A 72,089-nucleotide genomic window follows, 5' to 3' on the forward strand; every position below is an offset into this window, starting at 1 on the left:
ACCCTCCGCGAGTTTGGTGAAGACCCGCGGAGACAGAGAGAGCCCGAAGGGGAGGACCTTGTACTGCCACGCTCGACCCTCGAACGCAAACCGCAGAAATTGGCGGTGGCGTGGAAGAATGGAGACATGGAAATACGCGTCCTTCAGGTCTATGGCTGCAAACCAATCCTGAGGACGAACGCATTGGAGAATGCGCCTCTGCGTGAGCATTCTGAACGGCAGCTTGTGCAGACAGCGGTTCAAAACGCGCAGATCTAGGATTGGCCGTGACCCACCGCTCTTTTTGGGTACGATGAAGTATGGGCTGTAAAACCCACTCTCCATCTCGGCTGGAGGAACCGGCTCGATTGCACCCTTCGCCAGGAGGGCAGCAATCTCCTCTCGCAAGACAGGGGCGGACAGGGGGTTGACCCTGGAGAAATACATGCCCGTAAACTTGGGGGGCCGTTTCGCGAACTGAATCGCGTAACCGAGTCTGATTGTGCGTATGAGCCACCGCGAGGGGCTGGCCCGCGCTAACCAGGCAGGCAGAGCCCTCGCTTATGGAGTCATCGCTACAATCGCTGACGTACCAGCGGTGGGGCAGCACGGAGTGGGTGTGCTGATCCGGGAAGCACGAGGGTCCCGCGGAAGAGCTGGAGGAGAGCGATTCGCTCTGGCTCCGCACCCTGACTCCGGAGAGGGGGCTGGAGGGCTGAGGGAAGGGAGACCGTCCCCCCAGCGCTCGTGAGCCACTGGCGAAGCACGTAGAGTCTGCGAGCCGGAAGGCAGCGCGTCCCGGACTGGCAGAACTGGTGCAGTCACATCCGGGGAAGGGAAAAAGTGCTCTTTTACTGATGTTTTGGTGGCACTGAAAAGTACCGTTGTTATCGGGGCCCCGCCCTCCAGCGGGGAAAGAGCAAGTTTCCTCTTCTCCGGATGGCCTGTCTCAGGGACGCTTCGCGGTCCGTTTACCGGACTTAACGGCGCCCTGGGCAGGAGGGGCTGCCTGCTTTCGAGGTGTACGCCGCGCCCGCTTGGCCGGAGGCGCAGGCGGGGGCGGGGCAGCACTCGTTGGCGGGCTTCCTCGGCGAGGAACAGCGGAGGTGGATGGCTCGGCGGGCGGAGCGGGCTTACGGCCACACCGATAGATGACATTGCCCATCGCATCCGACTGCTCTTTCACCGCCTTGAATTCCTGGGTGAATTCACCGACGGTGTCGCCGAACAGGCCAGCCTGGGATATGGGCGAGTCAAGAAAGCGAACTTTGTCAACATCGCGCATATCGGCCAGGTTTAGCCAGAGGTGGCGTTCCTGAACCACAAGTGTGGACATCGTCCTCCCCAGCGCACACGCGGCGGACTTAGTAGTCCGAAGAGCATAGTCGGTCGCGGTGCGCAGCTCATGTAATAAGCTTGGGTTGGACCCGCCCTCGTGCAGCTCGGCCAGCGCCTGCGCTTGGTAGCGCTGGTAGGTAGCCATCGCGTGCAAAGCAGAAGCAGCCTGGCCCGCAGCCTTATAAGCTCTGGCTCCGAGGGAGGCAGACAACCTACAGGCTTTGGACGGGAGGCGGGGCAAACCCCGCCACGTAGAGGCGCCGCGCGGACAAAGATTGACCGCGATAGCGCGCTCCACTGACGGGATCGCCTCATACCCCCTGGCAGCTCCGCCGTCAAGGGCGGTGAGGGCGGAGGCACACGCAGCACGGGCAGAGAAAGGTGCCCTCCAAGACTGCGTGAGCCTACTGTGCACTTCCGGGAAGAAGGGGACGAGAGGCTTCGAAGGCTTCGCCTTCTGGTCCTCTACGTAGCACCCATCTAGTCGGTCCGGCCGCGGAGCTGGGGGATAAACCATCTCCAACCCCACGGCCGAAGCAGCCCGGGAAAGCACGGCTAACATGTCCGCTTCAGGATCCGATTTGACAGCGCTCACCTGCCCGGAGGGGGCGAGCGGGTCCGGATCTTCGTCGGACAGTGAAAGCCCACCCTCCGATGCCGCGGAGGACATCTGATCTCCGGTGTCAGCGAGTGTGAGAGCTACCATCTGGTTAGACGGATCACTCCCACTACCCGAAGCTTGGATGGAGCGCCGTGAGGAGCGAGAGGTCCGCGAGCCCGTGGGCGGCGGATTATCTCCCGCTGAAACCCTCAGATCTGCCCGAGCGCCGCTGCTTTTTTAGAACAGGAGGCAACTGGGGTGGCTCGCTCTCTTGCGAAAGTTAGCCGCGATCTTAGCTGTGCAACGGTCATGGCATCGCAATGACGACATGAACCGCCCGCGAGCACCGCATTAACATGCTGGACCCCCAAACATGCAATGCAGTGATCGTGTCCATCATCCGGAGCCAGGAAACCCCCGCATCCAGAAACGCACAGTCGGAGCGCCATCCTGAAAAGGACGTGCTGCACGACTGTGTTGCTCTTTTAGGAAAGTTTGCAACTATACGCACCGCTCTGGAGGACCGGACCCAAAGAACCGCAGGCAAGGGAGAAACCCAGCTCGACCGTCTGCCACCGCGAAGACCCACTCTGGACCGGGAGACACACTCGTTCGCTCTGAAGTGCTGATCAGCAAGAGGAACCCTCATCGACTCACTCAGAAAGGATCTGAAGCGAAAAGGATGGCGTCTGCTGGCTTCAGGTGTGCTTATATGCTGAGATAATTGCAGATGTCGCACACCTGCGCAAGCTTACGCTGCCAATTAATTTCATTCATTGGCCCGTTCAATACTCTCCAGATAAGCGGCTTCTGATCCGAATCCTCCCATTCATGGCACTGAAGTTCCCCAACCGAAGGGGAACTACAGTTTGAACCGCTGTGGTTAAAACCCATTCTTACAAGGAAAATAAAAAAGATTAACATATGGATGAAGGCAAAGAAGAAACAAGACATGCACTACCCGAAAGTCATTCAATGTGACCAGAAGTGATGAAAAGTCATTTGAAGGGGAAAGAGAAGGTTATGATTCTGCTTTAGTTTATTATTATTAATACACAGAATTTAATTTTGGAAGAAAATGTGAATATGTCTAGGCAGTGAATGTGGTGGGTAGTTACCAACCCGCTTCAAATGCTATCACTCGATCGGATGACCATTATGGTGGTTATCAGCAGATAGATATGGGCCAGTAGGGGCCTTCTGTGCCTACTGGTGGCTCAAAAGACTGTTATCATCCATCCACATGGTTAATCAGCTATACTAATAGAGAAGACTCCAGATTCAGATCTGTTTTTACATTACTGTGATGGTTGGGGTTGGGGTAGATGTTAATAAAATGCAATTAATGGAAAATTTAATAAATAAAATAAATAATTTTCGTTGCCTTCTGGCCGCAGCCATATGTGATCTGTAGCTGATTAATGGAAGGATAGGTGATTAAGTGTATGGGTGATAACAACGTTTTGAGCCTACCAGTAGGCGCAGAAGACCCCTACTGGCCCATATCTATCAGCTGATAACCACTGATAATGTTACCAGCGTCAAGGTGTTCTTTTCATTGTTCAGGTTTTGTCAGCAATATATATTCGTGCAATGGTGAACTCTGCATTAGAGTGAGTTGGTGTTATACATTTAAGATATAAAGTGAAAGCCATTAAGGTGAAATGTGGGATGTGAGTTTTGAAAACACACTTGGGGGAGCAGTGCTCAGTTAGGTTAGGTGTTTTGATCTCTCTCGATGACACTGCAGTCACGAGTTCTACTAATCAAATCCAAGGCCTTCTCTGTCAACTGATAAATCAAACAGGTTAACTAAAAACAGATCACAAAACATACCAAATCACTGAACAAGCATTCACACTTTTTACTTGTTCTTGAATCAGTTTTACAAGTTTGAGTTAGAGCTTCAGCATTGTTTACTTTGAGATCGCTCTGTGGGCAAATACACATTTAAAAATGTAACAAGAAATTACTAGCTCCATTTGAGTGCATTGTGTCTGACATTGCCCATATCATATCTAGTGACGCAATCTCAGCTTGCATCATATAGGCTGCATCCAGATACTATTGGAAAAAAGAGGAGATTGAGTGGAGCGGGGATTCTTCCAAAACGAAGATAGGGTAGTAGAGAGAAATCGGTCTATTTATTGTACGCTTGGATCAAGTTTAAGTTCAAGTAGCTTTATTGGTATGACATTTAGTACAAAATTGACAAAGTGCATTAAATATGTCTGTCAAAAACAAAGTAACAAATTAGTCCCATTATTATTGTGTTGCAGCAAACTTCCAGTTAAATTCCTGAAACTATATGAAATTATAATTAATTATATATTAATTGGCATTTGGCAAAACATTACATTAAGTAAAACAATGCTGCGAAGAAAAATTCAAAAGTTCAAACTTGACAACATTGTGGCAAAATATCATTCATTTTCCTTCAGCCTATTCCCTTTATTCATCAGGGGTTGCCACAGCCAAATGAACCGCCAACTATTCCAGCAAATGTTTTACACAGTCGATTCCCCTCCAGCAGCAACCCAGTACTAGAAACACCCATACACATACACTAAAGCCAATTTAGTTGATTAAATTCACTTATAGTGCATGTCTTTATATTATAGGGGAAACTGGAGCACCCAAAGGAAACCCACGCAAACACAGGGAGAACAAGCAAACTCCACATGAAAATGCCATTTGACACACCGTGTTGCCCCCAGCATAACATTGATTAAAAGTTGCACATCTGTTCATATTTTATTTTAAAAATTAATTATGCCTATACGGATATTGTGTGCACTTACAATGACTGGGGCCAAAGTTTCTCATTCCAATTTTATAAAAGCATTTACTTCACTACTTGCACTAAGCTGTTATTTTCGTGTATTGGGTAATGGCTCATTATTGGTAACCTGAGATGACAGACTCTGCAGCACTATATAAAGAGTCCATCAGCAACTCATCTGCCATGTACTGGGTGCAGTGTCTGCTACGATTTCATTAGCAGCAAATGAACAATGCATAGCAGCTTTAGAAGACCCCTATGTCCTTGTACAACATTTTTTTTCTTATTTAGCTGCAAAAAGAAAATATTTTAAAACACGTTCTTCTCAGTCATAACATATTTCATCTTAGAATCAAACAGGATGATATTAAAGATATTAAGATATTAAAAAATACAATGGAAGTCAATGGTTACGTGTTTCCAGCTATCATCAAAATATATTTTTTTGTGTTCAACAGAAGAAAGAAACTTAAATGAAGTTTATATATAAACTAATTGCGAGAGGATCACATGCTTATGATTGCTTGCAGCTGGCCCCGCATTATTCAATTTATTATTCACCAATTACACGATTTCTAAGCCACTATAAGTACCCCAAGTTCCATATGACAGCCATATTCGTTTTGAAGAATCCCCCCTTCCACCCCCACTTCTCCTCCTTTTCTAGAAGGGTAGCACGGTGGCCCAGTGGTTAGCACTGTTGCCTCACAGCAAGAACGTCACTGGTTCTAGTCCTTACCAAGCCAGCTGACATTTCTACACGTTCTCCCCATGCTCACGTGGCTTTCCCCCGGGTTCTCCGGTTTCCTCCCACCGTCAAAAACCATGCAACTTAAGTTAATTGACTAATCCAAACCGGCATCATAGACATGCTCCTAGTAAATGGTTATCTCTTAAGAGCAATCACTATCTGTTCATTAGCTACTACAGCAGGGGAGTTCTCGAGATCTACCTGAGATCAAACTCCCCTCTCGCCTTGCGAATGGGAGGAAGCCCCGGGGTCGAGGATCTTATGAGCTTAGGGCTCTCTCCCAGGACAGCATGCCAAACAAGCTTTATAAACAATAATCAGCTAAGTGTGAACTCTTGAAACAGGGGTTTTGGGGTTAACTATGCCTTTAAAGCATGGTTTATCTTCAGTGAAACATTTGCCATAAATGTATTACTCTAATGTGGTTCCATTGTATGACTTTTTATGTTAAGGAACACATGTTCGACACAAGAAACACAAATGTTGGTAAATGTAGAGTTTGTTGTGTTCTTCAGAAAAAAAAAAATGAATCTTTCAAATTTTAATGATTCAGCTGCTCTTGAAAAATTGACTGAATTAATGATTTAGCGACAAAAATGCTGGGTTCCACACAATTCCAACCTGTTGTCACAACACCAAATTAATGAAGTTAACACACTCATTTTTACAAGTATAGGTGGATAACAACATAAAACAATTAGGTTGTTTCCTAAAGAAACCTTAAGATTTGTGTTGTTTCAACTCATTTTAAATGAGTTTGCTTGAACAAGCAGAAAAATAAAATTTTTGAGCGTAAAGTTCTATTATTAAGAAATCAGTTTATTGAAATAAACCACATTAATAAACTGTGACAAAAATGTTCTTTTGAATGTGTAGTTTTACAATCTTAATTTATATCCTGTGCTTTAATGGTGCAGTGTGTACGTTTGATACCCAGTGGTTGAACTAGGTAGGAGTAGGTAGGTAGCACAAGGTAACGCGGGATTAAATGTAAATGTAGAGTTTTAAGGTATTTGCTCAGGGTTAACTAGGGCATGCCTCCGAGGTAATACACATTCGGCAAACGTCTTCCTGACAATTATTGAAAAAGTTAGGCAAAATTTGGATGAGAAACACAGGAAAAAACATTTTTGCAGAATAAAAACATTTTTGTTATACTCTGTTTTTTATATAAAATAAATCTGTAAACGTATGTCAGTAAAATCGTATATTGTTGTGATTACCAATTTCTAGGCTAAAAGATTAAATCATTATGATAAATGTAAAAAACACAGTGACTGCTAGCCAGCTTTGAGGAAAACACAACACAGCGGGGTTAGTTGTAAAAGTTAGTTAGGGGTTAGTTACAATTAAGCCACACACTGTTGGACACCAGTAAACAAACAAAATTAATTTTAGAATTTTGAGTTTAATGCTGGTAACTTTTTGAATAAAAAGTTTTTTTTAATAGTAAATATTGTTCGAATATATATATATATTTTTTATTGCTAATAATGCAAATGAATGCATTGTATAATAATGGATAAATGCATAATTAAGCAAATAGATTCAAATGTGTTTATCCAATAAACAAATAAATAAATAGAAATACTGTGCTATGTAGAATAAAAAAGAAATGAGCCAGCTACTGAGGAAATAAAGCTACTATTTAAATTAAACAGAAATTAAATTTACTGTGTGAAATCTGCCTTTGTTAGCATGTCACAACCAACCCTCTGTCTGTTACAACTTGCCCCACAGGTGGGGTAAATAGTATCATTTTTACTCCTGGCACTTTTAGCAATACTGCACAGAAGCCATAAGTCCGGCGATCATAATTCCAGTGCTCATTTGTAGGGGAGGCTTGTGTGTTGCTGGTAAAATAATATGGTTTGTCTTACCTCATTACTTTGTTAATTATTTGACCAAAACCAAACAGTGTTGCTTTGTGCCCCGCTCTCCCCTATTACATTCCTGGATTAAAAGAAACACAATCGCAGGTTACCAGATTGATGACCAACAGGAGCGAGTCTGACTATCAAGCCTAAAGACTGATTTAAATCCTGTTCTAAATAAAAGCAACGGCACAAGAATATTCTCCATATTAAAAAGAGTTTTTGTTCTTAACAACACTTGAAATTTATATTTTAGAAATATATTCAGAAATATAAACAGCTTCTGTTTCTTGCAGCTGAAAATCAGGAAACTATTACAATGATCACCTGACATGACATTTATTGTACATGACATTTATTGCCATACTGAAAGCAGCAGCAGATCTCCCCTCAGATCTTGAAAATAAAATAAACCGTTTGAAATTAAACTTTAGAACTCTGAAATAATGCAAACCAACACACGGTGATTCAACATGTACATTTAATATTGCTAAAGGTTTAATATGCAGTAATTAGATTATAAACCTTACCATTTTGTGACTGAGTTCATATGCTGTGCTTATAATTGGCTGTATTTAAATACCTGTTGTGTTTCGTCTGGTGCAAACATCCAAATTCCTCATCACTGCAAATCTCATCACATAGAGTTGTTATGACACAGGGTTACCATGTAACCTGCTCACCTAATGTTTACGTTTGTAACATTTATATTATTTGCTAATTAATAACCACCTCATGTGGATCTCTGAACCTATGGGCTCTATTTTGTTGATCCATGCGCAAAGTGCAAAGCGCAGAGCGCAAAAGCAATTAGGGCGCGTCGGAATCCACTTTTGCTGATTTAAGGACGGAAAAATCTGCTTTGTGCCGCAGTACATGGTCTAAAAGGGTTGAGCTTATTTTTTTAATGAGTTATAGGTGTGTTTTGAGAATAAACCAATCAGAGTCTTATCTCCCATTCCCTTTAAGAGTCAGTTGCGTTGCGCCATAGCGCATTTGCTATTGTTTTTCAGATAAGCAATCATGTTTACTTAGTATGATTCCTAAATATCTACAAACATATTATGGTATTTTTATGCAATTTCAATTTGTATAAATTCGTTTAAAATTATACAATCTAATACGTACAATTTAGTAAAATTTCCTCATCACCCAATGACGGTTGGGGTTAGGGGTGGGGTTAGATTAGGTGCCATGCCTCCTTTTTAAAATTGAACATTTTCGTACAACTAAACTCTGCCACTACACTGACAAAATGTAAAATACTTACGTTTCCTTGTGAAATCAGGCTGGGTATTTTTATGCTTTAGAAAAGTCAAAAACGTACATACAACACCTTTGAATAAGGTTTACTATGTATGTTTCCATTAGTGTAACACTGTCTCTGACCTTGTGTCTCTAGTGATGTGAGGTCATGGGCAGGATGCATTTTGACAAAAGCAGGTGCTGCAGGGGTCAAGAACAATTCTGACTTCCTCTACGCTGCACTACTCTAATAATAACTCTTACATTTTTTTGATGAATAAAGTACCCCTGTTTTACAGAGAAGAATCTCATTAATTCGTTCATTTCGGCTTAGTCACTTTATTAATCCGGAGTCGCCACAGCGGAATGAACCGCCCTGAGAAGAATCTTTAGAGTCTAAATCTTTTCATTACAAAGAACTTTTTTGGATAGGTTGGTTGAATGGATTTTAAAAACACTTCATGAAATCCTACACCCTAAAAAGACCCACTTGAGAACCTTTATTTTTAAGAATGAAAATGGAGAACACTTTACAGTAGCATGTCACCCAAAGAGTCTGCACACGTCGCTTCACTTTACACATGGACAGGTGGTCTGAGAGACAGTGAGCTCTGTTTTAATTCCACTGCTGATAGCTGACATTATGTTCTCACTTATCCATCCAAATTTAATGAAGGCCACGGGATCATGCGTGCCTTTTGATATACAATACTTTCAGCAAGAATTGAAGACAACTACAAAGTAACTTTAAAAAAAATTAGCAGTGAATCAAAAAATGGCCTTCTGCATCTATGATGTGTTTATATATAAGATGGTGCCATCTGCTGTTCATTCATGTGCATAGAGCAGACCCACTTGTACAGTTAAAGAGATAGTCCATCCAAAATGAAAACTCTGGCATTATTTACTCACCCTCAATTTTTCCAAACCTGTTCCAAAAAGATATTTGTTTCATTTAGTAGGTTTTGCTTCTACTTTGGATAAACGGCTGATGGTTTCCAAGATTTTTAACAGAAACATTACAAGTGTAATTAAATGGTGAGGAAATTAGCATGTTTAGGTGAACTATCCCTTCAGCAATATAAATGAATATGCATCAAATAAACGATGTTTGTTTTCCCCACAGAACAAGTGCCCAACCACAGTAGTTTATCACATTATCTATGAACATTATCTAAATGTTTCTCCTCTCCATTTTTGAAGGTGCAGTATGTAAGTTTGACACTCGGTGGTTGAAATAGGTATTACATTCCTGGATCAAAACAAACGCAAGTGTTGGTTGCCAGATTGAGGACCAACAGGTGCAAGTCTGACGATCAAGCCTAAAGGCTGATTAAAACCATATTCTAAATAAAAGTAACGGCACGTGATGGAAGCAATGTTCTCCATTTACTAAAAGGAGTTTTTGTTCTAACCAACACCTCGAACTGATATATTAGAAAAGTCTTCTATTTCTTTTAGCTGAACAACAAGAAACTGACAATGACCACTTCAGGTACACCTCATGTGCTTTATTCAACGTTAGATGCTAATAATTTAAGTTTGAATGCAGTTTTACATGACATGTATTGTCATTTACTGAAAGCAGCAGCAGATTGAATTTGAATTTCAGAACTGGGACTCGAAATAAAACACATCAGTGATTCAGCATGTACATTTAATAATGGTAAAAAGGTTTAATATGTATTAATTAGGGTATAAACCTTACCATTTTATGCATATGCTGTGCTTCTTAATGGCTGTATTTAATTTTTGTCGTGTTTTGTCTGGTGCAAACAGCCAAATTGTTTATCACTGTGAATCATGTCATGTAGCATGTTGTCAGGACACAGGGTTACAATATAACCTGCTCACCTAATGTTTACTTTCCTAATATTTATATTATTTGCTAATTAATAACTGTATCATGTGAAACTCTGAATACGCATCTCATTTCAGAGTCTGCTACAGTCCACCGGAGGTCGCATTTCAGTCACAGACGCATGCTTTGGGAGCCTTTCTGAATGAATGAACGTAACAGCATAAGTGCACATTACAGTTAAAAAAAAACCCCATAATAAATCATTCAAGAGTTCACACTTAGCTGATGATTGATTATAAGCAAGTTTGGCATGCTGTCCCGGGAGAGAGCCCTGAGCTCGAAGGTTCTTGAGCCCTGGGCTCCCTCCCGTTTGGAGGAAGAGAGGGGAGCCTCGAGCTCAGGTAGATCTCGACAACTCCCCCTTGATAATAGCTAAAGACTAAAAATTGAATGCTATTAAAAGATATGCTGCATTATTAGATTACCTGTATTGAAAATTTAGATTTATCAATTTACTTGTTGTGCATGTTTTTGGAATGTGGAAGGAAGCTGGAGAAAACCCGGGGAAAACCCACGCAAGCACGGAAAGAACATGCAAACTACACACAGAAACGACCAACGGCCTGTTAAGGAACTAGAACCGGTGATGTTCTTGCTGTGAGGCGACAGTGCTAGTCACTGGGCCACCGTGCTGCCCTATGGAGGGAAAGGTGAAAAGGTTGGGGTGGAAGGGGGTATTCTTCAAATCGAAGATGACTGTAGTGGAAAAACACTGGCTCTTTATAGTGGTTAGGAATGGCCTGATTGGTAGATCAAGCATGCTAATGCAGAACCAGCCGTGTTCAATCATAATCACGTGCTCCTCTCGAAATTAGTTTATGAATAAACTTCACTTATCAACATGGTACATGTACTTAGAAAACACTTTTAACTAAGCAGTTTAGGATAATTCAATAGCCATGTCTTTATTAAGTTTATTAAGTCTTTATTAGGTCTTCACTAACATGGGAGCTTTACTAATTTCTAGTTTCTTTTCTCAGAGCTTAACTAAAAAAAAATCAACAAAAAAGTATTATACATATAAACAAATACCATGACCAGCATTATTACATATGTTTTATCAGTTTTGATGTTCCTAAGCAGAAGACTCTGAGTTTAATAGTGCAGACGTGTTGATGAGGTCTCTGGGTAAAGTCTCTCTGGCCTCCTGCATGCGCTTATGGGCCCTCTGAAACGCTTCTGAAAAATCACAAACAAACAGCAGATTTTTAGAAACATGTTGCTATTCTGTACTGTTGTAATATTATATTATATTATATTATATTATATTATATTATATTATATTATATTATATTATATTATATCCTTCTGAGACCCGAATTTTTTTTCTTTTTCTTTTTTTTTCTGTGGTTTCCTAGATCCTTTGGGTTAAAAAAATTCTCCAATTTAGAGTGTTTACATTTTGTTTTAATTTTTAATTTTACAGCATGTCCAGTGGAGTGGACCATAGGACCATTTTAGTTCAAAACGACTGCCACTCAGACAACAAAACTGTACAGGATATGGCTGTAAAGGGATAATAATCCAATATTAATGTAACAAAAACAAAACAAAAACTTTTTTTTTCCTTTTGTATTGAAATTCCTGAAACAGTTTAGTCTGAAAGAGAGCTGAACTTTGAAAAAAAAGAAGTGATGTTATTATTATATTATATTATATTATATTATATTATATTATATTATATCGTTAAATAGTAATAATACATTTTTATAACTACTAATAGATTTAGGTTTTCAAAGAACTAAAAAAGGTGTTAAAATGAAATTAAAATAAAAAATGCTATAATGGTGTACACATAAATGTATTCGTAATTAATCAGCCATGTGTTTTCTGAATATAAAATGTTTTAGCTTTACATAAGTAGGAAAATATATTTTATTCATATATATATATATATATATATATATATATATATATATATATATATATATATATATATATATATATATATATATATATATAACAAACATTTCTCAGAAATAAAGTTTAATTGAGTCATTCGCCTACGGTAATATTGAAAAAAATTACTATTGCGGTATGACGGTATTTATATATATATATATATATATATAAATATATATATATATATATATATATATATATATATATATATATATATATATATATATATATATATATATATATTAGATTAGATTATGCATTACATATTTAAGAGATTATATATAATGTTTATATTATTTTTTTTTTCACATTTTCATGACACCTTATATACCCAGTGTTTTTAAGAACTGTTTTTATAAATAGTTTAACCTGATATACACTGGTTTACCTTGTCTTAACCAATGATGCTTTTCATATTTTAAACCATTTTTATTACATAAAATAAAATATTTAAAGGTGCAGTATGTGATTGTCTAAAGAAACATTTTTGTTGTGCTGGTGGAAAGTCTTCACAGTCCAATATTAAGGATTAAAGTAATGGGGTATATGCCGAAGCATGCTAGTAGGACTTTTATTTGCCAGTAACCTGGGTTAAGCGCTTCCGGCGAATTCAATGCCAATGCAAAATCCGGTGCGTTTAAGGTCTGTTTTCTTTAAAATCAGCGATCTCCACTAGCTGAGTGATATCCGATTTAAAGTGGGTCTCAGATTGTACAAGAAGCATTGCATTAAATTACATTTTCCCCCGCCATATATTTATAATATGAGCATTTATTTTACCCCAGTATATTCAATGGAGCTTCTGCGTTAGCCTGCAGATTCTGACGGGCGCGTGCGAGTGAACAGCTTTTTGTCTTGTTTTACGCTTGAGCAACTAAATAAATGCTAAAGTTTATTTAACTGAATGTATTTTAATGACATTGCAACATTAATGCTGCATAAGGAACCGTGTAAAATGGTAAAAAGTTCACAATAACAGGTCACCGGAAGTGTATCAGCATGGGAACTGCACTAGCTCGGCATATACCCTATTGAACTAATTGTATTTATATGCATTTGTATATTCTGGGTAAGGCATAAGACTAAAAAATTTTCGTACAATTAAAATTTGTCGGGCCGACAATTCCCATAATTCTGATAAGTAGCCCAAACTGTCAACAAATCCGTCAACAAATATAGATTTGTACAATTGCGCACCTCTGTTCACGCAGATCCGCCAATGCATGTACACATGTGCCATGGCCATGTGGATACGAGTGACAGTGGTAAAAACAAATGCTGAATCAAAAGTTTTTAAAATTCTGAATTAATATTGAAGTAACTTTTGCACGCTGGAGGATGACACCATGGCTGAAGTATTTCTTTTAGACAGAAAATGTTGTTTTTAAAGTATTTTAATCACGCAAAGCTTATGTAGATTTTGTTGTTTTATTAATGGGTTCTATGCACAGAATTGTTGTTCAGCCATTGAAAATTTCCGGCAAAAGATTGATGTGACTATTTTTAGTTTCATAAAGGAACTTTTACAGGATTTGCCTGGTTTAGCATTAAGTTTTATTTATTGCACTGGCTGAGCAGTACTTAAATAAGGAGATGGACAGGGAGTACCAACAACTTCAAGTTTTGTCCGACGTGTTGCCGTATTACAAGTTAACCATCACTAGTAAACTCCTTTATTAGTCGTAGATTAGTGTCGCAAATATACAGTGCTTACGTGAATATTACATCACTGAAGTGTTTATCTAAATTATTAAACATTACTTTAGCATAAACATAGAGGGTGCTGGATAAAACAGAATTGCTGTGCTGGTATTTCAGCATGTACTTGAAACATTGGCCATGCATTGCTGTTTTGGTTTTCCTCAATGTTTGCAGAACCGCAAGACTCCACAGCATCCTCTTTTGTACTGAGAAGGTGGCGTCGGTTTCTATGATACACCTGACCATCTGAAGTGCGAACATGATAGAATCTTTCTGTGCTGTCAGGATGAACAACAACAGCAGGCTTACTGAGCCCATGTTTCTATATGCGAACAGGTTGTCCAATGCGAAGCTGTGACAGTGGATGGGCTGAACGATCATAATACTTTTTCTGATGCTGATGCTGCTTTGCCCTTTCACAGCAAGCCTCTGTGACTTTGACAATTACAGGTAGGAGCTGCTTGTTTGTGGTTGGCAGTATGGATCACAGTCTGTGACTCATAAGGAGCTGGGCAGGTGACGTAAAGCTGTCAACAGGTGTTTTTCTATACTCTAACAAACGGAGATAGAGATCTTTCCTGTCCATCTTGGCTTTTGTCAATATTGATTTTTTTGATCTGCACAGTCTTCTCAGCCAAACCAATGCTCTTGGAGTAATAGGGGCTAGTGGTGGTATGTGTGAAACCCCATGTCTTTGCAAAGTCTTCGAACTCCTTGCCTCGATATTGTGGACCATTGTCGGAGACAAATTTCTGTGCCATACCATGTCTCGCAAAAATCACTTACAGTTTGCTGATTACAGTGGCGGCCTTTGTGTTGGTGAGTTTGTCGACTTCAAAGAACCGGCTATAGTAGTCTCCTGTAATCATGTATTCTTCATGATTCCAGGTGAAAATATCTGAAGCTACTTGCTATGGTCTGATTGATATTTTGTGAGAAATCATGAGGTCTGTAGTGTTCGAACGACGTTGCTCCAGGCAAGTATCGCATGTTTCGACAATGTGTTCTATTTGCTTACACATTCCTGGCCAGAATAACATATCTCGTGCTCTTTGTTTTGAGTTTTCTACACCCATGTGACCAACATGAATGGGTGTGAGCATTTCTTTTCTGGGTGAGGTGGGTATGACTATTTTCTCAACTTTGAGAATGATTGCATTAGTCAATGAGAGTTCGTCTCGGAACTTCCAGAAATCACTGATGCCTGCCGGGCATTTCTTCCTCTCTTCAGGCCATCCATTCAGAATCACTTGCTTCAGCCAAATGAACTGGTTGTCTGATTTAAGCAGGTCGCACACCAAAAGCGCCGCTTGGCGACGCCCAATGCCAAGCAGCGCCATGCATTTTAGAATTCTAAACATAGGTTTCTATCAGGGTACACACACCGGCGCGGCAAGTCGCCGGCACCCAGCCATGACTCAGGAAGCAGTTCATATTTCAGCTGCGCCACAGAGAGCCATCTGATTAGTTTCATGTTAAATATCATGTGAATGTGTGCGTCTGGTGTGTGTTACTTTAAACTGGCATGTGCGCGCCGTGTCGCGGCGCCGAGCGGCACTTCTGGTGTGCGACCTGCTTAAGTCTCAGCAAGGATCTGTTTCAGTTTTGTGTCACTGACTGGTAAGCTTTTATATAGCATGTGAACTTGCAAGTCCATTTCTTTGCTGAGATTGTCGTGCTCTGTCTCTATGGATTTTCTAGAGGGTGTCTGCCACTGGAATCTCCTTTCCTGGTCAGTGTACAATGGCTGTATAATGCTTGCAGCCGAATAGGACCGCATAGAGCTATTTGAGCATAGCCCACCTTACATTCAGTCAGTGACCTTCATGCATAGCTGAGCAGCTTTTTGTCCTGAAGCAGGACTGCTCCAAGGCCATACCTTGATTCGCCCACTTGAAGGTGTAGTTTTTCTGTGGGTCATATTATGCAAGAACCGGTCCAGGTTCCTTAGTTATGAGGTCTTTCATTTTTTTGAATGCATCATCATGCTGAGAATCCCATATGAACTTGCTGGACTGTATAAGCAGTTAATGAAGTGGCGCATTAATGTCCAATAAACAGGGAGCAAACTTGGACAGGTTCTTTATCATTTACCCAGGACTGTTTCGAGCTCTGCTTTGCTCTTAGGTGGCTCCATGTTATTGATCGCTGATACCTTTTCAGGGTCTGGCTTGATTCCTTCAGCAGATAAGCAGTGACCAAAGTACCACAAAGTACCCGAACCTCAGGAGCACTCACAATGTTGATCTCAGGGTTGAGTTTCACACCTTTCTCACAAGACCTTTGCAACATTGCGTGCAAGTTGAAGTCAAGCTATTTTTTGGTTTGTCCATACACCAGGATATCATCAATGATTGAAATGACACCTCTTAGACGTTCCTACATCTCTTAAATTTAGTGTTGAAATTCATCCTGTGCGGAAGTGATGCCAAATGGGAGATCTCAAAATTGGTACCTTCCAAATGAACTGTTAAATGTCGTGAGCTCGGATGACTACTCTGTCAGTTTGATTGCTCAGTACCCTTAAAAGGCATTTAAAACACTGAAGTACTTTGCACCCATTAATTTGGGTTTGATGTCTTCTATCGGTAGTAAAGGGTAGAAAGGACATTTGATCGCTTTGGTCTAAGCATATTCTGTCACGGGTGCTAAGCATATTCTAAGTTTGCGGGTTCTCGGTTTTTTCCACAACTATAAGTGCATTTACGCAGTCAGTGGGCTCTGTTACCCTTATTATGACCAGTTGTCTTTCCATATTTTGCAGCTCTTCTTTCAGACTATGCCACATAGGGCCAGAGGTACCCTTCTTGGAGGATAAACAACTGGAGTTGCATCAGATTTCAGATGGATTGTGCATTCCCCTGGGAATAATCCAATGCCATCGAATACATCAGCATATTCCTCCATGATGCATTTGTCCTCTTTAAGTGCATTTACTGAGAGGTCCAGGCATGCGTTTAGACCTAACACGTGCAGTATTTTGTCTACAAATGCTTGTTCGATGTCACCTGGTTTTTGTAAGACTGAATCCACAAAAAACTCTGCAGGTGGGTCTTCTTCTTGAAACCTCTTTGCTTACTGCATACATATTCCTTTTGTAAGCAGAACGACATACTTTGGCGAAATTTTCCACATTTGCCACACTGTTTACCTTTAACGGGGTATTTCTCAGATGGACTGTGAGCCTGGTTGCCACAGCAATCGCAACCTCTGCAGCGATGCTGTGCCGTGATTCCTGCTGCAATGTGAAGCTTTCACTTCAGCTTTCTTTGCTTTCTTCTGTGACCCTCTCTGTGTGTTGACAGTGTGTAGCATATGATCGCGGGGATTGTATGCGCTGTTTGCGAACATTTTGAGCTGAGCTTGTGCAACTTCGTGCGATCTGGCTATGTCCATGGCCTTGTCCAGCGTTAACTCGGTATCAACGCTCACAAGCTTCTCTCCCACTCGAAGAGGGTGAATGCCAAACACGATGCGATCTCTGACCATTTCATCACTGTCTGCATAAGAACAGTCTTTCACTAATAGTCTTAGCTCAGTTACAAGTAGCTCAAAACTTTCATTTGCTCCTTGTATCCTTTCATGAAATTTATCTCTGGCAATGATTTTGTTCATTTTGGGCATCACATATGCTTAATACTTGTAATAGCATGTTTGCAGTACCTTTGCTTCATCTGCCGTCAGCGCCCAGGTGTTGAATACTGTATATCTCTTCCTTTTTCTCCTATCCAAAGTATAAGTGAAATAACTGCACTTTTCGTCTTCTCTCCTTTTTTAAAGTGGAAACGCGAACATGAGCTCTGCATGCTGTCTGAATTTCCTGCATGCGTCGGGTAAATTTGACAATTCCCAGTTCATGTGCGGCGATGGTACTCCTGCTGAATCCATTTTAAAATTTAATTTTTCTTCTGACACCATGTCTTGTTCTGCGTTTAGTTTTATTTGTTGCAATGGGCATGCAGTACTTAAATGAGAAGACAGACAGGGAGTACCAACAACTTCCAATTTTAATCCACAACGTGTTTCCGTATTACAGGTTAACCATCACTAGTTAACTCCTCTACTAGTTGTAAATTAGCGTCAAATATTCAGTGCTTACGTGATTATTACACAGCATCGATAATATAGATTTTTTTAGTAAATAGAGCTATTCCACCTATCCTGCTTTATTGAGGTGAAGTTGGTTTTATATTCATGCGCCCCCTATATAGAAATAACATTGTACTCTAAATATTCAGTCTGAAATAGCGTGCGTATGGTTTAGTAATAATTGTAATTCCTGAATGCCGCTGGCAAACCACTAAGCATACAGTAGTCGCTTTAGGACAAAGCGTGTGAGTGAGTAAGACCAGCGATCCTTGCATATATGAAATATTTGCTTGCTACACAACAGAAAATGTGCTAGATATAATACAGTTTTTCATTCAGAATTGTAGTATTATAAAGTACTATAAAGTTTTCTAACTGGCGAATGACATGATCTAGTGGGTCTCTTTCATCTTTAATGTGCGAGTTCACAATTGCAGAAGGCGTGGCTTTGTATGGCAGGGGAGGGATTGTGTTTGGAAGATATAATACTAACCTGTTAGCATTTAGGTAGATCACCTACTGCACCTTTAAGCCACCCTGTGGCCCCGTTGAAGAAATTAGTCTAAGGTGAAACTCTTTTTCTTTAGCAATCAAACATACAATTTTTGTATGTCAATCAACAACCTATAAGATACCATCAGTTGCCAAGATAGGATGAAAAACATGCAAGACTTGCAACATGATGCAATAGTGCGGTGATACACAATTCATTTTATATAAAGTCAGGTAACACTTTATAATAACTATCCATTACAACTAGTTAATAGGCCATTAATAAACTGTTAGTTAATGGGTTATAAATGACTCGTTAAATAAAAGTTAATAGTTTGTTAATTATTTATAACTGTGCCTTATACATAGCCAATAGATAATTTACAATCTGTTAGCTAAAAAGTTATAAATGACTTGTTAACTGTATTTTAATGATTTATAACTATACCTAATAAAATAGTAATAGATCATGAACAAGCTGTTAGTAAATCACTTACTACAGACTTGTTAGGTATCAGTTAATAGTTTGTATATGTTATTGAGACATTATTCTAAAGTTGCAGCTATTCTTTATTTATTAACTGTTAGTAAATGAGGAATAGTTGCAACATTAGAATAACGTCCCAATAACATACTTAAGCTAATAACTAACACTTAACTAATATAATAAATCTCACTCTTCAGATCAATTGTTGAGATTCTTTACCATCTAATAACAACAGTGAAACTTCTGTCAAACTTTTCTAATAAAATATTTATTTATTTATTTTGTTTTCATGTTTAGCACAAAAAGTGCCCAAACCTTATGGGTTTGTATTCTGTTCTATACTGTTGTTATGCCATGTGATGGCTCAGTATGTGTGTTTCTATACATTAAACACAATGTTCAACATTTCATCTGTGGAGTTTCTTTGGTAAATTACAGCACACAGAAAAGCCTATGAGCGGAACAAGGTTACGGTACAAAAATGTTATATTTTAAACATCACATGAAATTTCTGTAGCTTCAACTTGTTCCATCCATTTGCTGTCAATGGTATTTGTAGATGGTTAAATTATGAACAACTGATCTGTAAAGTGAGAGTTAATATATTGGTTAAGTGTTAGTTATTAGCTTAGGTATGTTATTGGGAAGTTATTCTAAAGTTGCAACTATTCCTCATTTACTAACAGTTAATAAATGAAGAAGAGCTGCAACTTAAGAAAAACAACCCAATAACAAATAAAAACTATTAACTGATACTTAACAAGTCTTTAGTAAGTGATTTACTAACAGCTTGTTCATGATCTAATACAATTTTATTAGGTATAGTTATAAATCATTAAAATACACTTAACAAGTCATTTATAACTTGTTAACTAACAGCTTGTAAAATATCTATTGGCTATCTATAAGGCACAGTTATAAACAATTAACAAACTATTAACTTTTATTTAATAAGGCATTTATAACCCATTAACTAATAGTTAACAATGATCTGTTAACTAGTTATAATGGATAGTTATACTAAAGTGTTACCCCTAGAGAAACAGTATATAAAAATGACGTAACAGGGGTGTGGCTTTTTTTTCTACTGCGAGCTAAATGAATGTAGTAAAGTAGGTGTTTTATTCAGAAAGATTGGGAAAAGGGTTTGGGGAGAGTTATTACAACAGACTCCTCCTGCTTACTATTTCTGTTTGTTGTCAAAGCTGACAACTGGAGCAGCAGGGTTAAATATGTTAGCCACACTCAATTACTAAAATAGAAGTAATCTGACAATTTTTTTACAGACTTCAAATCAAATATTAGAAGGGCAATTTTTTTTTAATGACATGCAGAGATGTGAGCTAACAAAATCATATGGTTAATTTTGATTTAGTGGGAACTTTGAAAGCAATATTGACCCCAATTTAAGTTATTTAGATCTTTCTTACCCAAAACATTATAGACAGAGCCTTGCTGACTGTGGCCCCCCAACTGATCCAGAACAGTCTGTCTTCTCTTCTTCAGTGTGCTGGCATCAATAAAAGCCCTGAATATAGTACCAGAAGCTCTTATTCAATCTTAAAGAGACAATACAGTCATGCAAGATTCGCTGATGCTGTTGGCTGACCTGGCATGCTGGATACAATTAAGAGTAAAGGTCACACTTCCAGTGGTCTGAGTGCGAAAGCCAAAGCGACTCAATCTCTCTCCCTAAAGGCAGTAGATTAGAACATTCAATTGTTTAACTGAATTACTAAACATGCCATTACACAAATTTCACAGCAGAAAATGTATAATGATTGACCTTAAAAGTGCCAGGTATTCTGACGTAACTGATGTCCTCGAGTTCAGGAGCTCCACCAATGAAGAAGCGTCTCAGTTCTGCCACTGTGCCACGCTGGACTGCTCTCCATGTGCGGCAGGTCATTCTATGACGCCCTGAGAGCACAATAAAGCCACCACTGAACAAGCTGATATTCATTTTCTTTATTTTACAAATTAGATCTTTAGTTTAGATTTGTAAAACTGGAACCAAACGTGACAATAGCACATCCTTGTAATGATTAATTGATAAACCACAATATTAAACTGAATGAATAAATGATACAGTTCCATGGAAAACCCATTAGCCATTTAATTTGGATAGATTTTATACTCTAGGATAAAAGCAACATTTCAGATCTGACATAAAACTTATTTAATCAACAAATGCAATGCAATTTAAATTATAACAAAAACAAAGAGATGAAAAAATTTGGGCACTTCAACAGAATAATGAAATTAATATTTTGTAGAGCCACCTTTGGCTGAAAAAACAGCCTGTAAACGCTTCTTATAGCCAATGATAAGTCCCTAAAGTGTTGCTGGAAGCATTTTGGGGCATTCTTCCTTGTAAAATGTCTCCAGAACATCCAGGTTTGATAGGTGCCGAACATGAACAGCCTTTTTCAAATCAATCTAGATTTTCGATGATATTCAAGTCTGGGAACTGAGAAGTCTATTATAGAACACTGCATCGCGTCTGAGCATGAATTCCTTGGTAGATCTGGAACTGTGTTTCTGGTTATTGTCCTGCTGAAACATCCAATCCTACCGTAACTTTAGCTTCTTGACTGATTCTTGAACATTGTTCTTAAAAATCTGCTGATAGTGGGTGGCAATCATGCCACCTTCAACTTCAACCTTCAACGAGAAGGTTTCCAGTACCTGTGCCTGCCACACATCCACACAGAATGATGGACCCTCCACCAATTTTACCGTAGGGAGCAGGTTCTTCTCCTGGCATACTGTGTTTTTTTTTCCACCATGCCAAGCGTCCATGATTGTAGCATCTGTCCACTGTATATTTATACAAAACGATTCAGGCCAGTCTAGATGAGCCTTTGCATACCTCATATGACTGTGAATGACTGAGATGAACCGTGAAACGATGTACAGTGACATTAGCAGCAGTAAGACATTCCTGGAAATCTTTGGAGGTGATCTGTGGTTTGTTTGTGACCGTTCTAACTATTCTTTGCCTTTGAGATAATTTTCTTGGCCTACCCCATCTTTCCTTCACAAGATCTGTTCCTGTGGCCTTCCATTTACTTACTATATTTCTGACTGTGGAGACGTTAACACTTTTTGATAGCTTTTTGCATACTTCTCCTAAATCATGTCGAATTGTCTTAATTTTTAGGTCATTAGGAAGTTCTTTTGAGGTTCCTATGTTGCTTCTTTGTAGTTCCCAATAAGGAGAAGCACAACTAGCAATCAGCTATTTTAAATATCCTTTTTCATGATTGGCTGCATCTGTATTAGGATTGTCACTCAAATCAATTTTGTGTTGTAATCAATCAGCATTAAGTGACTTCAGGTTTTAAAATTCGCACAAAAGAGAGGGTGTCCTAACTTTTGCATAGTCTATTTTTCAGTTTCAATTAAATTTCATGCGTCTCAATACTGCTACACTACATATTTCTGTCTGAAAAACATGACATCATGTAGCTTTCTCTAGAAGCCAAATGGAAACCGATCTTCTCTTATAAAGAAAGAGCACATTACTATGCAGCCACAGAGGGGTGCCCAAACTTTTGCATACAATTGTAAATGCAAATTGCAAATTAGGACATTATTGTTATAGCACATTACAATTCTCAGAAAAATCTGTCCAACTTAGTGTTGAGGAAAAAAACTGTACTGAATAAAATTCACTGTAAATTATGTGAAAATAATTTTGATTATGTCAATCGTTCCTGTTTTGTCTTTGGTTATGACTCCTACTAGATTAATTTGAACTTAACTCCAATATACTGGCTAATGTTTACAGAGCCAATATGGAAAAAATGATAAAAAGCATAACAAAACAAAACACTCTCCTACCTGATGTTGAAGGGATGACCAAATAGCCATAGCCCTCAGTTCTAAAGCGCTGCCAGAAATCCAGTGAGAGAACTTTAAAATACAGCACTGGCCACTGTGGTAATGACCCTGCACACAACATCACAATGGACTGACATGTTAACCTTCAGGATTAAAATGTAATTTATGTAAAGTATCTTTGGATATCGCCATTATGAGGCATCTCACCATCAGACTCATCCTCTTTATGGAAGAAGGTCTCAAAGCTGAATGGATAGGAGAAGAAAGCGACATCTTCCTATAAAACAGTAAACATGCTTACCACAGTTCCAAACACACTGATGAAGTTTACTAAAATGACAACTCACCTTTTCTATACTGCGTGTGCGACATGTCTGAGTCACACCAGACAGACAATGAGAGGAAACACTGGACCAATCTGAAGAACATGAACCAACATTAACACCATGAAAAGTCAGAGAAAATGTATCAAACACTAATAAAATAACTAGCATTAGGCCAGTTAAGCTACACTTAAAAATGTCTTAATGTCAGGTCATTTAACAATCAAAATATGCCTTATTTTGAACTAGAGCCAATGACATTTCACTTATATCGCAGCCGTATCTGACAGCTTATGGCAGCTATGGTTCAACCATTTCTCATTCTTTCATGTAACTTAAAAAATGACCCTCTGTGTAGAATTCAGCCATTGTGCTTTTGTGTCTCAACATCAGAAAATAATGTATGGCAACTGTAGCAATTTGTACCAGTGGAAAGCATGTTTATGCTGTCCAAATAGACAATGCTGTATAAAGTGCACCATTATATATATATTATATATATTATATATATATATATATATATATATATATATATATATATATATATATATATATATATATATATATATATATATATATATAAATACACACAGTTGAAGTCAGAATTATTAGCCCCCTTTTAAATTTTTTTTCTCTTTTACAGTTTTTCAAAGTCACTTTGGTGCGTTTCTCACAACACCAGTGCATTTTTGCACAACAGTTAATGCATTTTTCAAAACAATTAGTACAAACTGCAAAACCTAGCTGATAACCTGCAAAAGCGCGTCACATGCTCAAAATGGATAGTTCATTCCTCAAACGCAAGTATTCATGTCAATCTAAGTGTCAGTATCATCAAAATGAAAATTCCTGACACCATTATTTATGAACACGATAGTCAAATGGCTTTGTCCTGTTTTCAATATGACAGTTAGCTCCGGACATTTTTTCCATGCAAAAAAAAAAATCAGATGTTGGAGACACTTCCTGAAAATGCTCAAGACAGCACCTTATACTATTTGCACAGTCAATTGAAAACTACAGCAAAGTTAGACATCACTGCATATATATATATATATAAATATATATATATATATAAATATATATATATATATATATATATATATATATATATATATATATATATATATATATATATATATATATATACTATATTTGTCTTGCGCGCATTAGTCTGCTAAATCTGCTTATCAACTCTATAAGAACCAAATAAACACAATTCTATGAGTTTATTTGATACAGTGGCCAATCTAAATAAAAAAAGAAATAAATCACTGCTGTGTATTTTCTATTTATTAAATCAATGATACAAAAGAAAGTTATTTTATTTGAAGCAATGATTTTTTCTTTGTGTTGTTAATTTTTGTTGTAGTTCTATTCTCTCCTCCTCTATCTGCTGTCTTTCGAACAGGTTTCATTATGAGCACACAAGTGCGGTCACTGCAGTGAATCAGGTGTCGATACGTGGAAGTTTGCCGTTGTGTTGGTGAAGTCCATTTAAACTGGGCAAGAGGATCGTTCGGAGAGTCTCCTCTTTCCAAGCTTGTTTTGTTAATATGTGAAAAACCTGTGTTGTAGTTCCTCGGCGATGTTGTCGAAATTTAACGCTGAATGTTGACTATTATTGAGATCAATGTACGGAGACGCATGTGACGAGGAGGGTGTTTTTGTTTTATTAAGTTTTCTCATGTTCTGTGGTTAGTAGGGAGGCAAGTGAATGTTGTTTAATTTGTTTTCATTTATGTGCAGGCAAGAGGGTTCTTTGTGAGAGTTTTTGTTTTTTAGTTTGGATTTACCTCCGCAAGATTTTTATGTCTCCTTTAAAGTAAAATGTCAAATAATGTTAACTTTACGTTATTTCTTTGGTCAGTCGTCTTTGTTGTTATTTTCTTTTAAATGGAAGATGAGACTCTGGGCTCCTCATTAATTTTAGAGGTGTCCTTTAATTCATTTATTTTCTTTTTGGCTTAGTCCCTTTATTAATCTGGGGTTGCCACAGTGAAGTAAACCGCCAACTTATCCAGCATATGTTTTACGCAGCAGATGCCCTTCCAACTGCAAACCATCACTGGGAAATATCCATACACACTCATTTACACACATACACTACAGAAAATGTAGCTTACCCAATTTATCTATAGCGCATGTCTTTGGACTTGAGATGGAAACCGGAGCACCCGGAGGAAACCCATGCAAACACGGGGAGAACATGAAAACTCCACACAGAAAGGCCAACTGACCCATGCGAGGCTCGAACCAGCTGACCTTCTTGCTGCAAGATGATTGTGCTACACCATGACACCCCTAGTGTCTGAATTAATTTAATTTAATTTTATTTTATTTATTGTTAAAGGTCTGGCTTGCTTTGTGGAGCCATATAAAATTTAGATAACATAACAAGCACCAATCGGCATTTTACAAGTTAGGAATAAAGGTCAGAACCAGCTTAAAATGGACAGGTCAGCTTCAAATGAGTGGGACTTGATGCAAGTGGGCTTTACAAACCTCTTAGGGGTTTTGAATTTTTTATTTTTATGTCTTGTACATGCAAGCACCTACTCCAATCCTAAACAGACCCCTAAGAATAATGAAAAAAGAGAAAAAAAGATGTAGACGTAACCCTACAAACCATAACTAACCTACTTGTGGCATAAATCCCTCCCACATGGAGGTCTCCCGATCTACTTGTGGCGTAACTACTTCCTACTTGGAGGCTGTGATCTTTCAACGTTTCTCAACTGAATTCTTTACATGCAAATATGACATCAGAGACAACATTATTACTAATTAGAGCACCACAGATCAAAGATACAATTTAAACTTTCTCAACAGTGAGAAAAAAAAAACTCCTCCGAATCAACAACATCTGTTAGATCTTTTACCAACAAAACTAATAAAACAGTTGATCACAGATCCAGATCTTAACAAATTCATTGTTACCAAATTAATAGAAAACACGGCTGGATCACAAACATTTAAAAATGATAGACCCATTTTAATAATGCCTTTTCTATAAAATTTACAAAAAAATAAAAAATAATTTCAACTCAAACATGTTATTTTTAGAGAGAAATAATATTTATCAAATTCACCATTTCCAATAAGAAATTATAGCATTTCACAGCACTACAAATGATCTGCTCTTATCACCTGATCATGGTTGCATCTCTCTGTTAGTGTTGTTGCACCTCAGTTATAACACTACTGATCACAACCTTCTCCTAGATAGGCTTGTAAATGATTATATTATTGAAACTGCATATGAGTCATATATGAGTATGAGGGCTGACTTACTGTTTGGTAAATCCACGAAGAAGTGGACATACAGATTGTCATACTCATAACCCTGAGCTGAAACTTAAAAGAAAAACAAAATTGAGCATTATCATTCTGAGATTAAGCATGGATAGTGATATTACTACTAGAACAATTTTAATTTATAAAAACATAGCTGTTATACCCACCAATCTCTCCATTTACAATCAGACGGAGTATCCCTGGAGGTGGCTAAAATAAGTGTTTAGACGATTAGAATATTTTTTTTTCATGTAAAATCAAACAAAAGTGCTCAGGGGTAGCTTAAATAATGTGCTCTTTAGGTGAGGGATTCATCAAAATAAACAGCAAACGAACAGTCCAAGGCAACAGATGACTGTTACCCTAATGAAGGCAAATATTTGTTTTAAGGAATAACCATGTCAGTAAAGACATTTTTAATATTTTTGGAGTGCCTTGGACTGATTTTGCCTTTTTTATTTAGAATGTATTCAAACAATACTGAAAATTTCTAAAATACTATAACACTGAGTTTCAATAAGAAGCGTAGTTCTTACCATTTCAAAGTCTTGGCCAACCAGGCTGTTGAGGTAATCTTTGTGACGTGTGTACAGCTAAAAAAAGTGAGAATGATGACTCAGATTAATCAAACAATTCAATTAATTCCATATTGCTTAGGGTTGCACAAAATATAAAATTACTGAAATATTACAAATGTGTATATCACAAAAGACATATCACCACTATGGTTTACAATAAACAAACAATTTAATACAAATGTATCTTTGTATGCCTGCCATTAGCACACATTTGTAAGACTTTCAACACATCAGACAATGTACAGTAGTTATACGTCAACATGAAAAGTGGACATTCTAGTTTTCTTGTCCAAAAATCTATGACAATTATAGTATGGAGGCTGAAATATGACCAAGCAACCAGGCCATTTTAAGAAATCTTTGTTTTCCTGATTGTTCCTGATGCTTTAGATTGATATATTTATATCTAGTGTTGTAAAGTGGCAGTGATACATTGCAAAAAAAAAAAAGTTTTTTTTTTTTACTTACATTATTTGTCTTAGTCATAGTCCAGAGATCTATTAATTCTTAAAGCAGGAAAAATTTTCTAGACCAGCAAAACAAGTTTGTCTTGTTTTATAAAAGAATTTGTCAAAATGGTGTTTTCTATAAAATAAGCAAAATAATCTGCCAATGTCAAAAGGAAAAACAAATGATTACATTGCTTACCCCAGATTATTGGCAGATTATTTTGCTTGCTTTAAAAGAAAAAAAAAACAAATTATGGCATTATATTTTTAAAATAATACAATATTTTTTCTTGTCTAGATGTTTGGACTAAAAACAAGACAAAAAAATCCAAGTAAGAAAAGCATTTTTGCAGTTTATTTACTTCATATATTTTGTTTACATCCACTGTAAAGATTTCCAATATGTTTTATGCAACAATAATACATGGCTGTTCACTTTAAGTAGTTGTAGTGATGCTTTTTCCCCGTATTTAATATGAAACATATGCTGCATTTTATTAATAGTACATTGCAAATTGTATAAAACATTATTGAGCATAGAAAATGGATATCCAATTTTACTTTCATAGAGTAAGGTAACGGTTGAAACTCACACCACTGAAAACATCCATTAGCCTACATATTTCATTTTGTTTGTTAAGTTTAAAGATTCATTCCAAAACAATTTCTGAATTCAGTTCTAATTTCCAGCAAACAAATAAAAAAACAATAATAACAAAGTGTGATTAAAAAAACGTATAGTTCTATCCAAAACACACATACTATTCTTATGCCCTATATAACGACGCATAATTCTTTAAAACCCGACAGGTGGACAAATATATACTGGTTTTTATTAAAACAAATAGAAATTTGCATATAATAATGGTCAATATTTAATTTATTCCAAATAGCAATGCGCCAACGATGTGCCTTAACACACCTTTATTTTAGATCAGCACACCCATGAGTCCACAAAGGCTGCATTTAAACTGCAGATCTTGATGGTCAATTCTGATTTTGTGACTGTATCCTTTTTTTTGAAGGCCTGCTAACATCATCTTTTAAAAGTGACTTGTATCCGATCGTCTGCATTTACACAGCTTATGGCAAAGGCACAATCACCCTGAGAAAAAAAAAAAAAAAAAAAAGAGCACACGCTGACTAACAGCTGATAATTAAAGAGTGCTCTTTTCTCCATTCCTGTATGTAATATGTACGCAGCTTTTGACAAGCTGTTTTACTATAGTTTAAGTCAGAAAGGGTCCAATTTGTCCATCTTTTTTTAATATATCGGCTTTTTTAAACCTTTAGGCATCTTAATGTAATGTCCATGGCATGATTTATTTATGTGATGTAGCTATGCACTAGTTTTATATTAGTTTATATTGACTACGTGGCAGACATTGCGCTCTCTCACTCTCATTAACATGCTTAAATACCTGAGCTATATGACAATATAAAAGCTGTTTAAGTTCTCGTGAATGAGATTTAAGGTTTGAGACTCTGCTGAAGTCTGTTCTGAAAAGAAAGTGCCATACTTGAGGTCATTCGCATTGACAGGTGAAAATCCGATCTACCTGCTTACACTGCAAACACGAGAACACAGATCCGATTCATATCGGATGAATTTCTATTTATGAACAAGGCCTAAGTCTGATTTGAGTAAATCAGAATCCATGTGAACGAATCCATGTGATTTGTTCCTGCTTACACGTACAAAGGCCGTACCCGATCTGTGCCACATGGGAGAAAAAAAAAATCGGAATTGAGTCACTTGAACAGTGCAGTATAAGTGCGGCCTTAAAGTGGCGCAAATAGATTTGCTATTTAAACAATGTGGTGCAAAAAGGGAAAATTAGAATTGCACTGGTCTGAAAATAGCAACAAATCACGTCAAAGACATGTTGCACCATATTGTGCCAGGTGTGTGATAGGGCCCTATGAGACAAACACAAATTGGACTGGAATGCACCCTGTAATGTTATAGGTGTGTGAATTTGATCAGGGTGGGAGTGAAACTTTCAGGACACAGTGGGCATTTTAATCTAAAAACAACTAAGAATGTTACACTTTTCCCAACTCATTAGGAATACTTTCAAAGCAAAAGGTTATGCAAATAGACTAGTAGTGCAAATACTTCAAAACCATCTTATTTTAGCATTATTTATATAGTGTTAAGGCAGCAGTGGCACAGTGGGTAGCACAATCCCCTCACAGCAAGAAGGAAGAATGCTTCCCAGTGATGGGTTGCAGCTGGAAGGGCATCCACTGTGTAAAACACCATCAAGTTGGCGGTTCAATCCACTGAGGTGACCCCAGATTAAAAAAGGGACTAAGCCGAAAAGAAAATGAATGAATAAATGAATATATAGTGTTGTAGTATTACAACAAGTCTCTTTCACTTGCATTGGCTTCCTCTTCTTTGTCATGTACAGTATAAAATTCCTCTATTAACTTACAGAGATCTTCACAACCTGGCACCCGATTACCTCTCTGATCTTCTACACTGGTACACTCCTCGGCGCTCACAAACATCTTCTACAGCTGAAATGTTATCATTTCCAAATTTTAAGATGAAGTAATTCGGAGGCAGAGCTTTTTTGCTGCATAGCACCACAGTTATGGAATTCCCTGTCGTTAGATATTCGTCATGTGGACTCTACTTCCAATTTTAAATCACAGGTAAAAGCTTTTCTGTTCAGGATTGCTTTTAATGATTTTCTGGTTTAATATTATGTTTATTATTCTTCTGTCTTGTATTTTATGATGTGCTTGTGACATATTGTAAGGTGGTGTCTTTGAGTGCTTTGAAAGGCGCCTATTAATAAAAGGTATTATTATTATTATTAATTATTGTTTTCAATTATTTTAAAATGTTCAGCTTAAAACAATTAAATCTTTTATAAAAATAATAAAAATACAATATAAAATTATTCTATATTTTCAGTTATTTAAGGTAATTAATTATTTGCTGTTATGAGTTTATTTTTATATGTCTACTTAGCTCTTTTTTTCAGTTTTAGCATCTCATAACTTCATAAAATGAAATTGAAAATATTGACCAGAACCTAAAGTCATAATATTACATGCATTTTGACAATCAATGCATATTATAGTACTTACATCTCGGTACATGCGCTGCTCTCTGTCTTTCTCCTCTGCTTGAATGTCTGATGAGGCGTTCTCCAGATACAACCTCCACACTTCCCTCTTCTCCCCCTCTGTTTCCAGCCTGGTGTAAATGATAGTCAGAAACATCTGTAATCACGGTGAATTCAAACATGTACTTCTCCAGAAAAGTGAATAGAAAGAGAACAGAGGTGGGTCTTGCCTGTAGGCTCCTCTGTTGTTGTTAAAGTCTGGTTTTATTGAGATTACTCCATTGCCGTCCGCTTTTATTGTGCATAAAACATATTCATTCTCTTTCAGGCCCAACCTGTAAAATAGTTAAGTGAGTTGATTGTGTTGTTCTATAGAAAATACACCAATCTATGACTATAACTCACATGCAAGTGTCTGTTGTGTGACATATACAGGGTATGTGGACAAAAGTCTTACAGCTGAAGAGGAAAATGGTGACTTTAAACTACACAGTGTGAAAGCAAAGCCCTTAAGTAGTGTAATAAGTGGCCCCTCAGGTCAACTAAATTCTAGAAAATTGTATGATATGGCTTCTTTAAATGGCAAGCATTGTCTCACATACTTTCCTGTAGGTCCAAGATCAGCCATGATGTACATGGTCTGCACTGGCGTGTTGATGATGTGACTGTTCTTCACAAACTCCTCTGAAGGTTCCCATGTGATTAAACGGGACTTGGGAACATTCGACTCTCTATATAACAAACAAAATAATAATAAATAAATAAAAATTAAATAATAATAATGCCGGAGTAATTGGTGTTTCATTCCACTGTGGTTAGCTCTGAAAAATCAGGGGCTAAGCCAAAGGAAAATGAATAAATGAATGATAATATTAATAATTAAATCAAAAAATTATTTGTGTACCAGTAAACCTCTAAAATGTCCAAAATGTGATCAACTCTTTACAGAAAACAAATTGGTTTTTTTATACTTACGCGGGACGCCTCTCTTGTCTCCTGTGTCTTACATTGGCCATGCGTTCTGCTAGGAAAGTAGGTGTAGGCTGAGCTGGAATCACCAGACTCTGAGCTTGCTGCCAAAAAAAAATGCAACTTTAGATAATTGTACAAACAGATGTAGCCAAGATTGATGTAGCTATGGTCAATCTAACCACACTGCTCAAAATCATGTCCAAGTCTTATTTTACCAAAATAGTTTCATAATTGTTTTGTTAATAAGAAACTTGAGAACTTTTGCTATGAAAATAATTATTATTTTATTTTATATTATATTTTCGGTTTTAATGTATATCAAAAGTATTTATTCAACTTCATTTCAGAGTCTCATGTTATCTTATATCTACATAGTAGGTATGTGGCTTAGGTAGGTTAAAAAATTATGCAGTAAGTTTTATATGCTCATTTATTAGCCCATAAAACACCCCTAGAATCAGAAAGTCCTAACTGACAATATTTGGAAATGTCAAAAATATTAATGCTTTTATGACTTCAGGCTGGACTACTGTAATGCACTGTTTGCTAGCTGCCCAGCATCCTCTATTAACAAACTTCAGCTAGTACAAAATGCAGCTGTCAGAGTTCTTACCAGGTCTAGAAAATATGATCATATCACCCCAATTTTATCGTCCATACACTGGGTGCCTGTTACTGTAGGTTTCGTATTGAATTCAAAATATTGCTTCTTACATATAAAGCTTTAAATAATCTAGCTCCTGTTAATCTAACCAACCTTCTGTCTCGCTACAATCCAACTTGCTCTTTAAGATCTTAAAACTCAGGGCTTCTGGTAGTACCTAGAATAGCAAAGTTGAGTAAAGGTGGTCGAGCTTTCTCCGTTATGGCTCCTAAACTCTGGAATAGCCTTCCTGATAATGTCAGAGGCTCAGACAAACTCTCACAGTTCAAAACTAGATTAAAGATCTATCTGTTTAGTAAAGCATACACTCAGTGCATTACTTAGCGATTTTCAAAAGGTTTCTGCATCTTGTTTATATACACTATAAACAGCAGCTACGTTATTATTTTCTTTATTTCTCTATTTCCACCTAGGGATACTCTTCCCAAGGCCCTCAGACTATCCAGAGTCACTGATCCGATCCAAGAACAGAGACGAGATGATCCCAAGGTTTCCATACCCTGGACCAGGCCGTATCCTGAGCTGCTTCTGTAGTGGTCATGGAGAGCATGAGACTGATTCTTGTGACGCTTCAGGGACGGACGAGTCTTCGCTGAGGCTCATCGTCTAGCCTCTGCACAAGACGTTTATCCAGCAGAGAAATTAAAATGGTCATGCCCAAATGAGTCTGATTTCTCTCAAGGTTTTTTTTCTTCACTTTTTTTCCCCTCTCCGCTATCACCACTAACTTGCATGGTTTGGAATTGGTAGAGCTACACTTCGATGGATTTGCTCTACAGTGTTTGGACCCTCAATAGTGATTATTAAACCACACTGAATGGAGCTAAACTGAACTGAACTTAAACACTACAAACTGAACTACACTGTTCCAATTTACTATGACCATTTATATGAAGCTGCTTTGACACAACCTGCATTGTAAAGGCGCTATACAAATAAAGGTGAATTGAAATGAATTTATGAGCTCTGCTCTGATACAGCTCTCAGTGCTCTCTGAAATAAACACATGCAAAATAATCATATAAGCTGTCAAAAAAATATTTTAACAAATATTATTTATCTAAGCTATCTAATATAAATAATCGGAGTGACCTATTTTGCCCCCAAGTTGCACTGTGGATAACTTATCAGCCAACTTATAATTAAACTCGACAAAAGAGACTGATTATTAGTCGACTATGCCTCGGTAACTAGGCAGATTTAAAGGGCACCTTTAAAGGGTCATGAGACACCAAAACACTTTTTTGAGATGTTGACAGTCATGTATGTGTCCCACGCTGCTAAAACACTATTAGGACACATATAATTTACAAAATTGGTAGACTGGCTGTCTGTACCGGCTGGAACAACGTGACGTCTTTACATTATTAATTCATAAGAAAGACTTGGTTCGAACCAATCAACGCACTCTACTGTGAATGAGGTGCAACTTCATTAATATGAATGATATAGCTTAGAAGAAGTTTTTACATGTTACAGTGTTCAGACGGCAGAGAGACGCCAAGTTGTTTTGCCAACCGTAATTAAAACAATTGGAGGGAGAATTGTTTGAAGACATGGGTTGTCAGTGTACCGTTTACAAATGTGCCGCAACAAAGGTTTTGTTTCCATTTTCCCGTGATAAGAGCACCACTTGCGTGTGGACCCACATTTTTGGATTATAGTGGTCTGCTAACACATGACAAAATTATATTTGTAAGAAACATTTTTTACCCAAGAGCTTTTCAAATCTGGAAATTGTGAAATCTGGATGTGCCACCCGTCTTCTTTAAAAAAAGATGCGGCTCCAGTTCGTGTTGATTGTCCTGTCTACAGTTTTGGTAAGTGTGTGATTAATGTTTTTGTTTATGTTTATTCAGATGTTTCATGGCTCTTTAATACCAAATCCTCCTTAGTTCACCCAAAATTCTTTATTTCTTTTGTCAGTAGCTAATAAATTAAACTGTAAAATATTTTTAAACCTGTTAATTATATTGCTTGGTAAAATGGAATTTCTCCTTTGCAAGAGTATTAAAGAAACAACCTAATCTAATTCAATCTAACTTCCACTGGAAAAAAAATCTATAACATACCAAAAAAAAAAAAAAAAAAAACTTTCTTTTGTGCTTATTAAATAGTCTTAAAAAGTGCTTAATTGTTTTCATGAAAAATTGAAATTCTTATTTATCATGTTTTGTGAGGCTTTCAAAAGAAAACAGAAACCAACCTCTTCCCACTTGGAAAAGCGATCAAAATCTGTGTAGGTGAAAATGCGCTGGTTTTGCCTTCTTTTGGATCTTTCCATTGCCATTATATCCGTGTGATACTGACGCTCCAGTGGTGTCTGGCAGTTTGACTCTGTCTGGTAAAGGTCCACTTCATACTGCAAAAAAAGTATGACACATCACAAGCAGACACATCACATAACAAAGAAGTAACGAGTAGCCAGATGACAGCTTAATATCACACAGCTTTACTCTTACACTAATCACCTACCTGACTAAAGAACTTCTCTTGCCAAGCAACCACAAGCTCCTCCTCATCAGTCGCTGCATTATATAAAAAAAAAATAATAATTGTCATTCACAAAATACCATGGAAAGAGTTTTAAGGGATAGTTCACTCAATTTTTTTTATTTATCATGATAAATAATTTTTGATTAATAATTTTTTGATTTGGCAGGCTAAATTGTCCATAGTGTATGTGTGTGAATGAGTGTGTGTGGATGTTTAACAGAGATGGGTTGCAGCTGGAAGGGCATCCACTGTGTAAAATGTGCTGGATAAGTTGGTGGTGCATTCCGCTATGGCGACCCCGGATTAATAAAAGGACTAAGTCGAAAAGAAAATAAATGAATGAATGAACATATTGTCACAGAAAATAATTTAATAAGTGATATTATTATAATTTTAGCACCATTTATAACTACTGGTTATATAACTATACGACAGCAGGATAATGCTAACATGCATTAACATTTTTAAGGGACAAAAACTTTTAATTCTAAAGGATATTTAGATTATAAAATAATTACGTTTAAAAAATGTTGTAAAATGTTTGTTTTTTTTGTTTTTTTTAATCGAAGTTTTATACACTTTTATAGAAGTGGACTGCAGCTCTGAAACAAAGCTTATTTGGATAACTTCCTTATCAATTTTAAGAGAATGTGTAAATTCACTTGCCAGGAACTACTGACTGGTTCTAAAGAAGTTACCTAAGCTCTCTAATATTTAAAATAAGATGACAAAAGCAAAATAATTTTTTATGTAAACATGATGGACGCTATACAGTATACAGGATTTTCACTCTAAGCCAAATGTCAAATTCCCTGACTTTTGCTGACCAAAAAGCTCAATTTCAATAACCTATAATGAGCACATAGCAGACAAAAAGAAAAAGTATCTTTTATCGCAGGGTGTCACACCACATCTGTTTAAGATATAGCTAGACTTTAACTTTGACTAATTTTATTCATGAGCTTTGTCATCATAATCACTTACCCATTAATACAACATTAATAACATTAATACAAAATCAAATATGATCCATTTTCACAAATCTAGGAGTTGAAATACACAATTAATACTAGTGGTAGAGGCTAACAAGTTGTCAACATTTAAGAGTAATGTTGGCTGCAATACCCTACAGGTTAAAGAGCCACTATTATGGGTTTTTAAAAATGATCTTCCATGCAGTGTGCAACACAGCTTTAAGTAAATTAAAACATCCAGCTGAGGGTTAAATCTGAAAAAATATAATTTTTTTAAATAAAAGATTTGACTCAGAGTTGTTAAAATTATTCATCATTCGTCTGGATCTTTTGTCTGTAAAATGTCTCGTTTGCTGCAGTTTGCAAAAGATGTATTTGTAATTGCTCCATGTGGCTTGTAATCATGTATCTGTTATAGGTTAGGGCTTGTAATATATCTCTCATATCGCATCCAAAACCACATTGAAAACTGGATGTGTACTATGGCCACCATCAGCTGTTCAGTTAAACTTTTTCCAGTGTGTGGATTAATACTGAATGTGTGTCGTTGTTATTACTTAGGGTTGTGGTTAAGAATAGAGGAATTTGCTGATGTTTAACTGCATTGCTTTAAAGCATTTCTGCATTGGGCTCACACATATACGCTGTGCTCTGACTACTTCTTGGGCATTTCTGTTTCTCTCTGTCTTGCACTGAACGCTGTCAACCAATCACAACAGACTGGGTCATTGCAGCAATCAGCGCAGATTAACCTCATGCTAAAGAGGGGTTTGGGAACAAATGAATCACTGAACAAATCATATGGGAGTCGTTGGGATAATTAGGTAAAAAAATGCATATTATAAGACAATCAAAGTGTTTTTGACCTTGCATGTATATCAACCTGTTGTTGGAGAACCCAAAACCAAATATGACCTTTCTTAATGCAAAATAGGGCTCTTTAAGTGTATTGGCACATAGCATTGATTTGCTCAATTCTTGGCTCAAGGTTCTTTACTAATTCTTCCCCATTCTCTGCTCCCCATGGATTACTCTACACTCTCTACTGTTCTATCCAATAGATATTTAAAAATATATATTGTATGTATTTTTTAAAAAGTAAGAAAATAATCTAAACCGTAATAAGCATTTGAATTAGGTCTAAAGAGTGAGTAAATAAATAGCAAATTCTCATTGTTGTGTGAGCCATCCCTTTATCAGGTTAATATCTGTCTTTGACATACAGGAGGCCGTCTGAGTGCTGAAGGTTTCCAACTCTATAACTCCTCTCTCCTGCTGAGAAAGCACTTGCTGATGGAGGTGTTCAGACAGGGCTGCTGTGGAGGTCACACGCTGAATGCGCACTCTGAAACAGAAACAGTAAAAGTAACAAGGTGATACAATGTTTTACAGTGGCTTAGTTTTAGTAATGTTTGAATACCATGTAAACACAGCACTATTGATTTAGTTATTATACAGAATCATTGTGAAAACTTTTACAAAAAAACAGTTGCAGTTTCACAAAATTAAATGTGTCAAAAATAGCTTCATGTCATTTAGAGAAGTACATGCGTATTGAAACAAAACAGGATGTTGTTATCTCAGGAGAGAAAGTTCAAGATGTCACAGAGTGTAAATACCTATGGGTTTGTCTGGACTCCTGTCTTGGTTTTAAAACACATATAAAAAGGTATGTAACAAGGTCAAATTGAATATAGGTAATTTTAGGTTTATTGGAAATTCTTTATCAAATAAGGCTACAAAAATGTATATAAATTCTACGATCCTCTCTCATATGAATTGTCTGATAATTTGGTTTAACACAAAAACAAGTTTTACAGTTTTGAAACCTTTCGAATTATTATATAAAAAGAACTATATAAATATTATATAAACAAGAACAACAAATTTTGGATAAAAAGTTTAGTTTTCAACACTGTACTATTTACATTTACATTTAGTCATTTAGCAGACGCTTTTATCCAAAGCGACTTACAAATGAGGACAAGGAAGCAATTTACACAACTGTTAGAGCAACAATGAATAAGTGCTATAGGCAAGTTTCAGGTCTTTAAAGTCTAAGAAGGAAAGTATTAGTAATTTTTTAGTAATTTAGTAATTTCTTTTGGAATTTTTTAGTAAAGATTTTAGTAAAAAAAAAATTTTTTTTTCAATATTTAAAAAAACCATAGCCTGCTTGGTTGGGAAAAAATCAAGTTTAAAAATGGTTGTGCAGTTTAAAAGATTGGCATCACCGTGGCGCAGTGGGGAGCACAATCGCTCACAGCAAAAAGGTCGCTGGTTTGAGTCTTGGCTGGGTCAGTTAGCATTTCTGTGTGGAGTTTGCATGTTCTCCCCATCCCAGTGTTGATGTAGTTTTCCTCCCGGTGCTCTTATTTCCCCCACAGTCTAAAGACATGTGGTATAGGTGAATTGGTTGGGCAAGCTAAATTGTCTGTAGTGTATATATGTGAATGAGTGTATATGGATGTCTCCCAGTAAGGGGTTGCAGCAAGAAGGACATCCGCTGCGTAAAACTTTTTTCTAGTTTAAATCTGTAGAAAACAAAAGACTTGAGGTACAGATAGAGCTGATTGTACTATTCAACTTAAAAAACTTGTTTTGGTCAAGCTTGTTTTTCTTTGAAAGCATCCCATCAGTGAAATAAGATACCACAATCTGTTAGAGATTGTGATTTTTTTGAGTATCATTTTTAGAAATTTTCTTATTATTATTCAATATTTTGAACACTGGGCTTTTTGATGTTGTTGTGGTTGTTTTCTGTTGTTTAATTGAGTTTTGTTTTTAGTTGAATTTGTTTTTTTATTGGTATGGCCTTTAACATCTGGCAAAGGGACTACCAATGAAAACATAAAGGTAAAGTTGGTTTTATATTCGCACATTCAGACTTTCTCCTAATATAATTTCATAAAAGTATTATTTGCAAACTCTAAATAGCGAAATCATATTAGCAGCCAATGACTATCAAAGTACAACATTGTTCACAGTCAAATAAACAGTGTAATGTTGTTTTCAAGTCACATTTGCAGGTTATTTTAGAACGAATCTTCTAAGTGCCGTAGTAAACGATGCAGGGAATGTGTCACAAGTTGTCACTGAATTAATGTGTGAATATAAAACCAACTTTACCTTAATAATGAAAACTAGTCTTTGGGTTAATATAAGTATATTTACGTTCTAGGTGAATGATTAATGTACACTGAGAAATAAACTAAACTAAACAAAATCACAGAGTAATGATGTATGCAATACAATGTTACTCTGATATAATATAGAAATAAGTAAAATTTAAAGGGATAGTTTTCAAAGGGATACAATTTCTAATGTATTTACTCAGCCTCAAGTATTTCTTTTTTTATAGAAGAGAAGCTATTTTGAAGAATTACTGTGTTCAGCAATATAAAGAAACTTAAAGAAAAGGTTTGAAAAAAGCAGGGCGAGTAAATGATGACAGAGTTTTCAGTTTTAGGGGAACTATCTATCCCTTTAATTTACTGTGGTATTTTCACAGCTCTTCCAAAACAACACCACAGTACCGTGTCCAAAATAGTTCATAATGCTTTAAAATATATACATCAGTTTGTTATACATGCACACAGGCGACGTGTCTTACCGTATTCGGAAGTTTTTAACTGCATCCCTGGAACGGTAAACCGATTCTCCGTTGTCAGAGCACCAGCCGTCAGCCATATCTGACACACAGCGTCAAAAGATAAAAGTCTTCACATATAGTGTAGAACTCCCACCGGTTACTATAAAAACACTCACATCAAGACTAAGGCAGCTTAAAATGTTTTGATATAATTCACTCGTGAATGCAATACTGCTGAAAACAGTTAACGCCACACATCAGAGCGTCTTGTTGCATAGTAACAATCTAAAACGGAAGCGGCCGGAAGCCATATGCACGCATGCTCAGTACTGGCAAACATATGCTGTTCTCAAATCAGCCTGTGCTGCTTTGAGATCGAACTTCTGATAAATGACCGGTGCTCACTACTGATCTGCAAGCGGTAACACATTTACTTTTCCTGTCACCCACTGGCAACAAACTGAAAGCTGTTCCACATGTTTGTTAAACACGGTCGATTATTTAGTTTCCTTATGTCGCATTTTACTTGGGAACTATAGACATTTTTGCTTTGTTTGAAATGTTTTGAGGTTTTTAGTGAAAAGGAATCTTACATTTAAAATAAACATATTGCGTTGAGCTGACCTCCTTAGTTTGCCAGACTATACCAGCTCGAATTTCTAAATGTGTATTGTAGCCTAACCAGATGACAAGAACCAAACGGACTGGGGTAAATATGGTGTATTTGCACATTTAGAGATTGTCCTTTCATCAGAAATGTCTCATTTGCTAATTTTAAACGAGGAAATTATATTAGCAGCCAGTATCAAAGTACGTTGTTCACAGTCAGTTTAATAAGGTTAGAGCTAATGTTGTTTTAAAGGTGTACTTGCATGCTAATTCAGACCAAATATTCAAAGTAACGTGGGTTAAAATATAGGCACCGTAAACAAATGTGTACATTCAAAACCAATTTTACATCAGTGCCAAACGAATCTAAAACCAACAAATCAACTTGTTTACGTTGTTTTTTTAAAGAAACATTTTTTCTTTTTTCTTTTTTTTTAAACATTCATCAGTTGCAAATATGCAAGTGTGGAAAACAAGTATTAGAGTGTACCAGGTGTCCAGCCAAACAAGCAAAAGATGTTTTGTAGGGCTGAATGAATTGTATTTCACACCAGTATTTTATGCACAGCAAATTTGCACAAGATCATTCTTCTATCGAAGAGACCTTGTTTTAAGGTCAGACGAGAAATTTTCCTCCAATAAACTCAAAAAAACATTTGCCACAAACAGAAATGAAATTCACAAATCAACAAAAAGTCAGAGAAAACCATCCCAGGCAGTTCATTTTTCAAAAACAGGGAAAAAGCTGTCATCAGAACTTCAGAAACTGAGGTTTGAGGATCTTAGCGAATCAGAATCTAGTAGCATCCGTAAAGACTCCCAACCAAATCAAGATAAAGAGTTTGAGATTGTGTTTGGTGTGGCCCCATGTTTATTGGCTCTCACTCGGGGAAGAAGGAGTGCAAGTTGTCTGTTTGTGAAAAGTGGCGAAGGGCCGGAGAGAGATGCCATTCTAAGGGTCTGTCAGGAGGCCATCAGACGTGGTGTACAGATAAAAAGAGTTAATAAACAAACGCTTGAGAAGATGTGTGATGGAAAGGTACACCAGGGACTGTGTCTGCAAGCAAGTTGTCTTGGGTTTATCAAAGAAGAAAGACCAATAACATCTCTTGAGGTGAAGAATCAGAGGCCCTTATGGCTGGTTTTGGATGGAGTGCAGGATCCGATGAATCTTGGTGCCATTTTGCGGTCTGCATACTATCTAGGAGTGGATCGGATTGTCAGCAGCATTAATAACAGGTAAACTTAGCATTTGTGTTTAATGCATTTTAGTCTTCTGAAATGTATTTTTTAATTAAATATTTTATTTTTTGTTTTGTTTTGATAGCTGTCCTCTGACGCCTACTGTAAGCAAAGCCAGCGCTGGGGTGATGGAGGTCATGGATGTGTTTGGCTGCAGCAATTTGAAACGCATGATAAAGGTCTGGAAGCTTACCGCTCTAGTTCACTTCTCTGTATGGCCTGAAGAGGGCAGTTAAATAATACTTTTGTTGTTTAGTTCAGCGTTTCCTATGGAGCGCAAGGACTGTTTTTACTTTTTAAGGGGGGGTAATACATTTTTAAAAGCATAAAATTTTTTAAATGCTTTGCAGTTTTTAGGGTTTCTGCAAGGTCTTAAAAGACTTAAAATGCCTTATCTCAAAATCAAAATTTTAGGCCTTAAAAAGTCTTAAATGTACTGAAATATTGTGTTGTAGGTCTTAAATCTTTTTTTTTTAACAGGTCTTAATTTTCCTTTGTTCTTAAAACCCATGCAATCACCAACAATCCATCTCAATAAAACTTTAAACTTTTAATTTAAAAAGGTAATTTTTTAAATTAGGCAAATAAAAATATTTTCTATCTGATCCATTTGACAATTCGTTAGCATTAAGCACTTTAGTGTAAAATTTCATTCATAATGATTTTAAAAATGTCTTTAAAAGTCTTAAACTTAACTTGTTGAAACCTTCAGAAACCCTGGTTTTGAGTAAAATTTAGTTGTTTAAAGACTGGTCATAAATAGGGAGGTAAACTGCGTTTTGTTTTCATTTTGACTGCCATATTGCTTTGCAAGGTCTTGTTGCAAAAAATTAATACAATTATATTCATTTGTACATTATTTGGGATAAATTTGTATTGTAAGAAAAAATATAATACAAATTAAGTAATACAATTTCATTGAAAATGATGAAGGAAGAAAAGTTTGGAAAGAAAATAAAAGTTCTGATTTGAGGCAGTCTGTATCTGTATCTGTATAGCAGGTCACACACCAGAAGCGCCGCGACACGGCGCGTACATGACAGTTTAAAGTATCACACACCAGACGCGCACATTCGAAGGATATTTAACATGAAACTAATCAGATGGCGCTCTGTGGCGCGGCTGAAAAATGAACTGCGTCCTGAGCCGTCGCCGGACGCCGCCGACTTGAGGCGCCAGTGTGTGTATCCTGATAGAAACCTATTTTTAGAATTCTAAAGTACATGGCGCTGCGGGGCGAGCGGCGCTTCTGGTGTGCGACCTGCTTATCTCTCTAGATCATTCATTTGCAATCCAATTTCTCCTATTTTCCCCAACCTGTTCACAGTTGACGTCATAAGTTAAACACAAAATTTTACAAGTAACTATTACAGTTGCTATTGCTAAGAATATTAGTCATAATGATTTTTTTCTACAAATACAAAAAAATGTATAGTTTTTAGCTAATTTTGTTTCTTTTGTTCGCAAAAATTTGATAGTTTGGAAAATTTCATCAAATTAAAGCAAAAACATGGTAAGACTGTTTAAAAGTAAGAAAAGCCAATACCTGGGTAAACTATTGTCAGTATAAAAAAAAAACAAAATCACACCCAGTGAAATATGTTCTGTAGCTTATATTAAAGCATAATTGCTTTATTTGAAAGTGGATATTTTAAAGGGAATTTTCATAACATACATTTAGTTTAGTTTACATTGGCATAGCAAAACATGTAGTTTTTAAAAAGGAAATAAAAGAGAATTTGAGATTTGACTTTCTAAACCCATATAAATCCCTGAGAATTTGTTTAAAAATTATAATAATAATAATAATTATATAAATATATATCTGTAGCCTGTAGGGGGCAGTTAAAGAAAACCATTGAGTTTTTGACTGAGACTTTTTAGTTATTTTAAAAAATCTTATGCTCATTCATTAGTTTTTTTTTTTTCATTATTTAATGGCTGTTACTAATGTTGTTTGACATTAAAGGTGAAGGTGGAGGAAGGTTGGCAGGTAGTCGGCACTGTTGGGTTGGAAGAAGGCAGTTCTCAATCCAATGTTTTGTCATGTTCGGATTTCAAGATGTCCAGACCAACACTGCTGTTAATGGGTACATTTACAAACCTATATAGAGTAGTAATTGCTTTCATCTACACTGTTTATGCTAATGTGTTTGTGTGTATGCTGTCAGGTGGAGAGGGTGACGGTCTCTCTTCAGAACTGCGTCAGCTGTGTGATGTTCTGATTACAATCCCTCCACGTAGACACATGCATCCTGGAGTAGAGTCACTCAACGTGTCGGTAGCCACAGGTATGCCTTTCTCAAGTATATAAATATTGTTTAAAAGTTTTTTTAAAAATTTATTTTTGACTTTTTTGCCTTTAATTAGATAGGATAGTATTGAGACAGGTAGCGAAGTTGTAGAGAGAGAGAGAGGGGGGCCGGGATTTGAACTCTGGTCTCCGTGATGTGATACTGCACCATATGTCAGTGCTAACCACTAGGCTATTGCGCCGACAGTATTGTTTTTAATTGCGTAATTTTATATATATATATATATATATATATATATATATATATATATATATATATATATATATATATATATATATATATATATATATATATATATAAATAGAAACAACAATTTAAAGAAAAATACATATGCATCTTGTAATGTATATACTTCAAGGCTCATCGTCCTATTCATTTAAAAGTCTTTCATGGAGCATACATGAGATAAAATAAATAAATAAACTCACCAATACATAGACTCATGTAAACTGTTTTAACCTTACTGCACTTTAATTGTATACTCAGTTCAATGATTAATGATCAATGACAACTAGTTCTTAATGATTAATTTAATACAAAAGAAGGTGTAGGTTACTGATTTTATCACAACAAAACACAAAATAATAAATAATAGTAAATAATAATAAATAATAAGAGCTGATTAACACCACATATGTTCACCAAAACATATTGGATTTATTGCATCCGTAAAATAGATATATGCTTGTACACCACAAATACTAATAGGACCATATCTGCTTCCATTGATGTCTGGCTATATATAATATGTATATACCAAAAATATTGGATTAATTAAAAGTTTAGTAAAAGACTATGCTGTTATAACCCTGTATATGTATTATAACTTTTTTGTGATGATGATGATTTTGTCTTTTATCACAATTTCTTGATTGTTAGTATAGATTGATATCTGAAAGACAATAAAATAATACATTATTTAAAACAACTTAAAAAAAAAACACCCATAAATGTTGTAAATTGATTTAATTCTATGCACATTGTTCTTAATACTGAAAAGTATTCATAAAGCTACAGTTTTTCCACATTTTTTTTTGTCACAGCCTTATTCCAAAATGGATTAAATTAATTTATTTCTTCAAAATTCTACACACAATACCTCATAATTTCAATGTGAAAAAAGATTTTTTGAAATTGTTTAAAACTAATTTTTTTTAAACTAAAAAAACCTGACAAATCACATGTATATCACTATTCACACCCTTTGCCATTAAGGTCTAAATTTAGCTCAACTACATTCTGTTTCCACTGATCATTCTTGAGACACTTCAGCAGCTTAATTGGAGTTCTCCTGTGGCAAATTTGGTTGATTGGACATGATTAAATAAGGCAAACACCTGTCTATATAAGTTCCCAGGGTTGATAGTGCATGTCAAAGCACAAACCAAGCAAGACGACAAAGGAATTGTCTGTAGACCTCCGAGACCTCGATTGTCTCGAGACACTAGGCTGGGGATAGTTACAGAAAAATTTCTGCTGCTCTGAAAGTTCCAATGAGCACAGTGGCCTCCATCTACTGTAATTGGATAATGTTTGGAACCACCTGGACTCTTTCTAAACCTGGCCGGCCATCTAAGTTGAGTGATAAGGGGAGAAGGGCCTCAGTCAGGGAGGTCTGCCTGAGCTCCAGCATTCTTCTGTGGAGAGAGAAGAACCTTACAGACTGACAACCATCTATGCAGCAAGCCAAAATATTAATGGAGTGGCCTCACAACAACTCAGTGAATGTTCTTGAGTGGAGAGATCTGAAAATGGCTGTACACTGTCATTTCCCATCCCACCCGATAGAGCTTGATAGGTACTGCAAAGAGGAATGGGAGAAAATTTCCCAAAGCAGGTGTGCCAAGCTTGTGGCATCATATTCAAAAAGACTTGAGGTTGTAATTGCTGCCAAAGGTGCATCAACAAAGTATAGAGCAAAGGTTGTGAATACTTATGTACGTGTGATTTTTCAGCTTTTATTTTTAATAAATTTGCAACAATTTCAAAACATCTTTTTTTTTTACCTTGTCTTTATGAGGTATTGTGTGTTGAGTTTTGAGGAAATAAATTCATTTAATCCATTGGAATAAGGCCGTAACAAAAAAAAATGTTGAAAAATTGAAGCGCTATGAATACTTTCCGTTGCACTGTAAATGTATGTAAATATTATTTAAAGGAAAGGTTCACACAAAAATGTCAATTCTGCTATCATTTACTAACCCTTATTCTATTGTGAATGTTGGAAACCTTTAATCATTTTCTTAAATAGTTTTGATTAACATAACAAAATACTAAACAATTTTTAGCAATTAATTAGGTTTGTGAGTTTTAGGAGTTTTGGGTGAAATAAACAATGTAAACCTTTTTAATACTGAGTATATTTACCTTTTTTATTGTGTTGCTGGTTTTCTGTTTTCTCAGGCATCCTGCTGCACTCTCTTCTGTCCACCCGCAAAGGAAACTGTTGATGATGATGATGATGATGGCAACAGCGACAAGGCTACAGCATTATTTACTCTGACGTCTCTCATTAGCCTCCAACAGTGATTAATGACTGGATTACTTCATCAATTAACAGTCGGAGAGTCTGGAGAGGCCCATTGATCAGATAAAGAGAGCCTGTAGATGCATTTTGGTCCAGTTACTGACTATGACCACCGTGTTTAAGGCAAGACCTGCACTGCACCATGTCTCTATCATCTTAGCAACGATCAAGACATGCTTTTAAAAGCAGAGACATAATGATTCATTAATCATCTACTTTACGAAGTGTTACTGTAGACTTTTGCCAGATTTAAATTGATAAAGTCATGTTAAATGAACTATGGATGTTTTTGATATTATATTAAAAATAAAATGATGAAAAGCCATGAAAGCTGAAAAGATAATTCTGAGTATTACATCGACATTATAATGTTGTACTTTAATATAATTGAATGCAATTCATTGTTGTTTTTTCATTTTTTAACATTTGTTTAGTTTATTTCTATGTTTGGTTGTATTGTTTTGGCTGGGAAATACCATGTAAGGGAACTGGAGAGGAGAATCCAATCGATGGTTGAACCTAGGGTCTAGGAGGAACAATACGGTTTGCATCCGGGCCGTGGCACACTGGACCAGCTCTATACCCTCACCAGGGTGCTCAAGGGTTCATGGGAGTATGTCCAACCAGTCCTCATGTGTTTTGTGGACTTGGAGAAGGCATTCGATTGTGTCCGTCGTGGCATCCTGATTGAGGGTGCTTGGGGGAGTATTGGGGTAAGAGGCGCTATGTCATGGGCTATCTCGTCCCTGTATGAACAGAGTAGGAGTATAGTTCGCATTGCCGGCAATAAGTCAGACTTGTTTCCAGTGCATGTTGGGCTCTGACAGGGCTACCCTTTGTCCCCAATTCTGTTCATAGTTTTATGGACAGAATTTCAAAGCACAGCCTTGGGCTAGAGGGGGTCTGGTTCGGGGACCACAGGGTTTCATCTCTTGGCTTCATCGAACGTGGACCTTCAGCATGCACTGGGGCGGTTTGGTGCCGAGGGTGAAGCAGCTGGGAAGAGAATCAGCACCTTCAAGTCCGAGGCCATTGTACTCCTTCAGAAAAAGGTGGTTTGCCATCTCCAGGTTGGAGGAAAGTCCTTACCCCAGGTTGTGGAGTTCAAGTATCTTGGGGTTTTGTTCAAGAGTGAGGGAAGGATGGAGCATGAGATTGACAGGCGGATCGGTGCAACGGCAGCAGTAATGCGGTCAATTTACAGGTCCGTTGTTGTGAAGGAGGAGCTGAGCCAAAAGGCAAAGCTCCTGATTTACCAGTCAATCTACGTTCCTACTCTCACCTATGGTCATGAGCTTTGGGTGATAACTGAAAGGACAAGATCTCGTATACAAGTGGCCAAAATTTGTTTCATTCGCAGGGGGGCAGGGCGCACCCTTATAGACAGGGTGAGGAGCTCTGTCACCCGGGAGGAGCTCGGAGTAGAGCCGCTGCTCCTCCACATCGAAAGAAGTCAGCTGAGGTGGCTCGTGCATCTGTTTCGGATGCCTCCAGGACGCCTACCTAGGGAGGTGTTCCAGGCATGTCCCACTGAGAGGAGGCCTCGGGGAAGACCCAGGACACGTTGGAGGGACTATCTATCTCGGCTGGCCTGGTTTCTGGCGAGAGGGAAGTCTGGTGTTTTCTCCTAAGAGTGCTTTCACACCTAGACTTTTGTTTCTGAGCCTGTCTCGTTTGTCCAGTTAGTGCAGATCGTTTGGCATATGTGAATCCACCAATCGTGCTCTGATCCGCGCCAAAACAATCGCTCCGAGATCGCTTGAATGAGGTGGTCTCGGCTTGAAACAAACTCTGGAGCGGATCGATTGTAGTGAGAAAGGAAACGATCCGAGCCCGGTTATATCAAAGTGTTTTATGGATATGTAATAGGCATACGGCTATATGAAGAGAGAGTTATGATTAGGGCGGGAGGTCATTCCAGACATCTCAAGTCTCTCTGACATTTGGGGAGTTATCCACAAATGCACAGAGACTCCCGGATGCCCGCAAACGAGTGATAATCTGCTGGTAATCACACGTCTCCCTCCCGTTCCTTAAATACGTTGCACACCCTTCTCATCCCTCACCACCGCACCCCTCCTCGCTCCTCAGACACGTTACACGCACCCTGTCAAACACCACCAAACAAAAGTAATAGAACTTTAAATTCATGGAAAATACATTTATAATGTTACAAAAACTTATTTTCATAGTCAATGCTGGTCTTTTCAACTTTTTGCGCTGTATTCTTTAAAATAGTGTTTCTCAACCACGTTCCTGGAAGACCACCGCTGTTCTGCACATTTCCGTGTCATCTTAACCAAACACGCCTGATTTAGATCATCAACTCATTAGCAGAAACTAAAAGACCAATAATCGATGTGACAGACAAAGGAAACATCCAAAACAGGCAGTGTTGTTGGTTCTCCTGGAATGTGCTTGAGAAACACTGCTTTAAAGAAACTAAAAATCCCTGTTCCCAATGATCACCGATTTTCATTATTGATAATAATAAGAAATGTCTCTTTAGCACAAAATTAGCATATTTCAAAGATTTTTTAACTAGAAAACACTAGAACTAGAAAAAAAGACTAGATTTTTTTTTTGAGACTAACTGCTGTTGAAAATTCAGCTTAACCATGACAGGAATGAGTAACATTTTCAAATATTAAAACTAGTGGTTGATGAAGTTCACAAATCAGGTATGCAAGTAAAAGTACAGACATCCTAATGAATTGTTAGTTTACTAAAATATTAAAAACTTTTACATTTTTCTTGGTTAAACAAATGATATTACAAGTTAAAAGTAAAAAGTACTGACCATAAAATATGTTAGCAGTTTGACAGAAATAGTGGCTTTTCTGTGCTCAGCATAAGTACTCCCCTCACAAATCTCTCTTGTAAATTCATATTGTTTTAATAGTATTGTTCATATTGTTTTAATAGTTTAATAATTTTCAATTACTAAATATTTTTGGTAACTAAAATATTATTTTAATAAATATATGTTTAATAAATCTGTTTTTTTAATGCACAACTTAATTGTTTTATGTTCAATCCACTTAAACTTGTAAAAACAATTGAATTAACTTAATCAATTTGTTTTTGGATAACATTGAGTTGTCTTGATCCCAGCAATTTTTACAATGTAGTATAAAAAATAAAATTCTGCATTTATTTGATAAATGCAATTTAAACAAAAGAGAAGTACTATTTAAATTTTTACCAGCAATTGTTTTATTTGATTGCATTTTAAATGATTTATTCCTGTTGTTCCGTGTAATACTGTACATGTATATCAAGACAGCAATAGATCAGTTAATTCAGCAGGTGGCACTGCATGCATATGTTAGTAGATGGCAGCACTGACCTTTTTTTTTTTCTTCCTGAGACAAGAAGAGTGACTGCTGGTTCCAGACCGGTAACTTCTAGCAGCATTTACAGAACGTAAAGTTCAACAAATACATAACTCACACTTCCCTTCTCCCTTCATGCTTCACAGCAAGGTGCTGACTGCAGGTTATGGACCAAGATGATTTACAATTAAACTAAAATGGGCATGATTGGCATGCCTGTGGGGAGCGGGACAGGACGATTAAGCTGCTAATACTATATAGGCAGTTAGACCTCGGTTTCATTTTACCCATAGCTGCAGGGGAGAGGAAAGATATTAGATGAGATTGAATGTAATGAAGCTCTCTATTGTTTTTACAGGGAAGAATGATCTGAAGGTCTTTGACAGAAACAGCTCTGATGTTTCTCACCAAGCAGCCAATTACTTCATCCTTCCTGTAGTTAAATGGACAGATTTAAGGATTTGTTATACTGGTATTCATAAAAGGTCATTTACAGTAGATCTCTAAATTATAACCATTTTTGACATATGTGATGTGACTTAAGCATGTTTTCTTTTGCATTAAGACAGAAAAGTTCATAAGAGTGAGAACAGATTGACATAGAAAATCATATTTACAGCTATATTTATTTTTAAATTTGTTTTTGTGCTATTAGACATGATTAGAGAAGAACTCGGGTCATTTCGAAAGCAACTTTTGTGAATTCACTATATGGGTTATTGCTACTAATCAACTAAATTTAAAACCAAAAGTTACTTGATCTAAAATAGAGGTACCCAAACTTGGATGTAAATATAGTTGCCATGGTTAAGATCCTAATTTATTTAATAATATTTAAAAAATGACTACAAAACATTGCTGTATATTAACTAACACAGTATTTTGTATTTTACATAGAACTTACTACAGTGAAAACAAAACAATCGTATTTATAACAGAATTACATAAGATTTTGCCTTGATTTGCTTGCCGATGCTTTCTGCAAAGTTCTCTATTCGTCAAGTGACAGTACTTTAATTTTAGTTTGCTTTTTTTCGTAGCTCAGGAATAAAACAGAAGAGGTTACATTAAAAAGGTCTCTGCGTTAAAGCCATTCACCCCAACAATCTCCATCATTCTAACTCTCCTCTCAGTTGGGATGATGGGCCAAATCAAAGCTTACAATGGGCCAACTTTGACCCGCGGGCCCTACTTTTGGCATCACTAATCTAAAATAATCAAATTAAATAAGTTTGTTTTTAAAACATTTTCAGTCAGGGGCGGACTGGGGCTAAAAATCAGCCCTGGCACTGTAGCCACACCAGCCCACATTACCACACCGACACAGCCCCATCCACGGAAACGCACATTCACTACTTATATTGGTGTACAGATGGTGAAATAATATAAGCAGTACCATAGATATTTAAACATTTAATGTATGTGACTGGAACAAAAACAACACATTTATAACAAATTTATATATGTTCATTTCATTCATTCATTTTCTTTTCGGCTTAGTCCCTTTATTAATCTGGGATCACCACAGCAGGATGAACTGCAAACTTATCCAGCATATGTGTTATGCAGCGGATACCTAATTCACCTATAGCGCGTGTTTGGACTAGTGAGGGAAACCGGGAGGAAACCCACGCAAACATGCAAACTCCACACAGAAACACCAACTAACCCAACCGAGGCTTGAACCATCGACCGTCTTGCTGTAAGGCGACAGTGCTACCCACTGCGCTGCCCCCTTTCGAGACCATTTCAGTTGATTTTATGCATTTGGCAACAATTAGCTTGTGTTGCACTTATTGTTCGTTTGACATTCTTGCCAGATTTTGATTACGTCCACGTAACCTCTGATTGGGTCAGCCCCTCTCGAAACGAGCTGGCCATTGCTGATTGGCCATTGCTTAACATTTATTATTATTATTATCATCATCATAATATTCACATCTTGCAAGAGATAAAAGCTGCCTGCATGTAAAAACAATACATATAAAAATAAAAAATAGCATAACAGCCCAAATTTAAAAAATGGTCCAGCCCTTCTGGCATTTGCCAGAATATCCAGATGGCCAGTCCGCCCCTATTTTCAGTTAAGTCCCAGTACATCATGTATCACTTTAATTTAGCTTAAATTGTACTAAATATATTTAAACCGAATGCATTTAAAAATATAAAAACAAACAGCTTATTTAAAAGAAATTGCATAAAAAATCAAGGGTAACACTTTACAGAAAGGTTGTATTAGTTAATATGCGTTTAATTACATGAACAAACAATGAACAATAAATTTATTATAACATTTGTTAATGTTAATGCATTAATGTAACAGGCATGAATTTGGATGTTATCAATGCATTAGTAAATGTTAAATTATGATTAATAAATGCTTTAGAAGCTTTGTTCATAAATAGTTCATGTTAGCGAATACATTAACTTATGAAACTTTGTAAAGTTTGAGCACAATAAAAAAATATCAATTTAAATGTTCCAAACCATATTAAAGGGACAGTCTGTCATCATTCATTCACCCATTGACTTCCATATTGTGCTCCAGTTAAAGCTAGCAGGACACATGAATTACACCTCTAATCAAACCTTATTTATTAAAATAAATTAAACTAAAAAGCTTTTGTTATTATGTTTTTTTCCCCATACTTTTTACCTTGCACTATATGGTTAGTTCACCCAGAAATTAAAACACTTTAATTATTTATAATTACTCACCTTCATGTTACTTACCCTTTTCTTGTATGTACTGTAGCATGTATTGTGCTTAGTGTGTTCTTGCATTAGTTAACTTTCTTCACATCACTTCCATCATGCAGACAGGAAAAAATGTTTTTTTATTCTCCAATTGTTTTTTTTTTTGGGTTGTCTGATCTATTAATTTGAAGAAATTGACATTTAATTAGACTTATCTGTGTGATAGAATGTCTGGAATTTTGCAATTATAGGTAAATAGTGGTGTTCTCCCATGCTAAAATCAGGGGTCTGATTTATAAAATTTGTGTAGAAAACTTTCTTAAAGTGAACGTACATCAAAATGAATTTCCATTTATAAATATAATTATTATTATGAATATGGCTCATATGATGATTTAAAGTGGTTCAGTTAAATCAATATTTAAGTTAAATATGTTTGCTTAAATTTTGCTTACAACTGAGAACATTCTCTTTTGTGTAGTAAGTTACATATGCAGATTTCTACCCGTTTCGTTCGTGCGCCACATTAAGAAATGAGACCTTGTAACATTACTCTAGGTACAGTAGCTGTTGTTTTCAACCAACCAAGCAAATACCATACAGTGCACTACCTGACAAAAGTTTTGTTATGGATCAGTTGCAAAAGCAACAAATATTAATTTGACTTCTACAGTAGTTGATCATTTGGAAAAGTTTCGCCAGGACTCGAATCAGCGACCTTCTTGCTGTGAGGCTATTGTGCTACCCTCTGCGCCACCGTGCAGCCTCATTAGAAATCATTATGAATATAAGTCTTTATTTGAAAGTTTTAAATACATTTATTGTGTTTTTCTTTCTGCAATAAAGAAATATAAACAGGTCCTTGGTAATAATTTTAATAAGTCATACAGTAGTATACAGTATGTCTGTTTATTTTGCAATGAACAAATATAAATGGGTGTTTCAATGCAACTAATAAACCTAAGTCAACTAAAATATTTTCTTGCTGTAGCATGTATTATAAAAGTTTTAAATACTGTAATATAAATGGTATAATACTGTACTACAGAATGGTAAAGACCTAAAATGTGTTTATATAATGTTTTATGTGTAAAAAAGTTTTCTAGTGCATTAACATTATTTAGTCATAAATTTTGCCAGTATAAACACATTTTAGACGTGTTAAGTAATGAAGTTATTAAGACAATATTAGCTATTATTTTAAATAAAATCCTGGCCGCGACATGAATCTTTTTATAAAAGCAGTTACAGGCTACCTTGTGATATAATTATGTGTAGGTAGTTTTTTTTGTCTGTCGTACCTTTAGTTTGTAAACCATATTTTGGCATATATCCATCTTTGACCTGCTGCAAAGTGCACGTACACGAGAATACACGTGTTTAAATGCGCATGAGCGGTTGAGACTGCATTGTTATAAATGTGCATGCGCAGCTGAGATATCATGGGTCTGAGACTGGATCGTGTCTGCAGCCAGACTCTGTTGGAGAATTTCACTGAAATCAGTCTAGTTTATGAAGGAAAGTCATGGTTTGGGATTACATTCAGTATGGGGGAGTGCAGGAGATCTGCAGAATGGATTATAACATCAACAGCCTGATGTATCACAACATTTGTGCTGTAAAAAAAAACAAAAAAAAAAAACATTTGTACATTACAAAACACAGAAGAGGGCAAATTCTTCAGTAGAAGAGCCTTCTTTGCATCAGCCTTCTCATCAAAGTTCCTGAAACAAAAGAATGTCAGTGTATTACAGGATTTACCAGCCCAGTCACTGTCTGAGTTAAGATGGAGTGGGCATTGACAGTGAATCCGAAGAATCTTGATGAACTCTGGAAGTCCTGCAAAAATACTTTCTTTGCCATTCCAGATGACTTTATTAATAGTCCAGATGAATTTGTTAAGTTATTTGAGTCATTGCAGAGATGTATGGATGCAGTCCTCCATGCTCATGGGAGTCAAACACAATATTGTTCCCCCACTGCACAATGACTTTATATTCTGTACTCTACATTTTTTTTCTGGTCATTGACAAGACTTTTGTCTCACCAAAGTCAGACCTTATTGTAATTAACTCATTAAAAATCAAGGCATGATCATATTTTATTTTGGTCAAGTGAACCTATTCTAGAGGCTTTTGCCTTTCAAATAAGCCACTTTTGATACAAAATGATCACCTAGAAGTCAGAATTGTATTTGCTGTTCCTAAAACTTAGATAGGTGACAATACTTTTGTCAGGTAGTGTATATCTTATAGTTTTGCAAAGTTAACAGTACACCTCTCCTCTTAGAAAAGAAACAGAACTTCAAGCATGAATATTTGTTGCACAAATGTTGTGGAATTTCTTACATACAGTATGCTGTTAAAAATATGTAAAATTCACACAAAAAAGCTTGTTGGGTGGTCATCATAATCAAACTGTTTGATGTGCCAAAACCATAAAAAAAAGTATTTATACACATTATTTTAATAATACAAATTTCTAACATAATCATAGGGGGAAATTAATCTGTTAAGGCTTTAAATTAGAAACTGCCTATTAAGGCAAAGTAAATTGTCATTTATAGGCAAATAACAAGCTGGAGAGCACATTTAACTATCCTGTCGGAATTTGGACACTTGAATAATAAAAAACATTAAACATAAAAAATATAATAATATTAACGATGATGATTTTTCTAGCCTCTCTTCTAAAAGGTACATTTGAAAATTCATTGATAACAACAATAGTCTAATTAGCATTAAAATGACATTTTACAAGCTTCAAAATTAACCTTTGGTGCTTCAAATTTTCTAATAGTCATTTTTTTCTTTCAAGAATAAAGTCCAAGATTTAGAATAAAAGTTACTTGTAAAATCTTTATTTAATAACGGTCACTCAGTAGTCAAATACGACTTCATTTACACCATTTTCTTTTCTTTCTTGTCTTAAAACCTTCTTCAATGAGTTGTTTTCACAATTTATGATGGCATAGCAGTCAAAATAGAACAAATGAGCTCATGTTTGGGGCAAATTCTGGATCTTTGTCAGTAAGTGTCTTTCAAACCACACGAACATCAACATTTATATAAATATGTGAAACCTATGTCAACATTAATGACAGTGAAAAACTAGGGAAGACATACAAATTGAAGTGCCTGTTAGGGAGTTCTGGGAAAGTGAATTTACAGTTATTTAAATATATAAAGGACACTTACTGTTAACCAGGTTACATATTTTTACTTTGACATTTTTCAGTTTTGTACCTTTGTAGACAAATAAAAAACGTTTTTAGTGGTTTGTTTAAATCTCTAATGATAATAATCTCTAATCCTTGCCTTAGCAGGGACCTTTAAGAGTCTCCACTTCGTACTGGTACATGCTCACTGAGCAAATTATTCAGATTCTTCCTCTGTGTACAAAATCGAAGGTAAAAGTCAACATTCACACGGTTCCACTTTCCTCTCGCGTGACATTTGTCTTTGTTTTATCAGCTCTCAGGATGAGCTGCGGGCTTGTCTGCTTTTCTCGCCTGCTTGTGTAGGCCGGTTAGATTGACTGGCATTTCCCCCTCCCCAGAGTGCAGTTCTATTAATCTGTTTAATATGCCACAGAAAGAAGCAAAGTAATAGAACAGTTGAGCGGAAAAAGCTGCCTGCCAGCTCTGATAGCTGGAGGTCAAGCCTGAGGTAATTTCTTAGCGCTTCTAGTACGGGATACACACCAAGTACCAAAAGAGTTCTATTCTATCTATCAGTTCTATCAAGAGTTCATCCCTCCATCCATCCTTGCATTGTACCGCTTGTAATAAATGCAAACTATGACCTGGCTTATAAAAAGAAAAAGGCAAACTATCCCTTTTTAACAGTTTGTTGGTGCACAAAAGTGTTCTTGGAGCATCGTATGAGTATTTTGGACTACTAAAAATATATTATATTATATACTTATTATATTAACAGTACATGACAGCCTGCTGTGACTAAACTAAACTTGAACAACTGCAGCGGGCAAACCGAGAGCTTAAATGAGAAGGAAAAAAACAAAAATTTATTTCATAACAGAAAATCGTGATGAAATTTGAATAAGTGAATCATGCTTCAGTTGGGTTGCAAAACTTAACTGTAAGATGTTTTTCAGATCAGACTGAAATTATGATTGCTGACTACATAATTTGAGTACTATATGTTGAATCCTGACATGGGAGGACTGTCACAAAAGATCTGGTTTGCATTAAAGAAAGGTATTCTGTTTATCCATCCTCAGAAGCAGTCTTGCACACATATTTGACTTAAGACTGCTGTCTAGTGGGATGTTGTATTTGTATTTGAGAATGGGTAAATGATAGTGGTAGATGACAGATGTCTTGTGTCCACTAAATACATGTTTCAAAAAATGTATGGTTGAGTTTTTATTATACAATTGTTATTCCTATGACTTTAAATCTTGCACCTAACAAATATCTTTTTTTAGAAGGAAAAAAATACTATCAGTTATCAGTTTTTTCTATCATCAATTTTTTTCTACCATCCTCCATCCAAACAGAGGGTGTTTACATGACATTGTTTTCAACCAAAAAAATGTCAACTTTGGATATATTTTGGCAATTAATTTCAAGGACAATCGTGTTTTGTTGGATCGGTGTGAGATGGGTGATTTTGACAATATATTGCTATATTTACATAAAACATTTAAAAATATTTTTCATTTTTGTTCCTCAGTACTACAATCTTTTTAATTCAGAAATTTACCAGTGATTTCTGAGTGAAATTGAGTTTCTTCTGTGCTTCTACACCCTTTTTTTCCCCACTTTTCAGTATATCAATCTGTCAGAACTCAACTGTGTTTCACCTATTTATTTCTTCTGTTTTTTGTTGTTGTTCTGGGTACTAAATGAGGCGGCTCTATTGTGCTCACTTATGAATTCCTGAATTCCTCAAAAATTATGTTTAAGTTCATTACAGATTGTGAGTTCTTAGCTAATTTGTTCATTAAACGTGCTGGGTAAACTGACTGAGCCGGTAAGCTATTATTTGGCTAATGTGGAAGTTAATGAATGAACAGCTACAGCTTTCCTCTCCTTTTAAGAATATTTCTTGAGGCTGTAATAAAATATGAGAAATCTCAATGTATAGTTAATTTATTATTTGTCCAATATAGTACAGGTATGTGGCAAAAATTTTGAATATCGAGGGAAAGTTTATTTGTTTTAATAGTTTGTTTTAAAAAGTGAAACTTGTGTGTTATAGTAATTTACACATGCAGTAAAATATTTCAAGCCTTCATTTGTTTCTATTTTAATGATCATGGATTAAAGATAAGAATCCAGTATTTTACAAAATCAGAATATCATAACTGCATTCAACATTTTAGGCTCTCTGTGTCTCAATCTAGTGCGCTAATTAATGCAAAGCCTTGAAATTGTCTCGTTCTGGCTTAGTAGGCTTCAGAATCATGGGGAAGATTTCTGACTTGACGGTTGTGCAGAAAACCATCATTGGAACCCTCCGTAAGGAGGAAAAGTCTCAAAAGACAATTGCAAAAGAAGCTAGATACTCACAGAGTGCAATATATTTGTGTAATTATAGAGTGTTGAGAGGAAGGGAAAAATGTGCACAAGTATGACTGTAGCCTTGGGAGGATTGCCAAGCAAGGGCAACAGAGGATGGTGTCAGAGCATCAAGAACCATCACACACAGACGCCTGCATGACATGACAAGTAGAATTCCATGTGTCAAGCCACTCCTGAACCAAAAATGATGTTAGAAGCGTCTGTGCTAGAGAAAAAGAACTAGTCTGTTGCTCAGAGGTCCCAAGTCCTCTTTTCAGATGAAAGCTAATTTTGTATTTCATTTGGAAATCAAGATCCCAGAGTCTGGAGGAAGAGCTGAGAGACACAAAAGTCAAGCTGCTTGAATGGAAGTGAAGTTTCCACAGTCAGTGATGGTTTGGGGAGCCATGTCATATGCTGGTGTGGGTCCATTGTCTTTTATCAAGTCCACAGTCAATACAGCTCTAGACCAGGACGTTTAATAGCACTTCATGCTTCCTGCTGCCGACAAGATTTTTGGAGATGATGGTTTTATTTTTCTAGCAGAGACCTGCACACAGTGCCAAAGCTACCAGTATCTGGTTTAAGGACCATGGACCATGGCTTGAAATATTTCACTTTGTATATTGTAATATAACATACATGTTTAACTTTTTGAAACAAATTATTGAAGTAAATGTGGACTTTCCCTCGATATTCGAATTTTTGGCCAATACTGGTACTGTGTCTTTTAATTTAGTATGTTAGGATGCTTTACAGTATTACATTTGAGCATACAGTATACATTAGATTAGTCAGTACTAAAGCCGAATCTGGAGCTTATCTAACAACAACAAAAAACTTATGATAATAGTCAATTAATTACAAAAATGTGTAATTTATTTGTAAGGAAAAAATATTAAATATGTAATTTTGTAATTTGCAATGTTTTGCTTAAATTTAATATATTATCTTTCTATCTCTAAAAATGTTTGGTGACTAAAATATTATTTGAATAAATATATCTGTTTGCTAAATCTGTTTTGTTCAAATGCACCAAAATACATTATAATCACTAAGAAATGGATAAAAATATACATTTTCAAAACAGGGTGTCTTCATTTATGCTAAGCATTGTAGTTATAACTGGGTATATTTGATCAAATATCCATTAATTTAATATTTTTTATTCTTACTAACTAATATTATTGTTTTAGTACTGTATTTTTTAGAAGTGAATTTTGAGAGGTTGTATTAAATAATCAAATGGTTTATAAATGGTGCATATTCTGGCATATTCTGTAATTTAGAGAACCCATTTGAATCCATACAAGCCAGTGGCATTCATCCGTTGTCTTTTTCCTCTTTTTCATATTCATTTTCTCTCTAATGTGCCTAGAGGGAAACTGTGCTCTATACTTATGCAATGTGCCAAATTACTAAAGACATAGAACTAAATACTGGCTGATGTGAATAGGCATTGTCCTCTATAAGTGTTTAAATATAATTAGGTGTAACTAAATCTGATCATTTTTAAATATCTATTTATATTGTATTAGTATTGCTTGTAATTCATCAATTGAAATCCAAGAAAGACATCAGATATGCTCTGTCCTTCTGTTTGGCTGCTGGTCAAAGTGTCAGACACAAAGATGATGAAGAACGCTGGACTGTAAACATGTGTGTGAACGCCTGCATGTGTGTGCATGACAATAATGCAGCATGACACATCTGAAATGAGACTGTGGTTGCTATGGCACAGAGCCAGGAGGAGACAGACTGTGGCGTAAATGATTTGCATTTACATCCTGTACTTGCTCATGGCCAGTTTCTATATGATATTCCCAGAACGGGATCCTTACAAATCCATATTTATTCATGCGAACATGCTGAACACAATGTGAATTGTGTCAAAGCAGCTTAACATAGAAGTTTTAGTTAGTTGAAACAGTGTCAGTCCAGTTTTCAGAGTTGAAGTTCAGTTCAGTGTGGTTTAAATTTCACTCCTGAAAGTCCAAACACTGAAGAGCAAATCCATTGATGCGCAGCTCCACAAGTCCCAAACCAAGCAAGTCAGTTAATGATGTGCAATACCACGGGTATCCTATCAGATCTGATACCAAGTAAAATGAAGGCGAGGATCGGTGGTACTGATCCTATACCAATACTTCACCCAAAAATTACTGTTTGGGAAATAAAAGAAACAAGTAGTGTACTTAAAAGTGTCGCTTAATTCTGAATACGAGAAATATTACGGGTTATTCTTGTTTATTGATAAAGAATTATCATACAAAAAAGCGCCAACAAAATACAGCCACATCGCCACATTTTCTCCTTCTTTACCAGGATAGTGCCTGCCTGCTGCACCTAAGGACTCAGCGCTGTCTGTCTTGCCCGAGCAGCACCTTTGCCTCTTCTTTCATTCATTTCTGATCGCCTAGTCATGATGTTGTCATATCCTGTCTTGTGATTTATACTTGAATTTTAGCCATCTAGCTGTCTAGTTAGCCTAATTAACCTAGTTAAGCCTTTAGATGTCCCTTTAAGTATTACATAAATATGTATACGTATACATATTTATACGGTACACTGTCAGACATAATATATAGAAATGTTTTCCTCTCCACTATCACCACTGGCTTCGCTTGGTTTGGGACTCTTGGAGCTGCGCATCGATGGATTTGCTGTTCAGTGTTTGCACTTTCAGCAGTAAAAATTTAACCTCACTGAACTAAACTAAACTAAACTTAAACTCTGAAAACTGCACTGACACCATTTTAATTTACTAATCTTCTTTGTTAAGCTGCCTTGACACAATTTACATTGTAAAAGCACTACAGAAATAAAGATGAATTTAGTTGAATGGAATTGAAATGAAAAGCTATCCTAAGGTTAGTACCTTTGGTACACTTTTGTACACTCTGGTACACTCTTGTAACTTAAGTACATTATAAAAACATCTTAATTAACATGTAATAAAAAATTACAAGTGGGCTACATAAGTACTAACAGCCCTTGCCATGAAGCTCTAAATTGAGCTCAGATACATTCTTTTCCCACTGATAATTCTTAAAATGTTTCAACAGCAATAAATATAGCTAAAGGGGCTAATAATTTTGACCCTAAAAGATTTTTTAAAAATTAAAAACTGCTTTTGTTCTAACCAAAATAAAACAAATAAGACTTTCTCCATAGAAAAGAAACATTATCAGACACACTGTGAAAATGTTTTTGCTCTGTTAAACATAATTTGGGAAATATTTAAAAAAAAGAAAAAAATTCAAAGAGGAGGCTAATCATTCTGACTTCAACTGTATATTCTAGATTTTACAGTTACAAAATATAATACGCATATAATATTGTGAGAACAAATCTCCTTTTTTTCTACCGGTGAGTATCTATTGATAATGAACATCCCAGAATGTATTTTCTAGATTGTGAAATGCATTATGAAACATGTATTTCATATATTAACGAAAATATCAAATATATATTTTACTTTACAGGTATCAAATTATTATGTTTTTAATTGTTTATGCTAGGTGAATAAAAAAGTACATTCCAAAATGTATTTTAGACGTGAAGATGTGAAGTGCCAGCCTGATCTCACGAGAAAACGTAAGTATTTTACGTTTTGCCAGTTTAGTGGCTAATTCCAACGAATTCGTACGAGTTCAGTCGTACGAAATGGTACGATTTTAAAAAGGAGGCGTGGCACCTGACCCCACCCCTAACCCCAACCGTCATTGGGGGATAAGCAAATCGTACTAAATTGTAGGAATTATATCGTACGAATTCATACGAATTAGCCACTAAATGAAAAAGTTACGAATTGCCGTGAGATTGTGTTGGAAGTGCATAGCATTTTTGGTTGTTGATCAGAAATGATCACATGTGCTCCAATAGGCATTTTCAAATCAAGACTTAAAACCACATCTGTTTAGCTGTGCCTTTACTCTGAATGAGCACTGTGCTACATTCAACAGAAATAATGTCTTTCTTTTATTTTTTCATTCCTTTACAATCTGTTTTAACACATTTGAATCTGTTTTTATTTGTTTTAATCCTTTTTATTCTTTGTTGTTTTTATTTTCTTGTTGCTTTTATTCTTGTTTATGTAAAGCACACTAAATTACCATTGTGTGTGAAATGTGCTATATAAATAAAATTACCTTGCCTTGCCATGTGTGTAGCTGCCAAGTTTTTTAGTGAAAGAATGCATATAAGATGCATATAATCCATGTCAAATTAAATATTAGGCTAATGTCTAAATAAACACTGATTGTATCTTTTAATTAATATAAAACAGATAGTATGAAGTCTCTTTCTAAATGATTTAGCAATATTTTTTCATGGTTTAAACACCCTGAATTGTCAGAGCAATGTATTCAGTAGTACATTAACATTGCAGTCCATGCTGTTGTTTACAACTGTCTCACCAGTATAGCCATTTTTGGGAAAAAAAATTATATATTTTTTTTATTGTTGTCTCTTTTTCTTTTCATTAAAAATTATTTGTATTGGTCATTTGAAGGTCATATATTGACTGAAGTTTTTCTCGAGTCTCATATGTTTTGCATATACAGTAAATGAAGCATTTTTGCAGAAGTATAGATAAATGCGGGTCCAAAATTAAACCAAGCTCTGTAGACACTTACTGTCAGCAGTAAGGTGTTAAAACTGAACAGAATATGTGCAGTTGAGAAAAGTCTTATGCTTTTATTGTTGTGCAGAACATTTGTAGAAAAAGAGGACGCATGTATGGGTGCGGCCAATGGAGGATTGGAAAATGAATGCCAAGTGACGAATTTCATTAAACTCCACCTTTTAATATAAGCTGCCTATATATGTTGAAATCAGGAAATGAAAGATGTTGCGCACCACCTTAATGTAACTTTTGCATTGCAGTGTGGATAACAGAACTCTGTGAATTGAATTATTTATTTGTATCCATTTAATTGTTACGATTTTTGACATTGAAGAAAATTCACTCCTGACCTTTTTAATTGAACATGCATGGAATTGATTCAATATTCCACCACTATGCACATGAGTAGGTGACCAAATCTTGATGTAAGTGCAAACCCACTATTGCAAGTGACTTTAGTAATTAATGCATACATGTACATTCACATATTGCTTAAGATAAGATGGCATTAATTACAAATTTTCATTGCTTTTGGGAAAAGGAGAACACAAGAAAAGGAACAAAATAAATGTGGTCTTGTTCCTTGACACTTTCTGGCAAGGATGTGCATCTATCGTTATCTGCATCCACCTTATCTCTCCATCCACCCACATCTGTCTCTGTGGCCTGTCTTCCTGTTCTGTCTTCTAATGGCATAAATCACGTTTCCACTGTAAGATAGATCCTTTCTCTGCTGTGGTGGAGACAGGTGTCGCCAGTTATTGATTTCACTCAAGCTCTCTACTTGCACAGATACCAAACCATTAGAGCAGTGGTTCTCAAACTGTGGTACGCGTACCACTAGTGGTACGCGGGCTTCCTCCTAGTGGTACGCGGAGGAATCGCTGAATAATGAAAGAAGCAATTAACACTTTTAATCCTTTAATGCGTAATATAACATTGATGTGATCAGCATTGGCTGTTTTGTGAAGCATACGATCACAGCGCTGTGCTTGGAGTGTTTATTTTAGTGCATTGTGTCATAAGCTGCTGAAAATCAGTTTCCGAAGTTTAAGAATTGATTCTGAAGCGTGATTTTACTGACATGAAAAGTAGCCAATCACAGTCGACCTAGTTGCGTGAAACGTAAGGGCGGGACAAACCCAGATAGCAAAATACACTCGGGCCAGTTCCGGCAAGATTGTCGCCTGCCGGAGACTAACCCCTCGGCCCAACTTCGGCTGCCGGACTCGGGCCGGATGCCTGTGGACTCACTGCCCGATTCCGGCCCGAATCAAGCGGGCCAGATGCGGCGGCCGTAAGCGAGCCGAAGCTGCGCATCCGCGCCGGAATCGGCGCGAGCGTAATGTGCGCTGCGGCCCTGAGCTGGCGCGACTCCGTATTTATACACCTTATAAAACCTTTTGGTATTACATTGGTACTTGATATATGGTATTACAACCATTTGAATTTATATAACAGCAAACACAGGCTATAATGTAAACACAAAGTGTAAGCACTGCGTTTAACCTTTGAATAAAGTGCAAACTGCATACATATTCTGTAACGAAAATAATCAGACAAATGACAAAATAAATAAATGTTAAACGTTTATTGATTGCATGAAAAAAATAGTACTAAAATTTTATAAATAATTTTGTAGTGCACAAGAATATCAATATAAAAACAACAATAAAACAACACAATAAAGACACAGAAAGATTTAAACATAAAATCTAAAAATTACACACAAACACAGATGTTTTTTTAAAACAACCCTGTTTTCCCAACAGACTTCAATTAAAAATTTGTAAAAAACAGCTAAATTTTATAAAAACCTAAATATAGAAACCAATTTAAGATATAGCAAGAAACATCTTAAAAATACCAATGACAATCCGTAAAATATCTAAGTCAAACTTGTAAAAAGTACTGCAGAATTCTGAAGAAACATCTTGAAACATTTTTTAATAAAACATTAAAATAATAATAAACAAACAAATATATATATATATATATATATATATATATATATATATATATATATATATATATATATATATATATATATATATATATATATATATATATATATTTGCAGAAGTATAAAGTCAAACTTTTTTTTTTAAATAAACTTGAACAAAATCAATTGCACAAACAGCAAGACATGAGTGAGATGATTATACATTTCATATATATACACGTCTTGTGCAATTTTATATTTATAATTTTATTTGTATTACATTTATTAAAAATGTATCAAGATGTTTCTTCAGAATTTGGCGCGCACACATACATACATACATACCATACATATACACACACACACACACACACACACACACACATATATATACATATACATATACATATACATATATATATATAAATGCAAATTAAAGAAACAAATTGTTCAAGTATCAGGGAACATCCTAATACACTTAAAATGTTGTTTAAAAAATAAAACAAAATAGTGATGTAGACATTTGACACATTAGCTTTCTCTTCTTTCTTCCTCCATCCCTGTCAGGGGCAAGTTGTAGCTACCTTGTAATGCATTTTTCCACTTCTTTATCAGTGGCGTGGAAAGGACATTTGTCCTCACTCCATCTGTGATTAAAAGATAAACAGATAATTAGTAGTGAACAAGTACTAATGTAAAAAAAAAGAAAAAATTAGGAAAAAAGTAGGCTACCTACGAAGCAAAAAAACTATCAAAAAAAACAAATAAACTTAAAACACTTTGAAATTAGCAAGAGCTTGAACTTACCAGTTTCTTCATTTGTTCAGGCTGCTCCTTTAATTGATTTTCAAGCTTTTCCAAATCAAATTGGCCAAAGGAAGGTCAAATGTGTTTACATCTGGAATTTCATCACGTCTGTTTTGGTTTTGTGAGAATCAGGCCCAGCTGCTGCTTTATGACGTTGCATGATTTTAAAACTTCAGTCAGTCGTGCTAAAAAAGAAAAATAACAGATTAGTATAAATCAACCTGTAGCTTATTCTCATACAACTTCTGTAAATACAACAGTGGGTTAGACACTGCTGATATTCTCTAGTTGATCTTTACTTTCTAGCTGCATTAAACCTTAACAAATTTAGTGATGTCTTCAATTCTTACAAAGACATCACGAGATGCAATAAGTTCTGTCTTGATCTCAAACTGCACTAGAACAAAGACTGTAAATGTTCATAGGTGTACTGCAGGAGTGTCCAAACTTTTTGGGCCGAGGGCCAGATGCAAAAAAAACAAACGTTGTCGCGGGCCAAATTTTACATACATCACACAGACACATGTGTGTATATATATATATATATATATATATATATATATATATATATATATATATATACAGTTGAAGTCAGAATTGTTAGCCCCCCTAAATTATTAGCCACCGTTTATTTTTTCCCCAATTTCTGTTTAACGGAGAGTTAAACATTTTTTCCACACATTTCTAAACATATTAGTTTTAGTAACTCATTTCTAATATCTGATTTTTTTTATCTTTGCCATGATGACAGTAAATAATATTTGACTAGATATTTTTAAGACACTTCTATACAGCTTAAAGTGACATTTAAAGGCTTAACTAGGTTAATCAAGTTAACTAGTTAAGTTAAGGTAATTAGGCAAGTTATTTTATAACAATGGTTTGTTCTGAAGACTTAAGGGGCTAATAATTTTGACCTTAAAATGGTTCATGAAAAAATTTAAACCGCTTTTTATTCTAGCCGAAATAAAACATAAGTCTTTCTCCAAAAGAAAAAATATTATCAGACATACTGTAAAAATGTTCTTGCTCTGTTAAACATCATTTGGGAAATATTTAAAAAAGAAGAAATAAATCAAAGAGGGGCTAATAATTCAGACTTCAACTGTGTGTAGATAGACAGACAGACAGACAGACAGACAGACAGACAGATAGATAGATGATAGATAGATAGATAGATAGATAGATAGATAGATAGATAGATAGATAGATAGATAGATAGACAGATAGATAGATAGATAGATCATAACAAGAACTGCTGCTTAATTGAATGCATGTAATAGCGACACCGGTGGTTATTTATTGAATTACGTTCATTTTTGTATAGCGGGCCAGATTCTATTGATATTTATAAAAAGCCTCGCGGGCCGCAGATGGCCCGCGGGCCGTAGTTTGGACACGCCTGGTGTACTGGAATGTACAGTATCTGTGCATCTTGATGGTGGTCTTAAGATTTCTGCCATAGTCATTGATGGTGATGGTACTTGTGGTGCTGCATTGATTTCTGAAATCTTCATACCTGCCTTTTATCCAGCCTCTTTGTTCCAAGTAATTTTTCTTCATCACGGTATAGATGTGTCTATACTGTCCCTTAATCAGATACATTTACAAAACAAAACATCACTTTAGTATAGTGCCAGGGCAAAACTCACAGGTTGTAATAGATCAATGACATAATGTTGACAGTATGTGTTTAAAATAATTGCAAACAAACCTGTTCTGTCTTTAGATGTATGACAGGCAATCATCGTCCTCATCTGTCTACCAGTCAGAAATCACAGTTGCGTGTGGATGTTTGAGTCGAGCTTCCTCATATGCATCTATAATAAAACATCACATTGTTGTTAACCTCCCGTAAAGAAAGGTTCAAATCCTGAAATACTATCAAAGTTAATTAATGCATATAATACCTATAGTGTAAATAATCAGTACACAGAAGGTTGCACAAGATTTATTCGGAGATTCATGCAGAGTGACAGCCTTATGAATCTGAGACATAGATTTGTAAGATGGTCAAGCACATGCATTATTCTGTACCCATGAAGATTAACCTACCATTGTGAAAAATGTTTGATGATGATGATAGCCAATAACAATAAACCATTTCAGCTGTTTGTGAAGCAATTAGTAATGTAATGTCTGAAAAGCTCAATCTATGTTGAAAATGTATCAGCAGTTTACAGCTTATAATGGACTTTTAGCACACAACTATAACATGCCTATTCACGTTCAAAAGAGTGTGCCATTGACTGCTTTGGTCGTGATGTTCTGCAAAATGATCTCACTAACCTTTGTTAAACAAGAACAACAAGACTTAACCAACAAATATTGTTACCCATTCATTTAAATCAGAATTTATCACTGTCAATAACATAAAAAAAACATCAAAATCTGCTTTAAGACGTTCAGTTTTACATTAACTGACCATTACAGCTTGAGCAAAAGATATAATTGATTCACATAGGCTAACACATATGAATTAAAGTGCATAGTAATATATTTCTCTTGGATAATTTAAAGAGAATAGTAAACAGTCGAGTTTCGATCACTTTTCGTGACTAACTGCATAAACAAGATAAACAATAATATTTTATTAATCCAAAACGATTAGTTTTTATTTACACATAATCACAGAATTAATACTGTTGGATAAGTATACGCCTGTACAATGATTTTTTTCAACATCCACGGTACTTTATAATGTTAAATCAGGAGAAAACACGTTTTGCCAAGTTAGTTAATGGATTCGTCTACAGAAACTTTCTTTAACGCAAAGTTAGCATACACACAAATTCGTTTCATGTTTCTTTAAAATAATTAAAATAGTTTTCAGTTACTACACACGTTACAATCTAACATTGTGTTAAAGGAAAAGGAACTTTCAGACGTGTTTGTAACTGTTAGCGTTAGCATACATTAGCTCCAGTCGTGTTTCTTAAAGCAAGTTACATTGCGTATCAAACTGTTGTAAATTACTAAACGCTGTTACAACCAAACACCGTGGAAATGTTTTAAGCTCTAAATTCGCTAATTATACAGTACACAAGCAGTAAAAAGCTTACCTTTCTGACCGGAATCCACATGAAATATTTAAAAAAACAAACTTTTTCTTCTTGTGATCTTCGTGCCATGGTGGTTGACAACCAGCTTTTTGGAGCATTACCGCCACCGTCTGGATTGGAGTGTGGATCATGACTTTAGTCACGCATGTGTTTATTATGAAACCAACTTCTGCTTTAAAACAAAAACAGTCAGCACAGTAGCGTGCTATCTCAAAAATAAGCGAATTTTACATAGTTTTTCTCTAGATGACATGTATAATCTATTTATAAATAATATTGTTTTGTTTGCGTCTAAACATTGCGACCATCCACACTAAATATTCTTTTTTTTTTTTTTTTTTGCCATCGTACCATGAATATTTTCTCAAATTATCATTAAACGTGGAGCTAACAGATTACTAGATAAAATAAGAACTTAATCGGTTGCCATCAGCCTTAATCGGTTGCCATATGGTTGACCGGAATCGGGCCAGTGCTTTACAGCCGCATCACAACCGCATGTGCGCGAGCGAGCTGCGGGCCGCACTCGGCCCGCATAACACTCGCCGATGCCGAGTCGGAGCCGGAGGCGCCGGAGGGCAGCCGAGCTCGGGCCGATTACTGCCTGCTATCTGGGAAGGCTTTCTGTGTTGCAGAGACAGAAAAAACAACTTAAAAACAAATGTTTTGTTGGAATAATGCTTCTCGGATGTTTTCACTATAGAGATGTCTAGCAGAGTAATTAAACCGCGGACATATTTCCTGCCTATTTGATGATCTACATACACGTTTCGCTCTCCAACAGCGAGTCGACTCGCCTCTGACCTGTCACTCCTCCAAATACATTCTGAATGGCGGCGCGGGAATGGAGGTATTGCGCAATTACTAATTTCTGGAAATGTGGCGAGTGCTTTATTTTAACACGACAGCGCATTCATGTACGCAAATCGCTAAAACAGATATGCGAGCTCTTAAATATGCTTTTTTTCAAATGAACTGCAGTGCTCTCATGATGGCCTGTGTGCTCAGATTGAATACAATCGCGATCTTTCCACTATTAAAGTAGACATTATTTATCTTTGCTCCTTAACTAAATTTAGTCAAAAGTATTCAAAGTTATCAAATATTTAGAAATAGATTGATGCATAATCAATGACAATGCTAACGTTACTGGTCTTCTTATTTGGCTGTGTTGTGAAGTGAAACTTACTTTTAGCAAAGGTGGAACATTTTTTATTTCTTTACGACAAAAGAATTATGCTGGAAATGTTTCTGGATGAGGTATTTGTGTGATTTATACATTTAGCTGTATTCTGATCTGTCCTAAAGCATTACAGGTCAAAGCAATCCATTGTTAGCCTACTTATTGTTTATTTATCACAATTTACAATAAGGCTCTTAAAGCACTGCTTTGATAAATGTAGTGTCGTCATATTTCAAATACCTCAAGTAAAATGAAGTCATTTGTTTTATTTTTTTACTGACAGTGTACTTGTATTTTTTTACGTTTCTATTTTAGATTCAGATCAAGTGTAAAATAAAATCTACATGTGATGTACAGCTATTTAAGAAACAAATTTGCCATATTGTTAAGAAAATAGTGTAAAATATGTAAATAAAAGGCTAAATTTAAATCTTTTTACCATATACTTTAATTTAACCTTTCAAAGCTTAAAAATATATATTTTTAAAAATGGGCAAAAAGTGTCTCTATGGCCTTAAAGATTATTTGGTAGTTTTACCAGTGCTATTGAAAAAGATTAATTGTCATGAAAGGAAAAATTGACTATACTTCCTTTGTTAGTGCAAATTATACATGTAGCTTTGGGATGTAAGCAATCAAACCATTAAATCAGGTTTACACTTAAAAAAAAGTGATTTCATGATGAAAATCAGATTTTTTTTCAAAAGTAACCAACTAGTACTTTTTAAAAGAGTAATTTGTATACCTAATATTAGTATTATTTACTAAATTTTTTGTTATTTTAGCAGTGTAATAGTATTTTTACTTGAGTACAAAAAAGATTTCACAAGCACTTAGTGCAGGTTTATTATACTATTAATATATGATTAATAAATATTATTATTATTGGTTTTTATTTGTATCTATTCTTATGCAATGTTTAATGGGTTGCTGAGAATACATTTCAGGTCTTCAATACATAGCATGTCAGTCTTGAAAAAAAAACAGGTGCTGGAATTAATTTTTATTAGGCTGTGCCTGTATGAACCCTGTCATGTACATTTAACATTTATTTCAAGATTTGTCTGAAAGTGTAGGAATATGACATATAGCCTATATTTATAAGGTCCAAGCAGCATTTCCAGTTTTTGATGAATAGGCTACTATGAATACTTTAGATTTAAGTACAGCAGTTTTCTTTTTACTTTTTAAGAACAGGGCCATTTTTTATGAACTTTTAAAAGCACATTTTAACTAAAACTTTTTTTTTTTTCTGCAAGCACAGTTAATGTTCAGACTATTTCAAATGTTTAAAGTGACTGACAATAATACATATTCATTACTAATAGGAAGTAATCTGCATCGTTTTAAAACTGTGCACACCTGTAGCTGCTTAATTAGGCTTACGACGCTATTTTTTAATACTGGTTAAAAAATAGCGTCGTAAGGTGGTACTTGGAGAGACGATTTTTTTCTAAGGTGGTACTTGGTGAAAAAAGTTTGAGAACCACTGCATTAGAGGAAACCACCTGATCTCAGATTCATGGCATGCATAATGAAGTATGATAAGTCTTTCTAAATGTTGATGAGAATAAATGGAAAGAATGAGGAGATGATAAAGATTTATTGGGCACATATAAGTTTGTTTGGAGGCGTTGATGAAAATGAGGTGTAATAATCAATTTCTCTTTTTCTGAAAAGATTTTAAAACATAAAATGCATTGACAGCCACCAGCTTTGTAAATGGTTATAGAGGGGGGAAATGTATTCATTCATCCATCCATCCATCATCCATCCATCCATCCATCCATCCATCGATTCATTCATTCATTCATTCATTCATTCATTCATTCATTCATTCATTCATTCATTCATCCATCCATCCATTCATTCATTCATTCATTCATTCATTTATTCATTTTCTTAATAATCAGGGGTCACCACAGTGGAATGAACTGCTAGCTTATCCAGTATATGTTTTTACCCAGCAGATGCCCTTCCGGCTGCAACCCATCACTGGAAAACACCCATACACTCTCATTCACACACATACACTACGAACAATTTAGTTTATTCAATTCACCTAGCGCATGTCTTTGAACTGTGGGGAAAACCAGAGCACCTGGAGGAAACCCACGCAAACACAGGGAGAACATGCAAACTCCACACAGAAATGCCAACTGACCAGGGCTCCAACCAGTGACCTTCTTGCTGTGAGGCAATTGTGATGTCCATTGTGCCACCGTGTTGCCCAATCATCATACAAACACAGCAAATTCTACATATCAACCAGTGCCAAGCCGCTGACAGCACGTTATTACAGGTACTGTTTGTTAACAAGGTGACAGCAGCAAATACTGACCTGGCATACAGTACATAACACAGTGTTTTTGCAGATTTTGCAAATGTGTGTAAAAATGGTTTCACAACACTTGATAAAAATATTCTCAATTAACTCAGGGTTTAATTCAAAGTTTGGGACCACAAGCACCTAAAAGTGTGACACGTGCAGCAAACAGTTAATCGCATGAAACATGAGGTCAGACTGAACCCACTTATACATATTTACATTATCTGTCACCTACGTTTTTGTTGTTTATTGGAAGGAATGAGCCAATAGAGCGGCCATTTTAGAACAGGGTACTAAAATGGCAACATTCGTTCTTTTGAAATTAATGTGGGTCTAAGGTGTAGTGGAGGACTGGCCATCCTAAGCCATAGATATGTACACATATATAGGTCTATTGACACAATTGTAACATTAAGGCTCTATACACCATCACGATGGATTTGAAATAAAATGAATGAGATGTGCCTTAACTGCAGAATGTCAGCTTTAATTTGAGGGTATTTGTATCCAA

The 72,089-nt window shown here is 36.1% G+C and overlaps 2 protein-coding genes and 1 long non-coding RNA gene across 6 annotated transcripts; 1 reads left to right on the forward strand and 2 right to left on the reverse strand.

Moving 5' to 3' along the window:
- Positions 1-11,310: 11,310 nt before the first annotated feature.
- mks1 (MKS transition zone complex subunit 1) lies at positions 11,311-39,689 on the reverse strand. The gene is made up of 18 exons (NM_001077373.2): positions 39,398-39,689; positions 37,008-37,129; positions 34,790-34,842; positions 34,521-34,676; positions 31,654-31,751; positions 31,281-31,409; positions 30,909-31,013; positions 30,701-30,809; positions 27,105-27,161; positions 26,736-26,778; positions 26,566-26,628; positions 23,296-23,366; positions 23,156-23,225; positions 22,949-23,056; positions 20,889-21,022; positions 20,712-20,794; positions 20,533-20,630; positions 11,311-11,610 (listed from the first exon to the last, which is right to left on the reverse strand). Exons 1-18 carry the CDS (start codon positions 39,472-39,474, stop codon positions 11,507-11,509), a joined length of 1,680 nt encoding a protein of 559 aa, NP_001070841.2. The 5' UTR covers positions 39,475-39,689; the 3' UTR covers positions 11,311-11,506.
- Positions 39,690-39,742: 53 nt separating this feature from the next.
- On the forward strand, positions 39,743-46,469 carry mrm1 (mitochondrial rRNA methyltransferase 1 homolog (S. cerevisiae)). 4 transcript variants are annotated; one of them, XM_087252374.1, is made up of 6 exons: positions 39,743-39,797; positions 41,050-41,224; positions 41,313-41,406; positions 43,197-43,317; positions 43,399-43,518; positions 45,946-46,407. In XM_087252374.1, exons 2-6 carry the CDS (start codon positions 41,151-41,153, stop codon positions 45,990-45,992), a joined length of 456 nt encoding a protein of 151 aa, XP_087108500.1. In that variant the 5' UTR covers positions 39,743-39,797; positions 41,050-41,150; the 3' UTR covers positions 45,993-46,407. The 4 variants fall into 4 exon arrangements, 3 of the variants coding, with proteins under 3 accessions (XP_087108500.1, NP_001313395.2, XP_087108499.1); XM_087252373.1 differs by having other exon boundaries at positions 39,793-40,085; NM_001326466.2 differs by having other exon boundaries at positions 39,792-41,224; positions 45,946-46,469.
- A 17,362-nt stretch (positions 46,470-63,831) lies between these two features.
- LOC137495638 (uncharacterized) lies at positions 63,832-68,138 on the reverse strand. The gene is made up of 6 exons (XR_015491872.1): positions 68,067-68,138; positions 66,719-66,824; positions 66,524-66,594; positions 65,005-65,189; positions 64,641-64,844; positions 63,832-64,188 (listed from the first exon to the last, which is right to left on the reverse strand). It is a non-coding gene; the product is annotated as an uncharacterized LOC137495638 (long non-coding RNA).
- Positions 68,139-72,089: the final 3,951 nt, after the last annotated feature.

Source organism: Danio rerio, chromosome 5, assembly GCF_052040795.2.
Source record: "Danio rerio strain M-AB ecotype USA chromosome 5, GRCz13ab, whole genome shotgun sequence".
NCBI classification, from domain to species: domain Eukaryota; kingdom Metazoa; phylum Chordata; class Actinopteri; order Cypriniformes; family Danionidae; genus Danio; species Danio rerio.

Bases quoted from the DNA above. Each gene is read 5' to 3' on its own strand.
- mks1 (NM_001077373.2), bottom strand. From the start codon at position 39,474: ATGGCTGACGGCTGGTGCTCTGACAACGGAGAATCGGTTTACCGTTCC. The intron at 34,677-34,789 runs GTAGGTGATTAG...CTTTTTTTGCAG, and splicing joins AAGAGAAGTTCTTTAGTCAG to TATGAAGTGGACCTTTACCA. The intron at 20,631-20,711 runs GTCAGCCAACAG...TACTATATTCAG, and splicing joins AATTGTATCCAGCATGCCAG to GGCTTTTATTGATGCCAGCA.
- mrm1 (NM_001326466.2), top strand. From the start codon at position 40,443: ATGCAAGTGTGGAAAACAAGTATTAGAGTGTACCAGGTGTCCAGCCAA. The intron at 41,407-43,196 runs GTCTGGAAGCTT...TTGACATTAAAG, and splicing joins ATTTGAAACGCATGATAAAG to GTGAAGGTGGAGGAAGGTTG. The intron at 43,318-43,398 runs GTACATTTACAA...GTATGCTGTCAG, and splicing joins ACCAACACTGCTGTTAATGG to GTGGAGAGGGTGACGGTCTC.